The following is a 72,089-nucleotide window of genomic DNA, read 5'->3' as shown; positions in this document are numbered from 1 at the left end:
TTTTGAGTATTTATTGATTAAATTATATAACATTTGGCTAGTTTCAGAGTTTTTGGCACCAATTGAGTCTTTAACGTGGAATTGTGATCGGGAAGTGAACTTTGAGATGAGGTAAGTCTCTTGTCTAACCTTGTAAGAGAAAATTTACCCCATAGGTGTTTTAAATAAATATTTGTTTCTAACTGTGGGGGCTACGTACGTACGAGGTGACGAGAGTCCATGTGTAGCTACTATTATGCTATTGTCCGGGTAGTACTAGGACCCAATTCATGAACTATTTGGAATTTTTTACTATACTTGTTAAATTAAAATGCCTAAATTATATTAAAACTTGTTAGAGAAATTTTAAAAAGTAGTTATTAAAATTTGTATTACCTTGGATATAAATCATTAATATTGTTTAAGTCAAATGCTTATAAACTATCCTTCTCTTCTTGTGGAGCGGGTCGAATACCTCGGCAGTAGATAGATACATCTATGGATCGTGTCGCACATCCCTCGGCAGTGTACACGTCAATCTGGATCGGGACGTACGACCTCGGCATAAATTGTGCTTAATAATAATAATTACACGATACTTTGACATTTTATTGCAGCTTGTGAAGATAAGCGATTTATTCGAAATTATTAAATTATGAAAGAATTATTTATTTTTGCTTGTTAAGGAAATTATTGGTATTCACATAAACCATATTTATTTAAATATCTTTGTCTTTATATTATTGACCCATAGTAAGTATCGACGTCGACCTCTCGTCACTACTTCTTTTAGATTAGACTTGATACTTACTGGGTACACGTTGTTTACGTACTCATGCTATACTTGCTCTACTTTTTGTGCAAGATCTGAGACAGATGCTTCAGGTGGTCCTTCCGGCGCGTACTCCCGATATCCCGAGGCCTAGTGGTGATCTGCTTCCTGAGTCATTCTGCACCCCTAGAGTCTCTCTCTTTTTTGTATTTTTGTATTCTGTCAATTTCATATTCAGACAGTGGTTGAAAGTTTATATAATCTACTAGATGCTCATATAGTTGTGATACCAAGTCTTGGCACACACGCTAGTAGAATTGTGGTTCGAAAGTATTACTTTGGTTTTAATTATTTAAACCTTTTATTTTCTTAAATCTTGCAAATAAGGGAAGTTTAAATTATTCGGAAACTTATTAAAAGAGGAAATATATGTTTAATTTATTAGTTGATCGCCTAGCGGTGACGTTGGGTGCCATCACGGCCTATAGGTGAAATTAGATCGTGACAGGTCCTTCATTATGTTGTTCTTTATTCTTGAAGCCTCGAAATCACTTGCAATATGGAAATACACTTGAGAGAAGACTTGAGTAATTCTTGAATATGCAAGTGTGTATTTTCTTCATTGCTTCATGTTAATAATATCCAAGTGATGTCACTTGGATGATGCAAGCAATATCTGGTACAAGGTATGTCCCAGAAAGTGGCTGATGCACTGTTCACACTGTTACGTGTGTGCAAAGGAACAATTGCAACACCTTTATAGCTGTGAACAGTTGACAGGTAAAGTCATCAAGGGAACTGATGTCCATGTGTTCACTCTATCATCTCTTTGACCCTGATTATTGGAACTTGTAGTCGACTTGAGACTTGTTGTTCTTGAGCTCTTTTGTAATGACCCGGCCAGTCGTTTTGGGAGAATTATCTCCAAGCCCCTATTTATTGCTTCCTCTATTTCATTTTGTGGTTATGTGTCTTGCAGGAGGATTTGTTCTTGGTTTCGGAGTGAAATAGGACACATAGTCCCTAAAATGGAAGTTTAAGTTCTAGGAATTGGTCGTAGTTTCAATTGTGTGAAGAAGACTCTGGAATTGAGTTTTGGGGGTTCCAATAGCTCCGTAGGATGATTTTGGTCATAGGAGCGTGTTCGGATTTTGAATTGGAGGTCTATATGTCATTTTAGCGTCAATTGCGAAAGTTGGAAAATTGGATGATTTTTGGTAAGTTTGACCGGAAGTGGACTTTCTGATATCGGGGTTGGATTCCGATTCTGGAAGTTGGAGTAGGTCCGTAATGTCAATTATGACTTGTGAGCAAAATTTGAGGTCAATCGGACTTGATTTAATAAGTTTCGGCATCGGATGTAGAAGTTTGAAGTTTTAAAGTTCTTTAGGCTTGAATCGATGTGCAATTCATATTTTTAGCATTGTTTGATGTGATTTAAAGGCTCGACTAAGTCCGTATAATATTTTAGGACTTGTTGGTATATTTGATTGAGGTCCCGGGAGCCTTGACCAAATATTCCGGATTGTTAACGGTTTAAATTTGGACTTGTGTGAATGGCTGAAGTGCACCAGTTCTGGTGCAATCGCACTTGCGCAAGATTTGACCGCAGGTGCGAGCTCGTAGAAGCGAGCATTTGGGCGCAGATGCAGGACTGGAGGAGATGGCCCATGGTCACAGGTGCGGCGTGAAGGCTGCATAAGCTAAGTCGCTTCTGCAGAAGAATGATCGCAGAAGCGGACGAGTGCTTGGGAGGCATGTCCGCATAAGCGGACGTGTTTGCGCATATATGCACCCGCAGAAGCGGCTTGGAGGTGAAATTTTGAGGGTTTTTCAGAGGAAACATTTAGGTAATGATTCTTGACTTGTTTTTAATTAATCTCCTCTAATATATCATTTATTCTTCATTCAATTAAGGATTTGGGTTGAGAAAATTGTGAAAAGGGTGAAAAAGTCCTTAGGCCAAATTTTGAGGTTTTGAAAGAGATTTTCGTATCGTATTTGAATAATTTCGGTATGGGTGAACTCGTTATCGAATGGGTATTCGTATTTTGTGACTTTTACCGGATTCTTAGGCGTGGGCTCAGGTTGACTTTTTGGGGGGATTTTTTGATTCTTTGCTAAAGTCGTAGATTTATTATTTAAATTAGTTTCTTATGGTTGTATTTACTGTATGTAATTGTTTTGGCTAGATTCGAGCCGTTCGGAGTCATAAAATCGAGGAAAAGGTGTTCTTATCGGTTGATTGAGCGAGATTTGAGGTAAGTGATTTGTCTAACCTTGTGTGGGGGAAACTCCCCTTAGGTTTTGGTACTGTTTTGGTATTTGAAATACGTGAAGGCCATGTACGCAAGGTGACGAGTACGTACTCGGGTTAATCTTAAAAATATGGTTCTTGCTAAGTAGTTTTCTTTTCAATTCCTTAACTGAGTTACTCTAGCATGTGTAGTTATCATGTATAGCCTAATGTCGCATGTCTACGTGTCTTATCTCTTACTTGCAATTTGTACAACATGCTTAGTTGGATTACCTGCTTCCTTGATTTGTATTCAGTCTTTAACTGTAAGATTCTTTGCTGTAATTTAATTGTCCCCTTTGGTTATCTACTGCATATTTACTTTTGGGACTACGAGGCGGTGCCTCGGGACTTTCCTGTTGTGTATTTACTTTTGGGACTATGAGGCGGTACCTCGGGAGCTCCCTTGCTGTTGCATATTTACTTTTGGGACTACGAGGCGGTACCACGGGAGCTCCTTTGTTGTTTACCTCTATTTGCTGTGTTGTTGTCTTTCTGTAAATTCTCATTGTTCACTTCTTAGTCATTTCATTATATTATTATATCTTCTGCCTTATTTCCTATTATTTCCAGTAGAGCCCTAACCTGACCTCGTCACTACTCTACCGAGGTTAGGCTTGGCACTTACTGGGTACTGTTGTGGTGTATTCATGCTACTCTTCTGCATATCATTTTGTGCAGATCCAGGTTCTTCCTATCAGGATAGTTACCAGTGAGATAGCCTGTACGTGGAGACTTCAAGGTATATCTACCAGCGTTTGCAGACCTCGGAGTCCCTCTCTATCCTTATTATGTTGTTTTCCTTATTCTCTTTAGACTCTGATGTATAGAGACACTTAGTATTTCTCTTAGAAGCTTGTGACTTATTCCTACCGGGTTTTGAGAGTTGTAATTATTTGAATCGCGGTCTTTATTTATTTCAAATATTGATATTTGACTTTCAGCTTTATATTCTGTTGTTTCACAAATTGTTAGGCTTACCTAGTCTTTGAGACTAGGTGCATTACGACATCTTACGGAGGGAAATTGGGGTCATGACAACTTTGAGGATGTGTAATAGGTTCCGCATCTGGTTCTTATCATTAAGTTTGTTAGATCATCAAAACATACATAACATGGCACATAACCTATCAATTTTCCCCTTTTTGATGATGATAAACTTGTAATTGAAATTCCCCATGAGAACCAAAGTTCCATACAATATTCACAATATTCCCCCTGAACGTGTCCCCCCTCCCCCCCTGTTTTCTTCTTTTCCCCCATTTGGCATCATAAAAAGAGTAGTCACAAACAATAAGCAAAAAGAAGTATAGCATAGTTAACTCATGTCACATGTGTGCATACAAACATGGCTAAGAACAGAGCAGAAGAGTAAAACATGCATAGTAAGAGGACAAGAAACTCATTAATGGTGAAATAAAAAAGGGAACAGAATTAGAAGTACCATTTGTTACACAACCATTCACAAAATAAAACATCTTAAAAGTACCAGCCACCAAAAACAACAAACAAAAAAGGACCAAGGCATAGGACAGACAACTTTGAACTGGACACTGGAAAGGGAAACTATTTTAAGGAGCACTAGAAGGGGGAGGCAGGGATGAAGAGGCAAGAGTTCTGAGGAGAATATCCATCCTGGAATTTGCAGATACTTTCTCATTGAGTAGCCGCTCCTTCAGGTCCTCAACCTGTTTCTTGAGATCTATATTGTTCTTAGACAAATGGGCAACCTCTGTGCCTTGTGCACTGCTGGAACCAGGTGCCTTTTGAGCCTGACTAAGCTACCCTTCAAGAATGGAATTTCGTGCCTTCAGCCTCCTTATCTCTTCAGTTGCAACATTCTGAGCGTCAATTGATTGCGAGATAGTTGAATTGTTGCCAACCTCTCCTTTCTTATCAATGCACTCACACTCATGTAAGGTGATTTTGGAGAAGGTTTTCTTGAGAGTTCCCACTGTTGCTTTTCCCAAAGGGACTTTGAAAAAGTTAAACACCTTGGTGAATAAGAACCCGTAAGGTAACCCATGATTACCATCCTTAAAATCTGCCACTTTCTTCATGTGCTCTATCATGAGGCCAGGCAGATTGATAGTAGTGTAGGCATCCAATGCTTCCATGAGGAACAGGTCTGCTCTAGACGTAATGAAACGCCATTCTGCACGTGGAAGCAAGACCTTGTTCACCATCTCGAACATCAATTGATAAACTTGCAGGAGGGCCTTCTTGTGCACCCGTTCCCTTAGTTGCATAGCATTATCCTTCAGAATGGCACTTCTGAAATTGGAAAAATAAGTCCCCTCAATGGATGAAATCCCTTCAATAAGCACCTCCAGAATGTTCCCTAATGCAGCCTCGTCCATCACAAAGTCTACTCCATTCACCTTCAAACAGATATTATCATCTTCCACTTTGAACATGTCGACATAAGAGCTTCGCATTTCTTCCTCATACACCTTTGGGCTCTCATTGGTGAACAAGTGTGTTCACTTTTGAAACTCACAGATATCAACCAGTTAGCGCATCTCTGTCATGTCCAGAATGTCAGGGAAAATGTTCTACCCCACAGAACCCTCTGTTTTCTCAGGTTTGATTTGCTTTCATCCTTGGCCACACTTACTTTGGCCTTCTTGGAAGAACCAGGTCACTCGTTGTCACCACCCATCCTTTTCACAGACTTTCTCACACTTTTCTATTTCTTTTCAGACTTCTCAGACACTTTCTCACCAGACTTGTCTACCTCGACATTCTCAACTTCCACAGCTTTCACATATGGCTCTTTCCTGGGTTTTGGAACCACGGGTTGCGTAGAGGACTTACGAATTAAGGAAGCAGGTTCCGTATTCAACTCTTCATTGTCCACTAAAGGTGGGCATCGGTCGGTTCGGTCGGTTATTATGAAAGTACAGTTTGGTTTATCGGTTTTCAGTTTTATAATTTTAATAACCAAATCAAACCAAAGTGTTTATGGTTCGGTGTGATTTTTTTAAAGTTCGGTTCGGTTTTTTGCGGTTTAATTTTTCGGTTATTAACGGTTAAAGATTTTTATATCCAATGTAGACTACTTATGTAACTGAATATAATAGACGTTCCACTGATTCTAAGAATTGGTAGAGATTATAATAGACGTGCCATTGATTATAATAGATGTGCCACTGATTGATGTTTTTTAAAATCAAAAAATCAGAAATTTTCATTCCACTGGGGGCAATGTCCATTGATTCCATTCCAATTTTCATATGAAAATCAGAAAGCTATAACAGAGACTAATTATTCTAAGAATTGAAAGTTGTAACAGATGTCTCCTATTCCAGCCACCCCACCCAGCAACAAAGCAAAGCTATAAGCTATAAGCAGTCAATTTGACGTTTTAAATTTTGACTACTCCTAGTTGAAAAAAGTTAAGAGGTCAATAACTTTATTACTAGTGGTTCAAAATGGACTAATTTCTTTTTCCTTTTCAAAATCTAGAACTAGAAAGTGGTGTCGCAATAAATAAAAGCAGTAAAATAAACCAAAAAATAAGCTACAGTATACTTTGCTATCGCCATTAACAAATTTAAAAGGACACAAAAATGGAGAAGGAAAACTCATAAGAAGAATGTAACCACTAACCTGAGAAAGAAGGATGAGCGACCGGCGAAAACGACGAGCTGAGGAAAAAGGATGAGCGTCGGCACTCGGCAGCACAGCAGCAGTCGCATAGACTTAGAGTGACAGAGGAGGAAGTGACGAACCCTAATTTCTAATTTCTAATGAGTAAGGAAGGGAAAATGGGAAATGGAAAGTGAAAGTCTATAGTGTAGGCTAATTAGGCTTAGAGTTTGGGTAAATTGGGTGGGCTGCTATTGGGCCTTCAGAATTTCAGATGGGGTTGGCTTCAGAACATTAAGTTTAGTAGTTTACATTTTACAAAACTTTTGAGCATACCCAAAATTTCAATTTTTCGGTTTAACCGAAAACCAAAATACCAAAATCGTAAACCGCACCGAAAAACCAAAATCTAATAATTTAAAAATCGCAAACCGATCGAATAACCAATTAAATCGAAACCGAAAAACTAAAATTCACAGTTCGGTCGGTATTATGCCCACCCCTATTGTCCACATTAACAAAAAGTACTGGAGGCACTTCTTCCTCATTCACTAGCTTTCCCCCTTTCACCAACCTCCTCATTTTCTTCTCTTCTTTGTTTTTATTCAAAACAGTTTCAAGAGCCTCCTTCTTTTCCAACCTAGTAGTAAGTCTTTTAAGAGTAGGCACATTGGGAACTCCTTTTCCACTTCTAGCAGCAATGAAGCTTGCTACACGCATATCATCATAGTCTTCATCACTATTTTCCTCTTTAGATAGAGATCAGGAATGACAAAGTTTAACGGCTCAGCATCGAAGTGAGGGGAGGGAGCAGGAGCAGTGCTAACCTGGGGCTCTTTTGTAGAGTAGGGAGTTTCATCCCAAGTAGGAACAGAGGGCTCCTTTTGGGCTGAGGGAACAGACCCCTCAATTGTTTCCCCATTAGTACTATCAAGTGCAAGATTTTCAAGAGGCACCAGTTCCCTACCCTCTTCCTGATGACCTTTACCTTCCCCCTAAGACCCAACCGTCTCATTAACATCCTCACAACCACCAACCAAAACTCCCTCAGCAACAATTAACAACATATTCTCAATGGCTTCTTGTTCATTTACCCCCAAAGTGGATTCAGAAGACACAGGAGGAATATTACATGTGGAGTTGGTAACGTTCAAATCGAAGCTTGGAATGGTCGTTGTTGAACCGTCACTGATACGGACCACAGTCTGTTGAGCTTCAGCACTCTCTTCAACTATCAGACTGGAAACTTCTTGACTTTCGTCACCATCTACTATCTCTCCCTCTTACATTTTTTCCGGCAAGGTAGAAGGCGAGGTCTCAACAATGAACCTTTTGGGGTTTTAAGTCTTGCGACTCTGGTGAGAACCAGAACTAGAATGGGTTGGAGAGGACGTAGTAGGTGGTTGGGGGTTTGGTGTAGTTTTTTGACTGGGTGACATAAACGGATACACAGTGGGGACTAGACTAGAAATATTTGAGGTCTTTAGATTTTCAGACATAGTGAGGATTTTTAGTTAGAACAAAGAAGAAAGGGTGATTGGTTTTGAGAGAAAAAAAGGGATTTTTGGCTTTGATGTGAATAGTGATGAAAAAGACATTGTTTGGATTTATTTAAAGAGGGTGAGGGACCGGTTACAAATGGGTATAGATTTGCTGGGTAGATGGGTCATTTAGTAACGGGTACGACTTTTGGATTCTAAAGAGATGAAAGAGAGAAACTGATATTTTAATGACGTGGCACTCTTACAGTCATTAAAAAGATGTGCATGAGAGTACAAAGGAATGACTAACTTGAGTCAAGGGAACCACTTGACTTAGTTTTGTAAATGTGGGACTAATCCTTTTACCAAGATGCAAAGACTTCTTGTTTGCTCTATAATTGCCATGTGTGTCTACTTGTAACGGTATAGAAATGAGTTAGAACTTGCCAGAAAACACTTTTTAGCTATTTTACCTGTTCATTATTTCATAGCCAATCATTGAGGGACCAGGTGCTTAGTTTGATTTTATCAACCTCAGTGCCAATCGATTCTTTTCAAAGTTCTCTCTGCTCAGTACTTTAGTGAAGATATCTGCTACTTGGTCTTCTGTTTTGCAGAACTTCATGCAGATAAGACCTTTCTCAACATTGTCTCTGAGAAAATGATGTCACATATCAATGTGCTTTGTTCTCTTATGCTGAACTGGGTTCTTTGCCATGTTGAGAGCACTGGTGTTATCACACAGTAATGGCACACAATCAGAAAATACTCCAAAGTCCTCCAGCTGTTGCATGATCCACAGCAATTGAGCACAGCAAGAGGCAGCTGCCACATATTCAGCTTCTGCAATTGAAACAGCCACAGAGTTTTGTTTCCTTGTACCCCATAATATCATACACGATCCCAGAAAATGTGCCATGCCAGGAGTACTTTTTTATCCATCAGATAACCAGCATAATCAACGTCAGCATATCTAATCAAGTCAAAATTGTCTCCTGAATGGTAGTAGAGAACCACATCTTGTGTTCCTTTGAGATACCGTAGAATTCTCTTGGCAGCCTTCGGATGAGATTCCTTTGGACTAGATTGAAACCTAGCACATAATCCCACACTGAATACAATATCTGGTCTACTAGCTGTGAGGTACAAGAGCGAACCAATGATACCTCTGTACATGGTTTCGTTCACAGGAGAGCCAGATTCATCCATGTCCACATGAGTAGCAGTGGCAATAGGGGTATCAATGATTTTTGAAATTTCTATCTCAAATATCTTTAGGAGCTCTTTAATGTACTTATACTGACTTATCATCGTGCCCTTAGGAGTTTACTTAACTTGTAGTCCCAAGAAAAAATTTAATTCCCCCATCATGCTCATTTCGAACTCACTTACCATAAGTTTTGCAAATTCTTCATACAGGGAATCATTTGTTGCACCAAAGATAATGTCGTCAACATAGATTTGCACAATGAGAAGGTTCCTCCCCCATTTCTTCAGGAATAGGGTGTTGTCAATTTTTCCTCTTGTAAAGTCATTTTCAAGGAGGAATTTGGACAACCTTTCATACCATGCACAAGGGGCCTACTTCAGCCCATATAATGCCTTGTCAAGTTTGAATATATGCTCAGAACGCTCATGACATTCAAAGTCGGGTGGTTGTTTGACGAAGACTTCCTCCTTTAGATATCCATTTAGAAATGCACTTTTGACATCCATTTGGAACAATTTGAATTCCATATGAGATGTAAAGGCACGAGGATTCTGATGGCTTCCATTCGAGCAACTGGAGCAAATATTTCATCATAGTCGATCCCTTCTTCTTGATTATAGCCTTGAACTACTAACCTTGCCTTGTTCCTTATTGTGTTCCCAAACTTATCAAGTTTGTTTCTGAAGACCCACCTAGTTCCTATAACAGTTATGTCTGATGGTCGAGGAACTAGGTGCCATACGATGTTCCTCTCAAATTGATGGAGTTCATCTTGTATAGCATTAATCCAGTCAGCATCTTTCAATGCTTCCTTGATATTTTTAGGCTCAATTTGAGAGAGAAAGGCTGAGAAAGTAAGTGAATTTCTTGACTTTGATCTGGTTTCAATCCCTGAGTCAAGAGGAGTGATCACATTTTGAAGAGGATGTGAACTCTTGTGTTTCCAGTTAGACACCTGAATCGCATCCTTATGTCTCACATTGGGGTGTTCTTGGAGCTGAAAAATTATGACTTATACCATTTTCAGCATAGAACTCGTCAAATTTTGCATTGTCAAACTATGTACCGTGATCAGATCTTATACTCACAACATTATGGCTCATCTTCACTTGAATCTTCTTCACAAAGGCAGCAAATACTGGAAAAGTTTCATCCATGGTTCTGAGGAACAAAGTTCAGCTGAATCTGGAGTAGTCATCCACTATGACAAAAATGTACTTCTTTCCTCCTCTACTTGGTACCCTCCAAGGTCCACACAGATCCATATGAAGGAGATCAAGTGGCCTTGAGGTGCTTACTTCCATTTTGGTCTTGAAGGAGGACCTGACTTGCTTTCCTTTCACACATACATCACACACCTTGTGATCTTTAAAACTTGACTTAGGCAGCCCATGAACCAGGTCCTTCTTGACTAATTTGTTCAGCAACATAAAACTTACATGTCCCAATCTTCTGTGCCAAAGTTCAGCATCATCATCAACAGCACTCAGACATTTGAGATCTCCATTATACAAGGACTCAAAATCAGCAACATAAATGTTTTTGTATCTTTTGCCATCAGGACCACTTCACCGGTCACAAGATTTGTGACTGTGCAGATTTTTGACACAAATTCCACTTTGTTTCCGTTGTCGCAGATTTGAGAGATGCTCAGTAGGCTATATTTCAAGCCGTTCACATAATACACATTTTTAATTGAGTGGGTGAGTGTCTTCCCAATTCTTCCTACTCCCAAAATGTATCCTTTTTTGCCATTGCCAAAGGACACACTCCCTCCTTGCAGGGCTTTGAGTGAAATAAAATCATCGATGCTTCAAGTCACATGCTTGGAACAGCCACTATCCAAGTAACATTTTTGGCTGCTTCCTTTCACTGCTTCCTGCACAAGAGAATCAATGATTAGACTTAGGAACCTAAACAAGTTTGGATCCCTTGTAGTGAGGAAAAGGGCGAATTAAGCTTCTTCTTGTCCAGGCAAGCAATACACATTTTTTTAATTAAGGGACCAGGTTCTTTAACATCAGTTACCTTTACAACAAACCTTGTTTTTCTATTAGGACTGAATTCTAGCCTTACAGTTTTTCTTAAAGTGTCCAGTGTTGCCACAGTGAGTGCATGGCTAGTTGTCAGGGGCAGTAACATACTTGCTATGTGAATTGTATGGAGTCTTTTCCTTTTGGAACCCGACTTCCTGCATGTTCCCACCATTGCCTGCATACATGGCAGTAATTATATCAGAGGACCAGGTCCACTTTACAGATTTTTTTAGGTCATTTTTAACTCTGCCTAGATCTTCTTGAAGTTGTCTGTTTCTTTCAAGTTCAGCACACAGACTAGATTTCACAGATTTGAGTTCATTTTCAAGCTTAATATGTGCCTCGCTTGCAACTTCCTTTCCCTTTTGGATAATCCTAGAATTATTTTTCCTTTTTAATTCCTCTATTATTTCTTTTAGATCCATGACAACTATCAACAGGTCATCTCTCTCATTTTCTACGTCTTCAATTTTTTAAGTCAGAACATCCTTTTCTTTCATTAGAACCTCGATGGTTTCTTTTAGGTCAGCTACTACGATTACCAGATCATCTCTCTCATTTTCTACCTCTCCTAGTTCCACAGTTAAAGCATTTTTATTATTTATAAGACTGTGATAAGAATCAATTAAAACATTTGCCAGAGATATAAGCTTTTTTTTAGAGTAAGAATTCAGATTTCTTTGAACGTCTAGAAAGTTTATATCATCATCATCATCATCATCTTCATCATCATCAGATTTTTCCATCAGGGCAAAGATAGAGTCATATTCAGCTGCTTCACTTTCAACTGTCATCATGGAGGTATCACCTTGGGCATCATCTTCTCCAGATTCGCTGGAAGAATCTCCCCATGGAGCAAGAGTTTGTTTCACCACATTGTCAATAGCTTCTTTTCTCTTGAATCTTTTGTGAGGAATCGGGTTCCTCTTGGCAGTTTTGTATGTGTTGTGCTTGTGGAGAGGAAAGTACTTGATGAAGTGTCCTGGCTTTCCACATTTATGACATAAGTCATACCCTCTTGGCTTGCTAGAGCTGCCCTTTTTTGGAATACCTCCATTCCTGCGAACCATTTTCTGAAATCGCTTTGTCAGGTAAGCCATATCAGCATCCTCACCACTTGAGTCATTATTGTCAGCCTTAAGGATCAGGTTCTTCTCCTTCTTGGGTTCTCTTCTTTCATGGTCCTTCTTTTTCTTCATTTCATATGTCTTCAGATTTCCAATAAGTTCATCAATGGTTAGCTTTTGTAGATCATTTGCCTCTATGATAGCATTGACCTTGTGTAACGACCCGGCTGGTCGTTATGAGTATTTTAACCCCAATCCCCTAAATTATATTTCCTCTATGCTATATCGTGGTGTTGCAACTTACTGGGGTGTTTGTTTTTTGGATTCAGAGTGAAATGGGACACATAGTCCCTAAGTTAAAGGTTTAAGTTGTAAGAGTTGACTGTAGTTTGACTTTTGTGTAGACAACCTCGGAATATAAATTTTATGATTCCAATAGTTCCGTACGATGACTTTAGACTTAGGGGCTCGAGGTGCAATTTGTAATTTCGATGTTCTTTGATGAAATTTGAAAACTCGAGTAGGTCTGTGTTATGTTACGGGACTTGTTGGTATATTCGGACGGGGTCCCGAGTACCCCGAGTGTGATTCGGATCGAAATCGGATCAATTTTTGGACTTAGGCAAATTCTGAAATTTGCAGCTTCTGGTGTCACCGCACCTGCGGAGAGACTGATCGCAGATGCGAACTCGCACAAGCGAGTTGTGGCTCGCAGAAGTGGACAAAGGGCTGCCCAGATGGAGTCGCAACAAAGTGGTTGCTGCAATGTTCATACTGTTGCGTGTGTGCAGAGGAACAGTTGCAGCGACTTTACAACTGTGAGCAGTTGACTGGTACAGTCGGCAAGGGAACTGATGTCCATTTGTTCCCTCATTCGTCTCTTTGACCCTGATTGTTGGAACTTGTGGTCGACTTGAAACTTGTTGTTCTTGAACACTTTGAGGATGTGTAACAGGTTTCCCATCTCGCTCTTATCATTAAGTTTGTTAGATCATTAAAACATACATAACAGGACACATGACCTATCACTATGTCCTCCCCAGTAAGGTGAATTGTAAAAGTAGCTATCATATAATCCCCTGGAAGTCAAATGATAAAAATAAAAAAGTTTTATTTGTCATTCATGTATTCTTTGATCCCAAGAATATATAGAAATAAACATGCAAATTACATGTATTCATTTTCTCCATTCTCAAGATCAGAACAAAGTTTGTTTGGTTGTAGCTTCTCGGTAAACTAATATACAAAGCAACTGACATGAATAAAGTACAATAAAAAGAAAAGAAAAGAAACTCCAAAAGCTATGCAAAAGGATACCATTCCTACAAGAATTACATATTAAAAAAAGATTTAAATTTTTTTAAAAAAACACCAATATAGTGAGTAGAATCAATAAACTTTGCTAAAAAAAATAGTACATCTATTTTATTTCTAGTAAACAAGAGAATTAGGTAAAATGAATTACCGAAAAGTAAAATAGACGGACCTAATTTGACTGCTGAAGTGGCACTTCCATTGCAAGTGCTAAGAAAGAAAAGATGGTAAATATGCATTACAATGCATATATAGGCCGAATTTTCATCAATGATTAATTAAGGAGTAGCAGAAAAAATAATTTAGTAGTGGAAAAGTCACCAACGTGGCTGTTAGATTTCTCACTATTGTCAAAAAGAAAATGTGGCTGTTAGATTTCTCACTATCATTTACTAATCACACATACATTGCACAATAGTATTATTATAAGGAAAAGAAATTCACCCCCAAAAAGAGTTAGTCCAAGGATAAACGAACCAACAAAAATGAGGTATAACTGTTGTTCATTCAATGGACAACAAAAATGTGGAATTGAAAAATAGGCTCTTCTTCTACCCCTAGAGTTCACATTATTAGGCGTGTAGAATATTTTTACTTAATCATTATTTATTTGAATGTATATTTACATTTTGATACAAAAAGTAGTGTTTAAATGAAGGGTAAGATGGTCGTTTGAAATTTTTATGGCATTTTGGTTCTTTAACTTTCACTTTGGACATCTCATTTATAATATAGTATAATAATATAGATAGATAGATATTTCTCAGAAGCTCAAGCAAATTTGAGTCCATGAATATTTTGCTTATGTATACTATTTAGATCATGAAATCTATGTCAAAGAGGAAGGGATATCTAGTATGTTTTCATAAAATAGTTTTTACATTTATAAGATTAAGGGGAAGACTCTAAAATTAAGAAACGATAGGAGTACTTTATTTGAAATGGATAAAATCTTATAGTTTATTTAAGAGAATTTAATTCTACCTCGATGTACAGCCACCATTTTGCATTTGATTGTACGCGATTATCTTGAATAAGTTATAGACCATGTCCATAGGTTATTGCTGATAAACTCAACGAATTATCTGAGACACTCCTTATGACCTAAGATAAATATGTGCCACAATACTAATGTATCTGAATCTCAATTCTTTATTGCATTAATATCACAACAATTACAACCGCTCAAAAATCAACAGATGTAGAAAATAACTTTGGATCTCCCTCCTTACTTAATTCAATGCTAACCAGACGAGAACTGATTGTGTAAAAATGACTAGTCAAGATCTATCTGTTTGATAATTTAGTTCGGTAGCAATCTTTACCTGAAGAGAAAATCAGAACATTTAACATCACATATCACAAAGAACAAATCAAAATCTGTCAGACCAAATTTATAGAACTTTTTTTTCTACGCAGACCTGTCATCTAGCTTGAATTTCTTGCAGACTGCAAGGAAAAAAGATAATATCAGCCATGAGGGGAAAAAACTGTTGGAAATTGCTTCATATAACAAAGGGAAGTGTATTAAGCTTACAAGTAGTTCATGATCTCCCATAATCTCATCAATTAACTCTTGTAATGGCTTGTCCGCGCTGTTTTGAACTAGAGCAGCAAAGACGGGATCTTCAAGCCCTGTAAAGAAACAGGAGTATGACCAGAGGCCAATGGAGCTAGCTTTTCAACAATGTGTTCAACTGGACCTAGTATTTTCGACATGGCATAAAGCTATATATGTGAAAACCAATAATTTTTCAACAAATATTAATTTCTGAACCCATAATTCAAAGTGCGATAAGTTTAGTGCCAAGAACTTAAAAAGTTAAATCCGTTAAGTTTAATTCCTAGATCTGCCTCTGAGTATGACCATGTAAAATGTTAGGATCGGGAACCCGGGTAGTGCGGAATTTAGCCAAACAACGGTATAATGACAATAACAAAGACAATGGAAGTTGATAACAACGACAATTAAAGTAGATAAAGAAAACACAAATTTAACGTGGTTCGGTCAAAGTGACCTACGTCCACAAGCGGAGAGGAGCAATTTACTATAACAATAAGAGTACAAAAGAGAGTACAAAATTAGAGTAAACACTCTAATTAATCCCAAATACCCTAAGAGAATAACCTCACAAGATCACTCCAAAGAAAGGGTTCACACAAGTGCTTCCCAACACTTAACTCTCATACAAAACACTCTTAATAAAGGAAGAAAGGAAGAAACAAGAAATGAAGACTCAAGTCTTGTTGGTGTGTCTAAAATGAACTAATGGCCTTCCCTTTTATAGGCAAAAAAGTCTTGACCTCTTAGGTGTAAAAGAAGAGATACAACTTGTGCAAATGATGTCCAACACACAATGCAATATTTTTGGGTCCCAAAGAATATTGCCAACAAAGTCTACACTTTGCAAAGATACTTATGCTTATATGAGATGGACTCCATTTAACAAAATAATGGCCATATTACATAAAAGATCATTTCAGACGCGACATTAAACTGAAAAAAGAAAGTTCATAAATGATGAAAAATCGATTGAATGCCTTAATTGTCATTACTCGGCAGGAAGATTACCATTTATGTAAGATTAAACGATTTGCATTTGCAAGATGTAGCGTGAAATGTTATGCCTTTGCAGATTAGTATGTTGTGTATTGAAGTAGCAACCAAGAGAGATCCTTCGACTCATGTGTTTTCCTAATAAATTTTTTATGATAATCTGTTTCTCCACCTAAATTTAAGATAATGCTGTATTGAGACCGTACAGTGTTTAGAAATACTGGATTTTCCTTTTCACACATTTTTAAGAGAACTGGCAGTTCTTCCCTGCAGGCACTTTTTTTTTTTTTTTTCAAAAAGTGAGTTTTTCTGTTTAGACATAAGTGTTTCGTCAATTTAAATGCAGAAAAAAAGAACTATTTACCACTTTCTTCGAATGCGTCAATAAACATCATCATCTCCTCTCCCGTAAGGCCAGACAGGAAGCAAATTCGTGGAAGCTGTTTAGCGATCTGCATAAATGATACCTCCTCATTAGAGTAACGATGAGTCTGTTGCTTAGGCAAGCAATTTCCGTTTCTTATGACAGTTTATTAACTCAGGAGAAGGCACGGATAAGCATATACTAAAACAACAACAGCACGGCAATTACATGATAGTTGGGGCCGGCTTTATGAATACTCAATATCCTATGTCGCTCCATTTGGAACTGCTTCATTTTGATACTCAATAGTCTGTGGTTCTTTAACAGAGGGCTCTCGACATTTTCTACTGACATACAAATCCAATGGTAACCTATTGCAATGATCAGCATTAAGGTCAGTAATCTTTCAGTTTGAAACACTACTTGTTGGATTAACTGAATTGCTAGACTACAATATCTCGATATTATTTACAAAATCTCCAAAATTTTAAGCATCATAAAACTATTTTTTATATACTACACAAGTTAAATGTTTATTAAATAACATATAAACGGAAAACTTAAGGTGCTGTTGCTCCTAGACTGAGCACGTAAAACTAAGTTATTGTACTTTAATACATAGGGATTTTATTGTACTATTTGGGACGCTTACATGAGTTTTTGAAGAAAAACGAGTCAGAACATGCATACCTTCAAACCTGGGGTCAGGAAGAAAAATGCTGATATACACTCATAAGAGGCTCTAGCCTATTTCCACAGACCAAGGAGGCTGTAATATGCTTTTTTAACTTAAAAAGTTACAAAAATTAAGCAGTATATTCACATGTTCTGCAGAACAAACTTAGGGCTTAGGTTTCGAATCATAATGTTTGCAAGCTGTATCTTCTATTTACTATTTTATTTTTGGTAACCGAGAAATCCACTGTTTACAAGTTTCGAAACTCAGTGTAAATAGACCCGTCTTGTATTGTCTCCACTTAAATACTATGATTGGCTCACCAGCCAGGACTCGAACTCGTGACGTGTGCTTACCATACATCATGCCATGTGCTACCTTTGCCATTTAACCAAATCCCTGGGGGCTCTTCAGTTTACTATTTTTTTCTTCTTCTACTGAAAAATGTTTGTTTCTCGAAAAACTGAAGCTCAAAGCACGGCCAAACACTAGTTATATTCATCCATGATCATGTCAACAGTGGGTGTATGCAATGGTGTGTGCCATTATAGTACTAGATATAAGAAGATAATCTCACATCTCAACAGCCCGGTGAGTGCAGAAGCACAATGATCTATCAAAGAATTCAGTTGACTGACCTTTGAAGCATCCAAATTGGGCTGTTTCGTATTCATTGCTTCCCAAAGTGAGCGAGAAATCATGTCTTCAGTACAAAAAATGACCTGCAGCATATATGCTTATTAAATGTAACTTCGAATTGAAATTCAAGAAAATGACATTTAGAAATGCACAATACCATCAACTACATGAAATTTCTAGTTAAACAAAAAGAAGCACACAAGAGCAATGAGATGTCTAGTGAAATTTACTTGAAGGAATTCACCATCCATCTCCTTCAGAAGTTGCTGTATCTGCAACAAGGTAAGCGTATCAGGATCAGTTATGGATTCTAATGAATATCTAGGACGCAATTTTAGTTACTGTTCTAAGTTTTTTTCCAACAAGCATGCTGCACTGACCCCAAAATTACTAGCATTAAGAGGGAACCTAAACAAAAGAGGAAGATCTAGAAGGAAAAAGCAGTTGGGAAGAGTGACCTAATAAATTCCTCAGCATATGAAAAAGAAAATGCAGTTCATCCTTCTATGAATATCAAATGAAAAATAATACAGACACTCTATGAATATGTAATCATCCTTGTGTTATAGTTTATCAAAATTGAATTTACCTTTGCTGCCTCGTCCACTTCAAATCCCAGCAACAACAAAGCCTGTGTAATTGGTAATTCACGAGGTGTTGATTTAAGATTATAAATTGAGCAAAGTATACCAGAAAATCACCAAATATGTGCTAATCTTTCTAGAAAACTTTTAGCTTGAAAGGATAACATTTGAAGGCCATCCCAAAATCGCCATCATGTATTGGCTCTTATACACCATAGTATACAGTCATTAAAGCAAGATATCCTTCCCTTTGCAGTAACTTCTTCTCTAGAACAAAAATAAATTTTGATACGTCTTAGAAGATACAGAAAACTCAAAAATTTCAGCTCCTTCAGAAATGCCAAGAAGTTCGAATTCTGATAGCTGATTTCAACATTTAAAAATGAAAATATTACACACATTTATGTCCATGTTTGTGTCCATAACAAAATGATAAAATACAGATAGAAATGCTCTCACTCATTAAATTAGTACTCAAATGAGCTCCACATAGGAAAAAGAAGATAAAGAAGCTGTCCGCAACTTAGGCAAAGAAATACTCTATTGTACTGCATTCGATAACGAGTTGCACATCTTCTTCGCCAGATATTAAGCAGGACACTTGTTGAGCCCTAGATATGTAATTCTCTCCACTTATATTTCCTTGGTTGAGAATATAACTAAAAACATGCATTTTCTCACACAATTTCATAGCAGTTCCCACATATCTTGTTCCTATTGGAAGTTGCTTTTTTAGAGGATCAACCAAAACAAATGGAAAGATGAAAAGAAATGACTGATGCTACTGTAAAATAACTAACCAGAACTTACAGGTGGACCATATTTTGGATATTCAGGATTTACAGAAACAAACTTAGATTCTTCATCAGTAATCTCAGAGGGAAGGCCTGAAAAAGAGGGCATTGCGTTAGAACGAAATGGTGAACAGAAATTGAATGAACAACAAAAACAGATGCCAAATAGGCAAAAGTTATTCAAATAAACAGTGGCTTCAAAACCTCATCTACAAAGTTAATGATAGAAAATAACATGACGAAAGATAGAAACTCATTTGAAAACATGGATTGTTATAGCTAATTCTATTTAACCATAAATTCAGGGGATCATAATGTGTAGATCCCTCTAGCTTTTGTATATTTAATTATAAATTTTGCATCAAATCTCAACACTAACAGATATATGTTATTAGATATAAAATTCCTCTCATATTGATAAACCTATTCGCTGTATCGAGGTGCCAATTATCAGCTTTTGGAGTTAAATTAGAATTACATGAAACGTTCTTTTAAAAAAATTATACGTTTAGAAACTCTAAGAAAAGTACAAGTTGTTGTTCTTCCCTTTTTCCTAATGACAAGAAAGATTATGTGAAAAGGTAAGTAAAAATTGTTTGGTTGATTCTCAGGAAGCAAAATAAGAGAACAATTTGAAATAAAAAGATCTTTTTTTAAAACTAGAAACCTGGTTCTACCCCTACCTTTACTGTCACAATCCTATATCCTCGAGCATCAAGCCACCTATTGTAATGTACCAATCAAATGGAAATCAAGCAGAACTTCAGTTCCTGATATAATGTCAAAGTCGGCAAATCTATTACTACCATTGTAGCTATCTAGTATTTCACACTTGGCATTTGCTACACCTAAACTAGGATGTTTCAGATGTTGCATTAAACATGTGCACAAAATCTGCATTAAAAACAATTAGATCTAGTATGTCGTCATCAGTAGCAATTTGAAGCCATTCTTACTTCTAATAAAAGGAGTTGATCATGGACTATTGGTAAGCCAGGGACGGATCTAGAGTTTAGGTTACAGGTTAGGCCGAACCCAATAGTTTTGGTTCAAATCCTGTATTTGTCTTATGAAATTCATTGAATATGTACAAATTATTAATTTTAGAACCCAATAACTTAAAAAAACTAGAATCCTGAACCCGTAAGCTTCAAATCCTGCATCCGCCTCTGGCCGCATTAAACAAGAAGTTTGAGTACATTATTGAAGGTAGTTGGAGATAATTAAAAGTAAAAGTGGAAACTTTTACAGAGTGGAACAGATAGTTAAAGAAATCACTCATACATATAACATAAAAAGATTAGTTTAAATTGCTAGACTCTATTAGATCTCAAAACATTTTACTCCCCCATCATATTTTACATGACACTATATATCACTATTTAGCGAATCAAACTTTTCCTTTACCACAATTCTTTCAAATGTTTCCTAAATACTTTTAGATTATAATTTCTAGTACTGTTAGATTATAAATAATTTTTTGAGCCGAGAGTCTTTCGGAAATAGCCTCTCTACTCCCTCGTGATAGGGGTAAAGTCTTCGTATACACTACCTCCCCAGACCCCACTAGTGGGTTTTACTGGTCGTCGTTGCTGTTGTTGTTTATGTAGTTTCCAAATAAGAAAATTTATCTCCAATAGCTGTTGAAACCATGTCCAAAATTGACACCAAAAAGGAATTTTTTGACCCTCCTGATCCTAACCCCATCATTCTTTATCTTATGAAGCCACAATCTTGCACTCTTAAAAATATCAATTCTTTAACCAAAATACAAACTCAATCTCTCAAGTGGGAAAAGAAAAGCGGTATATTTCATATGAACAAAAGAACAAGAATTTAGATGCAAAAATAAAGAAGGAGAAAGACAACATAAAAGTAGACTTACCATCAGAAGCTGCTGCTATGGGAAAGTGTTGCTTAAGCCTCAAATGGTGGCCATTTTGGGTGGAGAAAAAAGCTGTGATATGGGAATTCTTGATATAATTTGATAAAATTGGTTGCTTATTACAGTGCAATCTACAGAAGAAGTTTCCATAGGTTAAGCTGATTGAAGAAGATGCCATCACTTATCTTTTCCACCCTTTATTTCTCTATCTATTTGCTTACAACTAAGTAGTAGTGCTATTTACCGTTAAGAGCGTTATCTGTTTGCTGTTCTTTTTCGAATTTTTTTCATGACTGTTCTTTTTAAGTTTTGTGTCACACACAATTGTAAATTCTTTTGTTCCCACCCCGGTGTCCACTATTTTAATTGGTCCGACTAAATCCGAATTAGTACCGGAAAGATCTTCGTTGGGGGTTAAAACGCTCTCTAACAAAGGCGACTCCATAGTTAGAGTTCGAACCCGAAACTTTTAGTGAAGAATGAAATAGTACTTATCATTCCACCACAACCCTTGTTAGTCACAAATGTAAAATCACTATAACTATAAATTCTTGTCTATTTTCTTTTTTCTCTTTATAGTGAAAATTCCAATTTACAACTTCAAATAAAATGTTCATTGTTTGGCTCAACGTATTACAGTGGCTTTTTTTTTTCCCACAATGGCTTTTTTGACTAACCATTTTGTTTCTTCCTTTTTTTTTTCTTTTTTTGCTTACTCTTCTCATTTTTTAAGAATTTATTTCTAAAATAAAAGTTAAACATTATCAATTTGTATTTTCTACTTCTACCACAAATATATTTTGAGAAGTATTTTCTATATATTTATCAATATTTAAACATTTATATTTTAGGAAGTTTTGCCTATAAGTGGCATATAAGTCAGACAATTTATTTTTAGGAAGTATTGATGAGAAAATAATAAAAATGGTCCCTTATGATTTAAAGTATGTTTGAAATTGTCATTAAATATACTCCTAGACCAGTTATGGTCTATTAAGTTCGGCAAAAGTGAGTACTTTTGATCTTCTTCATATATTTAAAAAAACTTAATTGTTAGATTTAGCGATAATTATGGAAAAAGTAAGATTAACAAAAATTCAAATTTAGAGGTGTAAATTTTTTCATTTTCTGCTATTCTTCTTTTTATCTATTTCTGTTGTTTAGTTTATTTTTTAAGATGTAATTTCTGCTATTTTGTGAATTTCTTATGTTAGTTTTCCATGTTGCAGTTTCTCGGAATTCACTTGACTTTTCTGATTTTTACGGTTAATTTCTGCTACTTTTGACAAACTTATCGGGCCAAAATATTTGAGGAGTATATTCGAGGTACTATTGTAATATAGTTTGATTTATTATAAAATTTAAGAAAAATAATAAGACTTTTGAAACTTATGGTCATAAAAGCTTAAAGCATAAAAAAAAAAATGGGCCATAATATTTATGTGGTCATGAAATTGGGTGAATGACACAGTTACCCAAAAAAATAAAATGATTTACCCTTATCTACCTATATGTTTTTCTACCCATCAAACTAATTACATTTCCTACCCATGATAGTTTTTGTGGGAATTTTCTCTTTTTTCTCCAATTCTTTTTTATCTCAATGCTTCTTTCCTTTTTTCCTTTTTTCTTTCTTTTTTCTCGTTTTCTTCTTATTTTTTTCTTTTTTCACTTTTATTTATATATTTTTGCCCAAATCGTATTATTGTTATTTTTATCATAACTTATTTCACACTCAATTTTGACTCCTTCTTTATTTATTTTCTTTTTATTTATTTATTTATTTTATTTCTTGTTCTTTTTCTAATTCCACGTGATTGCCATGCAAACCGTGATCTCCTTCCCTACAAATATCAGTACACACTCTACCATTAGCAGTAACACAACCAGTTATGGAGCAAAACATAATCTACAGCAACCAAATCTCCATATATACTAGTTAGAATAGAAATGATAATAAAATATTAAAAAATACAATAAAAGTATAAGTAGCAAAAAAGACTTCTAGTACCATATGATATCAATATGGTATACATGTATACCAACAGAGTATATGATTGCTCTAGAATATTGCTACAACTATCTGCGACTATACTACTGTACCAAAACATTAAAGGATGCAATAAGAGTATGAGAAATTACATGCTCGCATTGCAAGCTAAATATTCGCAAAGCAACTTGCTCATTCCGTATACTAACATGGTATATAGTTGTATGGGGTCGTTCCAATAATTGCCTATAACTATAAAAAACTATTACATAATACACATAATCTATGTCCATCGGCACAAAAAAATTCAAGAATTCATAACAAAAACTATTACATAATACACATAAATAATTCAAGAATAGAATTCACTTAAAATGCAGCTAAAACAACCAAAAAAATATTTAAACTACCATATGATACCAATATGGCATATAACTATACCAACATGGTATACGATTTTACTGGTTAATTTCTGGCAACTATATGACTATACTACTATTACATAGCACACATGCATAAAGAGAAAAATAAAAAAAATAGTGTACCGCCTATTAATATAATAAAGTATTTCAAGATATTGTAATATATTACTATTATTAAAAGAAAATCAAATAGTGTACCAATTAAATGCAGTTAATACAACCAAAAAAAGATTCAACTAACATATAATACCAATATAGTATATAGTTATACTAATAGGGTATATAGTTGTACGGGGTCGTTCCAACAACTGCATATAACTATAAAAACTATTACATAATACACAAAATCTATGTCCATAAGTACAAGAAAATCCAACACAGCAAAATATGATCATCTAAATTATTTCAGAATAGAATTTACTTAAAAATGTAGGTAAAACAACCAAAAAATATTTCAACTACCATGTGATACTAATATGACATATAATTATACCAAATAGGGTATACAGTTCTACTAATTAATTCCAGGCAACTATATATGATTACACTACTATTACATAATACACATGCATAAAGAAAAAAATCAAAAAAATAGTGTACCACATATTAATATAATAATATATTTCATGATATTGTACTATAATACTATTATATAAAACAAACGCATAAAGAAAAAATCAAAATGATTACATAATACATATGCATAAAGGAAAATAATAAAAAAATCAAGATATTGTACTATTCTACTATTACTAAAGAAAAATCATACAGTGTACCAATTAAATGTAGCTAATACAACCCAAAAAGGTTCCAACTAACATATGATACCAGTATAGTATATGGATATACCAACAGGGTATACAGTTGTAAGCTAAGAGTTTAAAAAAAGTTTTTTAATTCAATTATTAAACTGAATTAATATGAGTTGTCACATAATCTAATTAACTCAATTTTGTGTGTCATCGATTATACTAAAATTTAGATATGTTATAATAATATACTATATACCATTTTGAAATGGAGAATAAATTAATAGAAAATATTTAATGGACAAGTAGATCCTATTATGAAATGAGAAAGATAGAAGAAAAACGTTTATTTATATTTGAGAAGACAATGAAAGAGAAAATAGGTTGGGGCAATTAATGAGGTTTCACGTGATCCGAGATTAGAAAGGAAAGGATTTTGAAAATAGGTAGTTGGGTAAATATTTTAGATTGTATAGGTACACATTGTAAGACAGATTAGAATGTGCGGTAATGAGTAATTAAAATTAGATTTCATACTTATTCACAAAGAGAAAGCTATAGGTTTAATTAAAAGGAAATATGCATGGTTTGGTATGCTGAGGAAAATAAATTCAAGCAAAAAAGAGGAATGAGTAGCCGGCAAAAATAAATTTTGATGAATAGGTAGAAATTGTAATTCCTAAATGGGCAAAAATAGGTAATTAGTTTGTGCCTAGTAGGCAGATTGTGTAATTCCCTCCATGAAATTATCAGTTTTTATCATTTGTCCGAGTATTGCCTATATATAAAAATCAATTTTTATGAGCTTTGGACAGTCAAACCACGCCCAAAAAGGTAATTTGGCTTTAATAGCGTTTGGTAAGGACAAGGTTATCACTTGCCTGAAGGTATAGACAAAATACTGATTCTCTATAAACCTGAAAAGGAAAATAAAATAAAAACAAATAATGGGGAAATAGAGAAACAAGCAGGAGAAAGCTTCAATTCAGCTCACAATCTGAAGACAAATGTTGATACTTCTCTTTTCTAGTTTGATCTGTAAGTCAAATATGGCGTCCTTTTTCATAATATTGTACTACCTCTACCACTATGCAGATGTAAGGAAAAAGGGAAACTTTTAATTGTGTTATCTTTTTTAATAGCATATATTTTATAGACAAAATTAGCTAAAGATTTGATTTTGAGAACTGGGTTCTTGAATCTTGGTTGGTTATACATTTATTGCCTGAACTCTGTTTGAATATTTGGATTTTGGGGGAATTTGAGGTTTATTGACTTTGCATGTAATGTTTTTGCTCATTCATTTCTAATTTATAGTAATTTTTGCTAACTTAACATGTATTATAGAAAAGATTTTGCACACATATAGGAAATTTAAAGAAAAAAATTTAGTGGCATTGTATTAGGAGGTGCACTTCACTGTCTTTAAATCTTGTTTTTTTGTCCGGTTTGGGGCCGACTAATCTGGATTCGCATTGTGAAGTGCATTTTGGAGGTAAAGGGCTCCCTACCGAAGGTGATGAACGGCGGTTTCATTCGTAGGGCTTGAATCTTTAGGGGTACTTACCCACCCACCACAACCTGAAACCTCTGTATTTGGTTTCCCGCATGGACACTGTCTATCAACTTCAAATTGGCTATCAGTGGACATGATCTATGTTCGAGTAGGATTTTTAATGAAAAGGAGACAGTGGATTGTGTCTCATTTTTCTTAAGAAAATCATGTGTGACCAATTGACGTTTTTCTACCGTCGAAACAAATTTGAGTCCTGTTAGTAAAATGGAGCACAGTTCTTGTTTCCTAGACTGTTCGCAAAATAAGGAATCATGAGAAGCTGCAATTTCAAGTTGATGATTTTCTTAAGAGATGAATGATAATGGATTGAGTATAGATTATGTGGTTGCTTGGTAACATTAGCTACCAAGCATTACACCCCCTTGGGGTGCAGCCCTTCCTCGGACCCTGCATGAACGCGGGATACTTTGTGCACCGGGCTACCCTTTTTTGGTAACATTAGCTAAATTCTTAAACAGTCCATATTATCACTTTGGGCCATCTTGATTGATTTTTATTATTCAAATAAAAAGTGTGCAAAAGTGAACTTCTTTACTCTCTTTCTTCTATGGTCAAAGAACTTCTTTTATTGGAGATATTGTAGTTGAGCTCTAAATGAGTAAATGGTGCTCGGAACAAGACGGCGACATGAAGGGTCACTTTCTGAAACTTTTTCCCTGATAGGTATGATTAGAAAAACAATCGCATCCCAGTTGCAGATCCATTTGGTTGCCCATTTAACAAGAACTGTTCTCTAGTCCTTAGCATTACCCTGTGTAGCCTCTGAGTAAGTTAACTTAAGAAAAGGAAAGATATCCATAAGAATAAACGAAATCAGTTTTGTCTTTATTTTACATATGATAATAAAGGCATTAGACTTGTTTCCCATATTCATTTGTTCGAAGTGAATCCGGTGGACCTTAGCTGCCGGTTGAGCAAGCAGTGGCAATGATTCTGAAATAAATACACTTTTTATTATCATTTAACTTGTCACAGAGTCCATAAAAGCAACTCAAAAAGAAATTCACAGAAATTTACTTGTCCTGCCTAGGAACATATTACTTGTAATGTGTTATATGTATTGCCTATTAAATATTTGATGCTGTTTTCTGGGTATTTTGAATTGTGAAATACCTATGGGGTAATGGGCTTCAGCATTCAAATTAATCTTTTAAACCACTGAACTGAAATTGCCGACTGGCTGTACTTCTTCTTAAGTTTCTGGTGATGTCAAAGTAGCGTGCATCACGAAGTATTTAATTTTGAGAAATCTGGTGAAATATTACACATAACACCAGTTTGTACATGATGTACTTAATTCAATTGTTCGGAAGGATGGTGATGAGGGTTGTTATATGTGTAACCTAAACTACGGTTGTTATGCTGTTGTTGGTGTCAATGTTTTCCTGAGAATGCTGTGTTTAAACTAATTAGCTTTGTTTATTTTAAGTTCAACTTATACCTGTCTAATTGTTTTCTCACACCATTAGTGATGATGAACATTTGGCCTTCAAGAAAATGCATGAATTTTCCGCAGTGGATGGCTTTGTAGAGATAACCGAATCCTTGGCCGAAATGATAAAGTTCATTGCAAACGAGCCCGCGGCCGGGCTTATCTACATTCAACAGCATACCCAGAATGCAGTGCCTAACCTTATTAATCTCAATAACAATGTTGAGGAGAAATCTCGTCAAGTGACTTTGCACACAGCAGATTCAAAAGATTCTATCATCATTGTCAGGTCAATGAAAGAGTCTGGCTTTCCAATTGCTAATGAAATGATTAAAGATCTCAGACATTCTCTAGCTGTCATGTCCGAGAAGCAGCCGAAAAGAGGATTTATGAGTAGACCAAGTTCAAGTTTCCGGATAGGGAGAAATATCTCTTGGAATCCTGCTACTTGGGGTCATAATACAGGTCCAGAACAAGACGGTGAGAGGAATGCTGGTTATATTTCAAACGTTTTCAGGTCGGCAAAAGAAAAGGCTAGTAGCTTCAAGTGGCCTCAGTTGGAGTCTATAGAATCTAAACCAGCCAAGAATGAAGCATCTTTATCTAACAAAGATGAGCAATCTGCGACCTGTTCTAATGATGCGCTGTCAAAGCCAGATGCCAGCTCTTGCTCGAGAGGACAAAGATGAAGAGTTTTCGTTGTCAAGTCAAAATGCCGACGAGCTACAAGAAGTGCAGGTAAATAAAAGCATGTCCCTTGATCAAATTCTGTCTGTATCAGAAAATTAACAATGAGGAGTTTAGGTTGAAAGAGAAGCAAAATTTGAAGAGTGGTTGGGAGGATGGGCAATCATAATGCTGGTCCTGGAGAAGAAGATAATTAACAGTAAAGGGCTTTAGCTTGATATAGCTTTGAACCTGAAACAATTCTTTTTCTCTGGAAGGGACTTCACTTGTACCATGTTTGACGGATCTTTGTACTAAAACCGGAAATGTGAAAATGAGAGATTATCACAGTGTTCAAAGGAGAAGGGAAAAAGAAGCTTGAATCTACAATTTATTCTAATTGTCTTTGTACCTTGAGGAATCTATCTTTGTAAATTGCGTTTAGTTTATTCTCCGGATCCTTGTTTGACTGTCAGATTCATAGTTCAAAATGATAACAACCCTAAATCCATAAGCAGCTTATGCCATTAATCAAAACTCTTACCCGTGTATTTTGCCTATCAATCTCAAGGGATTGGCCTTGGTGCTACTGCTTTTCTTTTCGTCTCTTGTCTATTGGAAACAATCTCTCTATCTTCAAGGTAGGTGTAAGGTTTGCATACACATTACCTTCCCCAGACCCTACTTGTGCGATTACGCTGGGTTTGTTATTTTTGTAATCTCAAGGGATTGGCCCAGTAGTCAAAGGTCAGGTGTAAATTACCCTGATGTATAATCTGCTTATAGATCTTAGCATTTCCACCCAAGTAGCTGCAATGTGTACAATTTTACACTTCATATTTTCTTGAAGTATATGGGAGCAGTTCAATGAACAGGAATTCCTTTTGCATGTGACCTCACTTGAACTTGCATCTAAGGTAAACCGCTAGAATTCCAATTTATATTGCATATTTTCCACTGCAATGAACTGCAACTCCATCTAACTTATGTCACCAAAGGTAGATCTTTTAACTTGATTTATCAAGATTTATTATATATCGGCTTCAAATAATTGGTGTAACATGTGCAACGATATGGTTGTGGCGCGAATTACTCTAGTGCACCTACGTTATTCTGCTGTGCTAGCCTGCGCCTTATGTTGTGGAAGAATTGAGCTTATTGCCCAGCTTGTTATTGGAAGATAGCGATTGGTTGTAGCATTTAATCCCGCAACTAGAAAAGGATACCTTCGGCGTAACTATGGTCTGACCTAATGTCGAGCAGTCGTTGTTGCCAGTAAATTATTTAAAACCATGGAAGATGGGATAGTCATAACTGTAGTTTAATTTTACAATATCAAATCAAATTTCTCCGTTAGAACAAGTAATTTATCTTATTTCTAAGATTACAATTTACAAATCTCACTTTTTACGAGGGATGGCAGTAGATATCTCTGCGGTCATTTAGTAGTACAAAAAAGACCTAATATTGTAAAAATATGGAATATGTACATTTTCCGGATCGATATTGCTTTCAGTGCACTAATTTCGTTTCCCCCTCACTCGGACAAGAGAGAGAGCTCCACCAAGAAATTGGCACCTCACAATTCCAGAATTCCTATACTAACTTCCTAAAATTGATATATACAAGGGGATTACAAGGCCAAAGAATGCCTTTAAGATATAAATCAGTGGAGTTCTTGCTTCCACTGGTTTTAACCCACTGATTGAGATATGAAATATGTACAGCGCTTGAAGACGATGAGTAGAGAGCAAATAAGTTGAGCTGAAGATAGCATCCTTAGCTGCTGCTAAGCATTGTCACCTATAACTAGATCCCAATCGCCTGCAAGCCACAACATCAAGGTCGAAAATCAGATCTATGTTGCTGTAAGTTTTTTGCATTGGCATAAATCTGGGTGCTTTTCAAGAGGAGCTATTACAACACAATCATACAAAAGATATTACAGTTCTTATTAACAATGCTAATTTGCTATTACAAGAACTAAGAAGAGTATAATACTAGAATATAAAGATGCCCAACTACTGTTATTTTAATGAGCAAAGGGAAAAGATGGGATAAAGATAATTACCATAGAAGAGCCAAGTAATGCAAAGTTTCTACTCCCACAACATCTATGTTTTACTTTTACCAACAACCAGAATTTGCGCTTGGATCCGAAGCACATGTAGCTGTGGTATCTTGATAAGTATTTGATGCATGGATAGAGCCACTACCATTAGCCAATATTATTCCTCCAACACTAGGATTCGGAGGGGTAGAACCAGTGACACCAACCCCAGACTTATCACCAATGCTTGAATTTGGAAGCACAGATCCATGACCACTACCCGGTGGTTTAGACCCAATGTTGTTATTTACGAGAATATGCGAACTTGGAGGAAGTGCAGATCCCTTATCGCAAGCTGGGAGAGACGCCAAATTCTTATTTGCCAGAGGCATAGAGCTAAAGCTGCTGCCGACTACATTAGTTCTAATATCCCCAGCAGATAAAGTGGTTCCACTGCCTCTGCCAACTATTTTAGCCTTTCTGAGAAACAAGTTTAAAAGGGGATCCATGAAAAAACTGAAATTTCAGTCTGAAAAAGAAAAAGAAAGGACATACTAGAGGAAAGAAATAGGAAAGAGGAAGCTAAAGAGAGAGGAAACGACTCATACCTGATTAGTTTTTGCTTGAGAGTGGTTGCTCTTGACTTTGCAACACCTTATTAAGCACAAAATATAAGAAAATATTAGGCTCAAGAATGATATATGCCACATCTGCAAAAAGAGAAACAGACAAAGCTGGCCTTTATCTTCATGATCTCGTGGTTACGTGTACACACACACACACACACACACACGAGAGAGAGAGAGAGAGAGAGAGAGAGAGAGTAAGATGACATACACATACACACACACACATATACATTTATATGTATGTGTGTGTGTGTGTGTGTGTGTGTGTGTGTGTGAGAGAGAGAGAGAGAGAGAGAGAGAGAGAGAGAGAGAGAGAGAGAGAGAGAGAGAGAGAGATAACACCAACCAGATTTAAGGGTAAGATAACTGGATCCAGGTTTGCGCTTGCCCCTCTCAGCCTTAATTGAAGCAATTATCGAATCGGCGGATGACCCCAAACCTTTTCTACCAACCAGTTTTACCCCAAGCTTCTCAGAGAGGAAATTCAGCCTCACCTCATCACCCCCTCTGACCTCTCTGAATTCTAGGGCTTGCTTCTTGGATAACAGGGTATAAACATGAAGCTCTTGCTGGTTATTAAAATGGGACTGAAGCTGCTGAAAAAGTGACTTATTAGAATGATGTTGCTCAGTCCTCGTCGCATCATGATTTGTCTTTTGTGATCCATTAAAAGTCACCCTCAAAATTGCTGCTGACTTAACATCAGAATGCTTTCCAGCAAAAATTACAGAAAAGCTGCCAAATTCCAAGTCTGGCTCCCTAAATAAATCCTCAAGAAGAGAAGCATAAGAATAAGCATTCTTTGATGGTTTTTTCTCCACCTTCAAACGCGATGTTCTAACACTAGCATGGTGGGCCATGTTTGCAGCTTCTCTAAGCCCAGTAAGAAATGCTCCATGCATAGTGGCTGGATAGCGCCTAGTAGTGGCCTCACCAGCAAAGAAAAGTCTTCCTTCCCCCACAGTTTCTGCTAAAATGTCATAGTCATCACCTGATGCCCCCACTGCAACATTTGAGTAGGAACCGAAGCTGAACGGATCACTACCCCATCTTGTACAGACAGTTTGGATGGGCTCTGGGACTTCAATTCCTTGTGGTTCATATATACCTGATCATAATGCCCAAAATCTCATTACCACATTAGCTCCATGACTATAAGAAACATTGATACTACGCATCATGAACCAGAAACTTTGAAGAGGGCACTAAGTTTTGTCTTTTACTAAATTGATCCATATTCAAATATGTATGCCTACTCAGCAGCAAAATAAAATGGCAGGCGATGAAATCAACTCTCAAGTATAGAGTTGAGACGAGAAATGCAATACGAGTCTTTAAGAGGTAAAACTAAAAGATTTCTCTCTTCTTCCAATATGTTTCTCTAGTGTTCCCCTGTTTTAGGGACAGACTGGAAGTTGAACAAAGCAACATTACCATGTAGGGGTTATCAATTTTCTTTTCTACTTTAAATACTGTAAGCTCTTTCTTTTTTGTTGATACGTAAACAAAGGCTAGTTCTTAAAGCAGTATACACATAAACACCCTTTGTCAAAATTCCATTATCTACTTCTCCTTGAAGTTGTCATCTCGAACCGAGATAATTTTTCCCAAAATTTTCATTACTCTATAATATCATATAACCAAATATTTAAAACAAGAAGACGTCTTTATTATACTACTGATACAAGTAGAGATTATGGCTATCTATGCAGGTGCTTATATTCCAGAGCTTCTCATTTCTCAAACAAGACGATAGATAAATGCTTCAAAATGAAACTCACTGAATATGAAATGGTCATGGCACTGAGACTATTTCAATAGCTTAACTCTAGACCAAGATAAGATGAATCCACTCCTAAAGAAATTCTTTCTTATATTTTCTGCTCACTACCTTGAGAAAAAGAGAAGAAGAATAAGACTTTGGTATATAGAAAGCAAAGTTACCATGGAACATGGCTTTTACCTCTTAAAATATGAAGAACTTTCGTCACTGCATCAGTAGGGGGCATGATCTCAAACTTGTGTGCAGCTTCTCCAGCGACTAAAGCTAACAATAAGGGCCCACCAGCAACTGTTGCATAGCTAAAGAACAGAAAGAATTCTCCCCGACTAGTAGAATCATCAACAACATGACCAAACATATCAACATTGGTGTCCCAAAACACATATGGGAAAAGCATTGCAACCTTATTTAACAATCCAAACCCCAATCTTTTTATTGCATCCAACTTCCGTTGAGGCAATTCTGGGATGAACTTGATAGAACCACTCTTCAAAACTCCAAGAGGAACGGTGCACAATGCCATATCTCCCTCGAATACTTGGCCCCCAGCAACTACTTGCACACCTTCACTACCATAACGAATGGAATGCACAATTTTTCCAAAAATAATAGGCACATTTTCAGCTAGTGCCTGAATTAATCTTCCATTTCCACCAGGCAAAAAGCAGTGATCCCCTCCCATATCATAGATGTCATCTTGGTCCCAAAATGCCAATGAAAGATTAGAAAGCAAACCTGCATTTGCATATTCCAGATTCGCCAGATGCCAGTTAAACAAGCTCATCTCCTCATCATTCACCGCATCACCCAAAACCTCTCGGAAAGTCTCCAATGCCGCTCCAAGAGAAACATCCTGAGAAACTTCTTGCCTGAACTTGCTTGCCTTATCCAAAAGCCTGTTATAAGCAGCCTCCACCTTTTGATCCAAATCCTTGTCTACTGGCTTTCCATCAGCACGATAGAGCGGACATTCACCTCTCACCTTATGAAGCGTATACGATAACTGCCGTGCCAAGATACCAAGCGGATTCCCTAGAGTACCTGTCAAAACACTCCCTCCTAAATCAGCAGCTGCCACCTTATTCCCTCCTTCCATCTTTTTCGTATACACCCTTCCGCCTGCACGCTTTCTTCCCTCCAAAACAATAACCTTAAAGCCAAAAGACATCAGCTGCCTCGCAGCTGCCAACCCAGCAAGTCCTGCCCCGATAATAATCACTCTACCCTTACTTGGCTCAGCTAAAATCCTCTCCTTAATGGCTGGCGCAACCCCAAAATTAACATACCCGCGTGATACCAAATAGTTATAAGCAGAATCCAATAACCCATAAAAATGTTTAGGTATAACATCAAGAAACATATCTTTTGTCACCCAACTTGACACATTTTCACGCCATTTTGTAATAATATGATTTCTGATTAAAATGTAATTAAGCTGTTCTATCCCACCAACTACAGAAACAACCCCAGCTTCAATTTCATCATCAGTTAACACGTCAGCTGGAAAACCAGCAGATAATGCAATTAAGGCCTCGGAAGTTGAATCTTTGTTTATACTAATAATCTCATCAGAAACAACTTGTGTTCTTGCACTTGAGCTACTACCAACATCAGAATTAAGGTTTTTATTCGAAAAATTGGAACTTTTTGTTCTTTTCTTCCTGGGGGTAGAGAGGGGAAGAGAATGATTTGGGATTGAATCGGAATTGGGATTAGGGTTGGGGTTAGGGTTTGGAATTGAATTGAAATTGGGAGTAGAATTGGGGTTAGAGGTTGAGTTAGGGAAATAAATTGGGAATTGGAGGGAATTGTTATTAGTGATATGAGGGGAAGTTTGATGAGAATTTTGCTGATCCATTACTGTTGTGTTTTCTGCAACGGTTTCAGAGTAGCGAGAGGAAGAAGAAGGAAGAAAGGGTGATCCGATTTGTAATATATTCGGGTCAGGAGAGCTGGGTTCGGGTTTGTGGATTCTTGGTCCTAACCAAATGAAGAATAAAGAAAAGAAGAATTAATATAGCCGCCCCCAGTCAATCTTAAACTAAAAATAGGTATAATATATATAATTTATACTTAATATGTGTATAATCAATATATAATTTATATATCTATATATATATATATCCCCCAGTCAATCTTAAACTAAAAATAGGTATAATATATATAATTTATACTTAATCTCTCTCTCTCTCTCTCTCTCTCTCTCTCTCTCTCTCTCTCTCTCTCTCTCTCTCTCTCTCTCTCTCTATATATATATATATATATATATATATATATATATATATATATATATATATATATATATATATATATATATAAAAGTACGAATGTTCCACGCTAAATGTTAAGAGATAAAATTGTAAGATGTTGTGTAAGTTGCTTGTAAGCTGCTACTCTAAGTTGTTGTGCCAGATATAGATAATCCTCTACCATGGGTAATATTTATCCATAACGGAGTACCGAAAGGATAAGTTTCTTCAGGAGGTTTATTTCCAATGGAGTACTAAATAGATAAACATATTTACGGCGGAGTCTAATATGGATAAGTTTCTTCAGGAAGCTTATTTACAACGGAGTACTAAATGAACATTCATAATATAATATATTTATAACATTCCCCCTTGGATATTCATTAAAAGATAATGTGCCTCATTAAAACCTTACTAGAAAAAACCCTGTGGGAAAAAATCCTAGTGAAGGAAAAAGAGTACACATATTTAGTAATACGCATTGCTAGCTGCCTCATTAAAAACCTTATAAGAAAAACCCTGTGGAAAAAAACCTTAGTAAGGAAAAAAGAGTACATCGCGTATTTTACTCCCCCTGATGAAAACCTTGTTTCAAATATTTAAGTCTCTGCATTTCAATCTTGTATACCATCTTCTCAAAAGTTGAAGTTGGTAAAGATTTAGTGAATAAATCTGTCGGATTGTCACTTGAACGGATTTGTTGCACATCAATGTCATCATTTTTCTGAAGACCGTGTATAGAATAATTTTGGTGAAATGTGTTTCATTCTATCTCATTTTATAAATCCTCCATTCAATTGGGCTATGCATGCAGCATTGTCTTCGTATAAAATTGTGGTTCTTTTCTCACATTCTAGACCACATTTTTCTCGAATAAAATGAATTATTGATCTCAGCCATACGCATTCCCTACTTGCTTCATGAATAGCTATTATTTCAGCATGATTTGAAGAAGTAGCAACAATAGATTGTTTTGTGGAGCGCCATGATATGATAGTACCTCTACATGTAAAAACGTACCCGGTTTGAGATCTAGCTTTATGGAGATAAGATAAATAACCTGCATCTGCATAACCAACAAGATCTGCACTATCTTTGTTAGCATAAAACAAACTCATATCAAGAGTTCCCTTTAAATATCGCAATATATGTTTAATCCCGTTCCAATGTCTCCGTGTAGGAGAAGAACTATATCTTGCTAGTAAATTAACAGAAAATGCTATGTCAGGCCTTGTAGCATTAGCAAGATACATTAGTGCACCAATTGCACTGAAGATAGGGTACTTCGGGACCAAGGAGTTCCTCATTCTCTTCTGGAGGCCGGAACAAATCTTTATTCACTTCAAGTGATCGAACAACCATTGGTGTACTCAATGGGTGTGCTTTGTCCATGTAAAAGCGTTTTAAGACCCTTTTTGTATAGGCAGATTGATGGATAAAGATCCCGTCTGCTAAATGTTCAATTTGCAGACCAAGACAAAGTTTTGTCTTTCCAAGATCTTTCATCTCAAATTCTTTCTTAAAATATTCAATTGCCTTTTGGAGCTCTTCTGAAGTTCCAACAAGATTTATGTCATCAACATAAACAGCAATTATAACAAATTCTGAAGCCATTTTCTTTATAAAAATACATGGACAAATAATATCATTTATGTAACCCTCTTTCAGCAAATATTCACTGAGACGATTATACCACATGCGCCCAGATTGCTTTAAACCGTACAAAGATCTTTGTAATCTGATTGAGTACATTTTCCGAGATTTTGAATATGCTTCAGGCATTTTAAATCCTTCAGGGATTTTCATGTAAATTTCATTATCAAGTGACCCGTACAGATAAGCTGTAACCACATCCATTAGATGTATTTCAAGCCTTTCACGTAAGGCTAAACTGATGAGATATCGAAATGTTATGGCATCCATAACTGGTGAATATGTTTCTTCATAATCGACTCCAGGTCGTTGTGAGAATCCTTGTGCAACAAGGCGAGCCTTGTATCTTTCAACTTCATTTTTATCATTCCTTTTTCGCACAAAAAACCATTTATGACCAACTGGCTTTATATCAGCATGTGTTTGGACTACTGGTCCAAAGACCTCTCTTTTAGCAAGTGATTCCAATTCTGATTGAATTGACTCTTGCCATTTTGGCCAATCAGATCTTTGTCGATATTCTTCGACAGATTGGGGTTCAAGATTCTCACTATCTTGCATAATGTTAAGTGCAACATTATATGCAAAAATATTATCCACCACTATTTCAGATCGATTTAAATTAATCTCATCACCAGTAGAACTTATTAAAAGTTCCTCACTCACTTGAGTCTCGGGTTCATTGATTTCTTCAGGAATCCCAGAACTAATCAGATCTTGGGTCTCTTCAGGAGATCCCTTCATAATATCATTTTGATCATTTGTCGATTTTCTTTTTCTAGGATTTTGATCCTTAGAACCCAAAGATCTACCACGCTTCAGGCGTGCTTTAGGTTCACTAGCTCTCATGCTAGTAGATGGTCTTGCTGGGACATCAATTCGGATAGGCACATTCTCTGTAGGGATATGCGACTTAGTTATCCTTTTCAAATCAGTAAATGCGTCTGGCATTTGATTTGCTATATTCTGTAAATGGATGATCTTCTGGACCTCCTGATTACATATAGGAGTACGTGGATCAAAGTGAGATAATGATGAAACTTTTCACACAATTTCTCTTTTGATTTCCTTTTTCTCTCCCCCTAATTGTGGGAAATTTATTTCATCAAATCGACAATCTGCAAATCGAGCATTAAATAAATCTCCCGTCAACGGTTCAAGATAGCGAATAATAAAGGGTGATTCAAACCCAATATATATTCCTAACCTTCTTGGGGGGACCATCTTACTGCGCTGTGGTGGTGCTACTGCCCATATACAGCACATCCAAAAATTCGTAGATAGGCAATATTTGGTTCATGACCAAAAACTAATTATGACGGAGAATATTTATTATAATGTGTTGGTCTGAGACGGATAAGTGATGTTGCGTGCAAGATAGCATGGCCCCAAACAGTAGTAGGCAATTTTGTTTACATAAGTAGTGGTCTTGCTATCAATTGCAGTCATTTAATAAATGACTCTGCAAGGCCATTTTGAGTATGAACATAAGTTATAGGATGTTCAACTTTTATTCCAACTGATAGACAGTAATTATCAAAAGCTTGAGATGAGAATTCTCCAGCATTATCAAGGCGAATAGCCTTTATAGGATAATCTTGGAATTGTGCCCTTAATCGAATTATTTGGGCTAATAACTTTGCAAACGTCAGGTTGCGAGATGATAGTAGGTACACATGAGACCATCTTGAAGATTCATCTATTAGGACCATAAAATATCTAAACAGCCCACTTGGTGGGTGAATAGGTCCACATATATCCCCATGTATACGTTCTAAAAAGGCAGGGGACTCAATGCCAACCTTCATTGGTGATGGTCTAATGATCATTTTGCCTTGATAACAAGCATTACAAGAAAATTCATCATTTGTAAGAATCTTCAGGTTCTTTAATGGATGCCCAGTCGAATTTTCAGTAATTCGTCTCATCATTATTGATCCAGGATGGCCCAAACGGCCATGCTAAAACACAAAAGTATTTAAATCAATAAACTTCTGGTTTACGATAGAGTGTGCTTCAACTGTACTAATCTTTGAATAGTATAAGCCAGAAGATAAAGTTGGTAACTTTTCTACAATGCATTTCTGGCCAGAAATATTCTTTGTAATACAAAGATATTCCGCGTTCATTTCATCTATTGTCTCAACATGATACTTATTTCAGCGGATATCTATAAAACTCAACAAGTTTCTTCGGGACTTGGAGGAGAACAATGCATTGTCGATAATAAGTTTTGTTCCCTTAGACAGAAATACAGTAGCTCTTCCGGAGCCTTCAATCAAACTTATATTACCAGAAATTGTTGAAACATTTGCTTTTTCCTTATGCAAATAAGAAAAGTATTTCTGATCTTTGAATATGGTATGAGTTGCTCCACTATCAATTACACAAATATCTTCATGATTGGTCTTTGATCCAAACACAATTTGAGGATTATCCATATCCTTCAAAATGACACAAACAAAATAAATATGATAGTAAACATCATTTTCAAAGAATAACTTTTATTTATGTACAACAATTACATAACCATATTATCTACTACAAACAACAAAAATTAAAATATTTACATTTCTACAGATTCACTACCGATCATATGACTTGTTTCGCCTTCTGGGAGTGCAAAATAATCAGCTACATCCAAATGCATGAAGTCTAAATTATCTTCAAAAATACAATTTGCTTCAGCATTTTTCTCTGTCTTCTTCAGGGAGGCTTGATACAGCTCAACCAGGTGCTTTGGCGTACAACATGTACGTGACCAGTGCCCTTTTCCTCCACATCTATAGCATGCATTTTCTGGCTTTGCTGCTTGCACCGCTTCATACTTTTGTTCCTTCCTTTTCCACTGCTGGTGGTGAGGAGGGTTCTTTGGTGCATTGTTATCACCGCGATTAGAGTTTCCTCCCCGACCACGGCCATGACCACGACTGGGGCCACGTCCTCTTCCACGCTTAGCTTGGTGGAAGTTCGTCTCATTCACTTCAGAGAATGGACAAGAACCAGTAGGTCGACTTTCATGGTTTTTCATTAATAGCCCATTATGTTGCTCGGCTACAAGAAGATGTGAGATAAGTTCAGAATACTTTTTGAATCCCATCTCTCGATATTGCTGCTGCAGGAGCATATTCGAGGCATGAAAAGTAGTGAAAGTTTTCTCCAACATATCATGATCAGTAATATTATCACCACATCGTTTCAATTGGGAAATAATTCTGAACATAGCCGAATTATACTCACTGATAGATTTAAAATCTTGTAGCCTTAGATGAGTCCAATCATAACGTACCTGTGGAAGAACGACCATCTTCAGATGGTCATATCTATCTTTTAAATTATTTCACAGTATGACTGGATCTTTAATAGTAAGATATTTCATTTTCAGGCCCTCATCAAGGTGATGGCGTAGGAATATCATTGATTTGGCACGGTCTTGGTTTGATGCCTGATTTTTATCTTTGATGGTGTCTGTCAGACCTATCGCATCAAGATGAATTTTGGCATCAAGCACCCAAGACATATAGCTTTTGACCGATATATCCAGGACTACAAACTCAAGTTTAGAAAGATTTGACATTATTTAGAAAAAGAAAGTTCATACCTCTGATACTTTCAAAGTATTTTCTCGAGATGGTAAAGTCTCGTGCTGATAACGTGTTATAAAATAAAGACAGTAAAGTAAAGACAAGTATAGAGAGAAACTGATATATTATTCAAACTTCAAACTTATGTACATAATGAAGTGAATTCTCCTCTATTTATAGAAGAAATGAAGATGTTGTGTAAGTTGCTACTGCAAGCTGATGTGTAAGTTGTTGTGCCAGATATAGATAATCTTCTACCATGGGTAATATTTATTCATAACGGAGTACCGAAAGGATAAGCTTCTTCAGGAGGCTTATTTCCAATGGAGTACTAAATAGATAAACATATTTATGGCGGAGTCTCATATGAATAAGTTTCTTCAAGAAGCTTATTTACAAGGAGTACTAAATGAACATCCATAATATAATATATTTATAACAATAGTTCAATTACTTTGAATTCAACTAAAATTGTGCCGACTTAAAAATTCACAAATAATCCACTCATGTTTGTAATCCACGGAGTACTTGATAGACACGGCAATTGGTTATTATTCGAATTGGTAATATGCACTGGAGTTGAGATGGTAATACACCTAGAAGATGAAAATCAAGGTTACATGGTTCGAAGTACTGGAGTATTTTCATTGAAATTACCTTCACATTCGTGATTCCTTCACATAATTTTTGGAGGAAAAATCACAATACTTTTGCTTCTCAACCAAGGACACACAGATAAATTGCACGTATTTTTCACTTTCTTCATCCTTCTGGTTTGGAAATTTTCCCTTTCCTTTCTCTTGTTACTTGTAGTTAAAAGTTAAAACTTTGGTAAAAGAAAAGATTAAAATTTTATTTCGTTGGCTACAAATTACGTAATGATCACCATCGGAGTTGGGATATACGTGCAAAGCACGTACATAAAGACAGTTATTATAAAAGTATGAATACAATGTTGGTTTACAAAAATAATTTTATAATATTAAGCATAATAACTCATAATAAAATGACATAACTGAAATTCTAGATATTAGCCTTATAATTTTATTAGTTTTAGGACATAATACTACACGTTATGAATCCTAAGATGATTGATTACCTTTAGGAAATCCTATTAGTATAATTATTTTCGAGCTGTCTAATTCATATAAAATTGAACAAGTAAATATGTTTAGTCATGTAATCCTATTTCTTTTAGGATATACTTCTTAAAAATTCCTATTACTAATTTTATCTTTACAAAATAATAAAATGAGTATTATACATCTTGATACTGTCGTGATTTTGGTGCTTCAATTCTTGCCAATGTATTCTCTCTTTTGAATAAAATGAGTATTATACATCTTGATACTGCCGTGATTTTGGTGCTTCAATTCTTGCCAATGTATTCTCTCTTTTTTTATTTATTTTACGTTATTTTCTAAGTGAGAAATCAAATGCCAAAGCTTATAAATTTTCTGATAATGTCTCAAGTTTTGAACAACTAAAGAGATCAAAAATCATAAAATATCTCAAATCGCTAATAAGTAGGACGGATCACGGATAAATTTTGTAATTCAGTTGCATGTGGGTTTGTGCACGTAAGTTTTGTACCTTAAGAAATAAAAGAAAGTGGAGGATTTTCTTTGTCGGGAAAAAAAGAAAAATTAATTGTGCAAACCTTAGGGAATAATTTCCAAATATTAGGAATTCTTAGATAGTTCAAACAAGAAAAATTTTAAATTTTAATTGATTTATAATCTTAAATGTTAGAAAAATAATTAAATGACTGTTTTGTCCAGTATAAACTCTATTTTAAAAGTGCAAAAAGGGCGAACGAGATTTCGCTAAGAGCCTTTGTGCTTTTAATCTATCTATATTATTATAAAAGCATGAATACAATGTTAGTTTACAAAAATAACCTTATAATATTAAGCATAATAACTCATAATAAAAGGACATAACTGGAATTCTAGATATTAGCTTTATAATCCTATTAGTTTTAGGACATAATACTACACGTTAGGAATCCTATTAGTATAATTACTTTTGGACTGTCAAATTCATAAAAAATTGAACAAGTAAATATCTTTAGTCATGTAATCCTATTACTTTTAGGATATACTTCTTAAAAATTCCTATTACTAATTTAATTTGAAAACATATTATAATATCCTATCACTAAATTTAATTTGAGAATGTATTATATTGTCCAATTCAATATAAGGATTGTTGCGCCAACAGGCCTACGCCAGCATAGATATAATATTAATATACCAAAATATCTCTAAAATATTAAATAGAAGAACTCATAGATAAAGGGCATAACTGTAATAACTTATTTTTTGGACTACAATACCTTCTATGATAATTTTTAATATTTAATATTTTAAATTTAAAAAAAATTTATCTATTAAATTCTTATTAAAAATATATAGGAAAGTTTAATAAAATTAATTTTATCAAAGAATCCTCTATATTGGCAATACATTACCACTCCATAATGTCCAATACCAAAAAAATTAAAAGTAATATTAAATGAACTGCATAAAGAGTTAAAATTGAGAAAAAATACCCCAACGATAATATATTTTTATATTATATTTGAACTATTTTTTTACTCAAATAATATTTTTTTATTAATTTTTCGCGTAATATTAAAAAATATCCAATTATTAAACAACAACTAAAAGATATTTAAGAATATAAATGTGTGAGAAAGAGAAAACAAATGGCTGGTAAGAGTCAATACCACTAATAATTCTACAGACATAAGGATCTAAAAGTGAAATGTCATATCAATCTTTTACTCTTTGAAAATAAAATTTATGGTGGATAAAATTAATTTTAAGATTAAATATTCAAAATAAGAGATGAACTAATAATAAGATCTGAATCAACATAGAGTAAATTATCTTTATGTTAAAATCAAATAATTAAATCTTTTAATTAATTATTTAGCAAGAGAATCCAATTAAATTATTTTTTAAATTTATTATATGAGTAAAATTCTTATTCAAGTTAAAACAAAAACCTTAGGGTACATAAACTTATTCCATAAAAAGAGCGTTAGAATAAAAGTAAAAAGGTTAATATATTATTAAAAATCAAAATGCTATACAAGTGTCTGAGAAAGCACAATCAAAACTAAATCCAAAACAAGAACAAGCTTTCAAAACTGTATTATAAAGAGTTGACTCTGCTATAACGGAATTATTCTTTGTAGATGCCTCCTACAGAATCGAAATAATATTTCTATGTCATGCATTACTTGCAAATATCATATCAAGAGGCATGGCACTGTTATCAATAATAGCAAGTGGTGTACCAACAACTATTTTATTGTGAGGTCACTCACTTTAAATTTGATATACCTTTTCAAACAACTTAAATAACCATCACAAATATATCAAAGCAGAGCAATGATGCTAAATTTATAAGGAAAAACAATTGATAATATGGAATAAAGCACTTATGGCTAAGTGTCAAACGGAGTTATAGAGATATATTGGATATTAATAAACCGTTTGGTGGAAAATTAATGATTATGGAGGTGACTTCTGTCAAGTACTACCAGTAGTTCCAAAATTGACAAAAATACAGACTGTAAAAGCTAGCTTACCAAAGTTATACTTCTAGCCTCAAATGAAAAAGATTTAACTGACAAGAAATATAAAGTAAGAACAGATCCAGCATTCAGCGTCTTCTTGCTTCGTGTAGGAAACAAATAAGAGTATCCAATAAAAGATGATTTATTTTTTCCTCAACACTTGGTTATCAATCCCAATGGTAATAGTAGTGCATTTAATAAGAGAAATATTTCTATCATTAAATTAAAACGCAATTTGTGCAAATCGCATGATAGAATTAAAAAGATATTCTTAGCTAACAGAAATAAATATGTTGATCAACTAAATAAAAGGTTGATTGCAAAGTTTTATAGTAAAAAAAATATTTTCAGTTTTTGACTTAGCAGAAAATGATACCAATAATTACTACTAAGAAGAATACTTAAATACTTTAATATCAAATGGCCTTCTACCATACATATTTATTGTCAAGTTTATTATTTCTTACGTATGCTAGTGTCACCGTATATATAATAGACTAGGTTAAAATTGATCTTCCATTGTATATAAGTTAATTTTGAAAAAATAAATGTACGTCATGCTACTAAAAAACTTAGATACGCCGAATAACTTATGTAATAGCACACATATGGTATAGAACTTTTGACAATAACGTCATATATGCAAAAATTATGATACTTGTCAATGTGCTTCTAAATATATTATTATCCCTAAATTCAACTTTCGTCTTCCGAAACTAAGGTATATCCTTTTAAATTTATGTGAAAATAATTTTTAGTATGTTTATGTTTTGCAAATATAACAAATAAATCACAAAGACAAATATCCTAAATATTGGACTATATTTACCGCAATATGATTTCTTGCACGAACAACTGTATGTTGCACTTTCAAGAGGTATATCAAGATCGATAACAAGAGTTTTGGTTAAGGTAGAGCAACCAAAACATTAGGAGGAAACAAACACAAAAAAATATTGTCCACAAAGAAGTGTTCGTTAAGATACCATCACATTAAATACTTTTAAACCATAATACATAATTATCTAACTAATATGACAAAATTGATCATTTGTGTAAGTTTTGATGATGTCCTTTTATTTTAAATTCATGTATTATGCTAATGTAATAATATTTTTCGACATTTAGATGATTGTTGTATTATTATACATAAAATTTCTCTCATTAATTAAATTTTATTGTTCCTTCATATAAATAAATGTTTAAATCATCACGTATTATTATTAACGTGCAACGCACATTCATAAATACTAGTTATTATAAAAGGACGAATAATTTACGCTAATTGTTGAATAACGAAAATATCCCTGAAATATTGATGAACTATTATATCCTTCCAAAATTAAATTTTATCTTCGAAAGAATAATTCCATACAGGATAAAATAGTAATCTTAAGCACTTCATCTAATAATTAGGACTCTAAATCAACTCAAACTCTGTTAAAGCAACAATCATATGTCAAATTTGTAAAGGACTCTAACTTAAAGATTCATGTTATGTATCCGACTTACGTCTCATACATGGAAACAAGCACTTTGATAAACATATTTCACAAGAACAAGGAGACTTTGTACAACCTATATATGTTACTTTAAATAAATCATACCTAATGCTAGATTTAATTTTTCTTCGATGTATGAGTTTTCTCTCAATCTTTATTCTACGTATCTATTTCAATAGCATTCAAGGTTTGGAAATTTCAAATCATCAACTATGTTTGAGCTCGTTGGACAAATCAAATTCTCCCACATAATCATAGAACTAAACAGTTCGTACAAAAAGGATATACAAATTTGATGATCAGTAGATGTTAATATATTGTGCAGTTATTTCGTATTATGTATCCATTAAATTCTTCTTTGATTATGCTGAACTTTATGTATACTTACCGTAACAATTCGACCGGTCGTTTTGAATATTGTAATCCCGTTCTCCCATTTACTGCTCAATTTATATCTTACAATTAATTTATGACTTATCAGATTAGTTGGTTCGGGTCCGGAAGGAGCTCGGAGTAAAATGAGACACTTAGTCTCAAAATTGAAAATTTAAGTTAGAAAAGTGGACCGGATATGGACTTATGTGTAAACGACCTCGAATTTGAATTTTGATGATTTCAATAGCTCCGTATGGTGATTTTGGGCTTAGGAGTGTGTCCGGAATATTATTTGAAGGTCCGTAGAGGAATTAGGCTTGAAATGCCGAAAGTTTAATTTTTGAGAAGTTTGACCGGAGGTTGGTTTTTGATATCGGGGTCGGAATCCAATTCTGAAAATTAAAATATCTCTGTTATGTTATTTTTGACTTGTGTGCAAAATTTGAGGTCAATCGGACGTGATTTGACAGGTTCCGGAGTCGTTTGTAAAAATTAAAAATTTTAAAGTTTATTAGGCTTGAATTGGGGTGTAATTCATGGTTTTAGCGTTGTTTGAGGTGATTTGAAATTTCGATTAAGTCCGTATGATATTTTAGGACTTGTTGGTATATTTGGTCGAGGTCCCGAGGGGTTCGGGTGAGTTTCGGATGGTCAACGGGTTGGATTTTTGACTTGGAACTCTGCTGGAATTTTTCTGATGCACCATCTGGTTTCATTCATCGCGTTCGCGAAGAGAAGCACGCGTTCGCGAAGGGTGGACTGGGTGTGCATCGCGAACGCGAGAGGTGTTACGCGTTCGCGAAGGAGAGAGGAAGCAGCTGAGGACCCCATGCAATTGGTCTACGCGTTCGCGTAGGGGGTGTCGCGTTCGCGTAGTGCGGGGGAACAAATCATCGCGTTCGCGAGGGGTTAAACGCGTTCGCGTAGAAGACATTGAGGCAGAGGCATTTTTGTGCTTCGCTAACGCGAGGGTAATGTCGCGTTCGCGAAGGAGGAATTTGGACATGAGCTATTTTGTACTTCGCGAACGCGAGGCACTGACCGCGTTCGCGAAGAAGAAAAGCCTGGGCAGTGAGTTTAAGTTCTGAAAATGAGACTTCAGTTTTTGACGATTTGGAGCTCAGATTTGAGGCGATTTTGGGTGATTTTCAGAGAAAACAACGGGGTAAGTGTTCTTAACTCAATATTAGTTAAATTACCTGAACTCATGGTTGTTTTTATCATTTAATTGGTGAATTGAGTTGGGAAAAATTGAAAACCCTCTTGGACTAAATTGAAGATTTAAGGGTCGAGTTTGGATCGGATTTTGGTAAAATTGGTATGGTTAGACTCGTGGTTGAATGGGCTTCCGGATTTTGTAACTTTTGTCGAGTTCCGAGAGCGATTTTGAGCTAATTTTTGAATTTTTATGGAAAATTATTATTTTCTTATGGAATTAATTCCAATAAATTTTATTGACTGAAATGAATTATTTATGGCCGTGCGGATCCTTATATTATACTATAGCACGTGAGTTAGCCGTGCGAATCCTTATATTATACTATGGATCGTGAGTTGGCCGTGCAGCACGTGAGTTGGCCGTGCGGATCCAGATATTTATATTATGGCACGTGAGTTGTCCGTGCAGCACGTGAGTTGTTCGTGCAGATTATAGCGCTTGGGCTGTAGGAGCCTCTCCGGAGTCTGTACACCTCCAGTGAGCGCGGGTACTCATTGAGTGAGTGATGAAGGCTGGGAGCCCAGGGAGTGATGAGGGCTGGGATCCCAGTGAGTGATTGTTGTTCTAAGAGGTTGTACTTGAATTCCATTTGTTGTTGCATTTAGTTGCTATCTGTCATTGTTGTGAAATTTTTAAAAATTTGTTGATATACGGATTTCATGAACAGGAACTGTATAAAAATTGATTTGACATTAAACTGCCTGATTTGATAGCATGTCTATTCTTTGTTGGGATTACTGGAAATGAACCATAACTGTGTAGCTCGTTACTATCTTCAGTTCCTTATTTATTATTGTTACTTGCTGAGTTGGTTGTACTCATACTACACCCTGTACTTCATGTGCAGATCCAGGTGTTTCCGGACATAGCGGGTGTTGATTCTTCGGTACAGCTGATTTTTCAGAGATTCAGAGGTAGCTGCCGTATTTCGCAGACCTTGTCTCTCCTTCTCTATCTCTGTATTACTGTACTTTTGGTCTTAGACTATTGTAGACCGTACTTTTCCAGATTTGTATTCATATTAGATGCTCATGTACTCAGTGATACCAGGTTTTGGGGAGTGTTCGTATTTGTATTTGGGAGATTTTGTATTGTATTTAAATATTATATTTTCAGACATAAAAGAAATTGTGGTTTAGTGACATTAACGGCTTGCCTAGTATCGAGATAGGCGCCATCACGACGGGTGAGATTTTGGGTCGTGATAAGTTGGTATCAGAGCCTAGGTTACATAAGTCTCACGAGTCATGAGCAGGTTTAGTAGAGTCTTGCGGATCCGTACGGAGACGTCTGTACTTATCTTCGAGAGGCTGCAGAAACCTTAGGAAAATTTCACTTTCTTGTATTCTGTTGTGCGAATTTGTTGATTCTGGAAACTAAATTTCTGCTTTTCTATTCTCATAGATGGTGAGGACACGTACTACCGGATCGGATGATCAGCCACCAGTGCCACCAGTTAGGGCCGCGAGAGGCCGGAGCCGTGGTAGAGGCCGGGGCCGAGGTAGAGGTCGAGGTGTAGCTCGTACCACTGTTGGAACAACACCTGTAGTACCACCAATTGTTCCAGCTCAGGAGCAGATTCCAGATATAGTTGAGCTGACATGATCAACTCAGGCACCAGCTGTGCCCATTGAGATTGCAGGCATTCAGGAAACTTTGGCCCAGATATTGGCAGCCTACACTGGTCTTGCTTAGGTGTTTTCGGCTCAGTCCGCACCTGCCACTTCTCAGGCTGGGGGAGGTACTCATACCCCCGTTGCCCATACTCCAGACCAGGTAGTACAGGGACTTCAGATGCCGGGGGCACTACCAGCCCAACCGGTTGCAGCTGGTCAGGCCCCAGTAGTTCCTGTTATGGCAGATGATGAGCAGAGGAGACTTAAAAGATTTGAGAGGCTTCGACCTCCACCATTTAGAGGTACTGAGTCGGAGGATGCTCAGGATTTTCTGGATAGGTTCCAACGAATGCTTCGGACAACAGGTATTCTGGAGATCAGTGGGGTCTCATTCACTACTTTTCAGTTTTCTGGGTCTGGACTCAGATGGTGGGAGACTTACGAGAGACGTAGACCTGTTGGCGCAGCCTCCCTTACTTAGCATCAGTTCTCCGTGGTCTTTTTGGAGAAGTTCGTACCTCAGTCCCGCAGAGAAGAGCTGCACAGACAGTTTGAGCAGCTTTGCTAGGGTGATATGTCCGTGACGCGGTATGAGATGAGATTTTCTGAGTTGGATTGTCACGCAATCTGGTTGGTTCCCATTGATAGGGAGAGGATTAGGAGGTTCATTGATGGCCTTACATATCAGCTGCGGTTACTTATGACTAGGGAGAGAGTATCTGGTGCTATTTTTTGATGAGGTAGTGGACATTGCTCGGCAGATAGAGATGGTTCATAGCTAGGAACGTGGAGAGAGAGAGAAAGAGTCTAAGAGGCCTCGTGGTCCGGGTGATTACAGCGGTGTTCCTTCAGGGGGTCAGGTAGCTAGGGGTCGCCCTAGAGGGGGAGGCCGATCAGGAGGCGGGCAGGCTCGATTCTATGCTTTTCCTGCCAGGCCAGATGCTGTTGCTTCAGACTCAGTAATCACAGGTATTGTTTCAGTGTGCCACAGGGAGGCTTCTATATGATTTGACCATGGTTCCACTTATTCATATGTATCATCGTATTTTGCTCATTATCTGGATATGCCCTGTGAGTCCTTAGTTTCACCTGTTTGTGTATCTACACCGGTGAGCGATATTATTACTGTGGATCGTGTGTATCGGTCGTGTGTAGTAACTATTGGGGAACTGGAGACTAGGGTTGATCTCTTATTACTCGATATGGTTGATTTCGATGTAATTCTGGGTATGGATTGGTTGTCTCCATGTCATGCTTTTCTGGACTGTCACGCAAAAATCGTGATATTGACGATGCCGGGGTTGCCAAAGGTTGAATGGAGGGGTTCTCTAGATCTTTTTCCTAGCAGGGTAATTTCTTATTTGAAGGCCCAACGTATGGTTGGAAAGGATGCTTGTCATATTTGGCCTTTGTGAGAGATGTTGATACATATGCTCCTATTATTGATTCAGTACCGGTCGTGCGAGACTTTTCGGATGTATTTCCTGCAGACTTGCCGGGTATGCCACCCGACAGGGATATTGATTTCGGTATTGACTTGGTGCAGGTCACTCGTTCCATTTTTATTCCTCCGTATCGTATGGCACCAGCTGAGTTAAAAGAATTGAAAGAGCAACTTCAGGAACTCCTTGAAAAGGGGTTTATTAGGCCTAGTGTGTCACCTTGGGGTGCACCGGTTCTGTTTGTGAAAAAGAAAGATGGTACTATATGGATGTGCATTGATTATAGGCAGTTGAACAAAGTTACAATCAAGAATAAATATCCATTGCCGCGTATTGATGATTTATTTGACCAGCTTCAGGGAGCGAGGGTATTCTCCAAAATTTATTTGAGGTCAGGTATCACCAATTAAAAATTCGGGATTCGGATATTCTAAAGACGGCATTCAGGACTCGTTATGGCCACTATGAATTTCTTGTGATGTCTTTTGGGCTAACCAATGCCCAGTAGCATTTATGCATTTGATGAATAGTATATTTCAGCCATATCTTGATTTATTTGTCGTGGTATTCATTGATGATATTCTGGTGTACTCACGTGGCTAGGAGGAGCATGCACAATACTTGGGTATTGTATTACAGAGGCTGAGAGAGGAGAAACTTTATGCTAAATTCTCTAAGTGTGAGTTCTGGCTTAGTTTGGTGGCATTCTTGGGACATATAGTGTCCAGTGAAGGTATTAAGGTGGATCCAAAGAAAATAGAGACAGTTCAGAATTGGCCCAAACCATCCTCAGTTACTGAGATTCGGAGTTTCCTCGGCTTGGCCGGTTATTATTGTTGTTTTGTGGAGGGTTTCTCGTCTATTGCATCACCTATGACTAAATTGACCCAGAAAGATGCTCTATTCAGGTAGTCAGATGAATGTGAAGAGAGCTTTCAGAAGCTCAAGACAGCTTTGACTACAGCTCCAGTATTGGAGTTGCTTAAGGATTATGATATCACCATTCTCTATCATCCCGGAAAGGCCAATGTAGTGGCCGATGCCTTGAGTCATAAGGCGGAGAGTTTGGGCAGCTTAGCATACTTACGGGTAACAGAGAGGCCTTTAGCCTTGGATGTTCAGGCCTTGGCTAATCAGTTTGTTAGATTGGATATTTTCGAGCCGAATCGAGTTTTGGCCTATGTGGTTTCTCGGTCTTCTTTATATGATCGCATCAGAGAGCGCCAATATGATGATCCACATCTTCTTGTCCTTAAGGACACAGTTCAGCACGGTGATGCCAATGAAGTCACTATTGGAGATGACGGCGTATTACAGATGCAGGGCAGGCTATATGTACCTAATGTAGATGGTTTGCGTGAGCTGATTCTCCAGGAAGCTCACAGTTCGCGGTAATCTATTCATCCAGGCGCCACAAAAATATATAAGGATTTGAGACAGCACTATTGGTGGAGGCGGATGAAGAAAGATATAGTTGGGTTTGTATCTCGGTGTTTAAATTGTCAACAGGTAAAGTACGAGCACCAGAGACCGGGCGGATTGCTACAGAGACTTGAAATTCCGGAGTGGAAGTGGGAGCGAATTACCATGGACTTCGTAGTTAGACTCCCACGAACTTTGAGAAAGTTTGATGTTGTTTGGGTGATAGTAGATCGGTTGACCAAATCTGTGCATTTTATTCTAGTCGGTACTAATTATTCTTCGGAGCGGTTGGCTGGGATTTATATTCGCAAGATTATTTGCCTACACGGTGTGCCGGTGTCCATTATTTCAGATCGGGGTACACAGTTTACCTCTTAGTTTTGGAGGGCAGTGCAGCGAGAATTGGGCACACAGGTTCAGTTGAGTAGAGCATTTCACCCTCAGACTGACGGACAGTCCGAGCGCACTATTCAGATATTGGAGGATATGCTACGCGCTTGTGTCATTGATTTTGGGGGTTCTTGGGATCAATTTCTGCCACTCGCAGAGTTTGCTTACAATAATAGCTACCAGTCAAGCATTCAGATGGCTCCGTATGAAGCTTTATATGGGAGACGGTGTCGGTCTCCAGTGGGTTGGTTTGAGCCTGGTGAGGTTAGACTATTGGGTACTGACTTGGTTCAGGATGCTTTAGAGAAGGTCAAAGTAATTCAGGAACGGCTTCGCACGACACAGTCTAGACAGAAGAGTTATGCCGACAGAAAGGTTCGTGATGTTGTTCACATGGTTGGGGAGAAGGTTCTGCTCAAGATCCCACCCATGAAGGGTGTGTTGAGGTTCGGGAAAAAGGGCAAGTTGAGCCCTCGGTATATTGGGCCTTTTGAGATACTTAAGAAAATTGGGGAGGTGGCTTATAAACTTGCTTTGCCACCTAGTCTATCAGGTGTTCATCCAGTGTTCCATGTATCCATGCTCCTAAAGTATGTCGGGGATCCATCTCATATTCTGGATTTCGGTACAGTACAGCTGGACGGTAATTTGACTTATGATGTGGAGCCGGTGGCTATTTAGACCGGCAGGTTCAAAAGCTGAGGTCAAAGAACATAGCATCAGTGAAGGTGCAGTGGAGAGGCCAGCCAGTCGGAAAAGCTACTTGGGAGACTGAGCAGGAGATGCGGAACAAATATCCACACTTATTTGAGACTCCAAGTATTATTCTGAACCCGTTCGAGGACGAACATTTGTTTAAGAGGGGGAGAATGTAATGACCCGGCCGGTCGTTTTGAATATTGTAACCCCGTTCCCCCATTTACTGCTCAATTTATGTCTTGCAATTGATTTATGACTTATCGGGTTAGTTGGTTCGGGTCCGGAAGGAACTCAGAGTGAAATGAGACACTTAGTCTCATAATTAAAAATTTAAGTTAGAAAAGTGGACCGGATATGGACTTTTGTGTAAACGACCTCGGATTTGAATTTTGATGATTCCAATAGCTCCGTATGGTGATTTTGGGTTTAGAAATGTGTCCGGAATATTATTTGGAGGTCCGTAGAGGAATTAGGCTTGAGATGCCGAAAGTTTAATTTTTGAGAAGTTTGACCCGGGGATTGACTTTTTGATATCGGGGTCGGAATCCGATTCTGATAATTAGAATACCTCTGTTATGTCATTTATGACTTGTGTGCAAAATTTGAGGTCAATCGGACGTGATTTGATAGGTTCCGGAATCGTTTGTAGAAATTAAAAATTTCAAAGTTAATTAGGCTTGAATTGGGGTGTAATTCATGGTTTTAGCGTTGTTTGAGGTGATTTGAAGATTCGACTAAGTCCATATGATGTTTTAGGACTTGTTGGTATATTTGGTTGAGGTCCCGATGGGCTCGTGTGAGTTTCGGATGGTCAACGGGTTGGATTTTTGACTTGGAACTCTACTGGAATTTTTCTGATGCACCATCTGGTTTCCTTCATCGCGTTCGCGAAGAGAAGCATGCGTTCGCGAAGGGTGGACTGGGTGTGCATCGCGAACGCGAGAGGTGTTACGTGTTCGCGAAGAAGAGAGGAAGCAGCTGAGGACCCCAGGCAATTGGTCTACGCGTTCGCGTAGGGGGTGTCGCATTCACGTAGTGAGGGGGAACGAATCATCGCGTTTGCGAGGGGTTGAATGTGTTCGCGAGGGGTTGAACGCATTCGCGTAGAAGACATTGAGGCAGAGGAATTTTTATGCTTCGCGAATGCGAGGGTGATGTCGTGTTCGCGAAGGAGGAATTTGGACATGAGCTATTTTGTGCTTCGCGAACGCGAGGCACTGACCGCGTTCGCGAAGAAGAAAAGCCTGGGCAGTGAGTTTAAGTTCTGAAAATGGGACGAGTCCCATTTTTAGTTTTTGATGATTTGGAGCTCGGATTTGATGCGATTTTGGATGATTTTCAGGGGAAACAACGGGGTAAGTATTCTTAACTCAATATTGGTTAAATTACCCGAATTCATGGTTGTTTTTATCATTTAATTGGTGAATTGAGTTGGAAAAAATTAAAAACCCTCTTGGTCTAAATTGAAGATTTGAGGGTCGAGTTGGGGTTGAATTTTGGTAAAATTGGTATGGTTAGACTCGTGGTTGAATGGGCTTTCGGATTTTATAACTTTTGTCGAGTTCCGAGATGTGGGCCCCACGGGCGATTTTTGAGCTAATTTTTGGATTTTTATGGAAAATTATTATTTTCTTATGGAATTAATTCCAATAAATTTTATTGACTGAAATGAATTATTTATGGTCGTGCGGATCCTTATATTATACTATAGCACGTGAGTTGGCCGTGCGGATCCTTATATTATACTATGACACGTGAGTTGGCCGTGCGGATCCAGATATTTATATTATGGCACGTGAGTTGTCCATGCAGATTATAGCGTTTGGGATGTAGAAGCCCCTCCGGAGTCTGTACACCCCCAGTGAGCGCGGGTACCCATTGAGTGAGTGATGAGGGCTGGGAGCCCAGGGAGTGATGAGGGTTGGGAGCCCAGTGAGTGATTGTTGTTCTGAGAGTTTGTACTTGAATTTCATTTATTGTTGCATTTAGTTGCTATCTGTCATTGTTGTGAAATTTCTGGAAAATTGTTGATATACGGATTTCATGAACAGGAACTGTATAAAAATTGATTTGACATTAAACTGCCAGATTTGATAGCATGTCTATTCTTTGTTGGGATTACTGGAAATGAACCATAACTGTGTAACTCGTTACTATCTTCAGTTCCTTATTTATTATTGTTACTTGCTGAGTTGGTTGTACTCATACTACACCCTGTACTTCGTGTGCAGATCTAGGTATTTTCGGACATAGCGGGTGTTGATTCTTCTGTACAGCTGATTTTTCGGAGATTCAGAGGTAGATGTCGTGTTTCGCAGACCTTGTCTCTCCTTCCCTATCTCTGTATTATTGTACTTTTGGTCTTAGACTATTGTAGACCATACTTTTCCAGATTTGTATTTATATTAGATGCTCATGTATTCAGTGACACCAGGTTTTGGAGAGTGTTCGTATTTGTATTTGGGAGATTTTATATTGTATTTAAATATTATATTTTCATACATAAAAGAAATTGTGGTTTAATGACATTAACGGCTTGCCTAGTATCGAGATAGGCGCCATCACGATGGGTGAGATTTTGGATTGTGACACTTACGAAAGCTTTTATATGACTTTTGTTATGGCTCTTGACTATTACTCTAACAAGTGTTACTAAGGCTTAACTATTTTTTGCACAAATTATGTGATACTTGACGTAAAATATTCGTGCAACGCACGAGTATAGAGTATAGTTATTATAAAAGCACGAATGTTCAACACTAAATGTTGAATGACAAAATATCCTTGACATGTTGATAGGCTTTTATGCCCTAAATTATTTCTTTAAAGAAGGAATATGATATTGGATAAAATTGTAATATTGAATACATTCTTTTTGGACTCTACATCATCACTCCCAACATGCATGCTATTGTTTATTAAATAACTGGAAATGAGGTTCATATATAAGCTCTCTTTCTTGAGAAACTATGAACATATTAACTAACGAAGAAATTAGAATTTTCATACTTCGTCCTTATATTAGGAAGCTGTCATTTATCTAAGAGGAAAGGTCCTTTAACACTATTGGGCAGTTGTTGGAATAAATGGAACACTCTTCTCTGACTTGTGGTGGTAGCCAATTTTGCAAGACAAGCTGCTACCTGATTATCTTCTCTGAAGCAATGCTTAACATTAACTTTCTCATGTTTATCAATGTTAGAGGCTCTATCAATCACCAACTTAATCTTCAAATTGTTGGTGTCTCTTTCTGTAAGCATATCAGCAATAACCATTAGTCAAGTTTAAGAGAAAAATTAGTGTATCCATTTTGGCTACACCATTTCCATCCAAACTCAGCTGCTTTTGCCTCCGCCATATTGTTACTATCACAATTGATAGGTATAGAAAAGGCCATAATGAGATCACCATGACAGTCCCTAACCACCCCCACCGATGCCCGCTTTTCCACTTTCCTTGCTAAAGCTACCATCAGTATTAACCTTGATAGTTCCCGGCAAAGGGGGTTCCCATATAATTTGCATCCATTTTTGCGATGGCCCGAGTCTCTCAGTTTTTTCGCATAATAAGGGATATTCCAGATGAGTATAGTCGCCAAGAACATGTTTGGAAATTGCTGCTTTTAAGGTCCAAATGCTTTGATGTCTCATGGTGTTTAGTTGAAACTTCTTTTGCTTTCCATATCTACACACATTTCTCTGCTTCCAAAGTTCCCAACATATGACCATGGTAGCTATCTGTAGGATTTGATTATGCACTCTATTATTGGCGCTTGTCTCCCACCATCTCTTGAATGTAGCAATTACATGTTCTTGTTGGTGCTTGATTCCAAGTGCATTCCCAATGGAATTCCAAATGAAATTGGCTGCATCACTACTTTTGAAAACATGTTGCACTGTCTCCACCTGCGCAGAATAACAACAGGAACATCTAGAAATGATATTAGTGCCAAATCTGCCTATAACATCATCAAACGATAATCTATTTTTAAAAAGTCTCCAAGTGATAAAAGAAATTTTAAAGGGGATAAAGTTATGCCATATTTTGTTTATAAAATTATTCTTTTAATTTTTAAATTTAATAGATTGCCATGCTGAATTAGAAGAGAAATGCCCATTATTAAAAATAATCCAAACAGGAAAGTCATCTTCATTCGGATCACCAATGTCCAATTGAAAAATGCAGCCAGTAAGATGAACAGGGAGAACTTCATTAAGTTTGTCAATATTCCATCCTCCATTATTCAATAACTGCTTCATCTGTACTTTAGCAGACCTATTACCACCTTGTGAGAGATTGCATAATGCACATTTTCCGGTCCAGTTGTCCCACCAGAAACTGCAATTACCTTTTTGAACTCCCCATCTAATGTTATGCTCCGCTTTGTCTCTGATCTTTAACATATTTCTCCATATATGAGAATCAACTGGACTTAGTCCTTTGTTCACCGGATGAGCTTTTTTGCATTATTTATTCTTGAAAAAGGTGGCCCAAAGGGAAGGTTGCATTTTGAATCTCCACTACCTTTTGATGCTAAGTGTGTCAATGATGTCCTCTATTTTCCTGACACCAGCTCCTCCCTCGTCTTTAGGGAGACAAAGATTGTTCCATGAAGATCAATGATATTTATTTCTACTTTTATTGGAGCCCAAAAAGAAATTAGCAAAGTGTTTCTCCATGAGCTTAGTAATTCCTTTAGGAGGATTCATAGCAGACAATATATAGGTGGGAAGAAACTGTAGAACATATTTGATCAAGATCATTCTCCCTCCAAGAGACATCATATTGGCCTGCCATCCATTGAGCTTTTTGATAATTTTGGAGAGCATACCATCGAAGAGACTGCTTGTCTTTCTCCCATAATATATAGGGCATCCCAAATAAGTAAATGGGAAAGACTTATCCATAAAACCAGTCGCATTTCCAATTCTATTGATTCTGTTGGCACAAGTGTGATGAGCTATGATAAAGAAACTCTTGTCATTGTTAATTTTCTGCCCAAATGTCTTTTCATATCTGTCAATAACCTTTTTAATGAGCTTCATAGTCATGTTGTTACCTCCACAAAAAATAACAATATCATCTGCATAAGCTAAATGGTTAATAATTGGCCCTCTGTGATCCATGCTAAAAGGACTAAAGCTAATAAAATCATTCAGCTCATTGAGGGATCTGGAAAGAACCTCAGCTCCAATAATAAACAAAGAAGGGTATAGAGGGTCCCCTTGTTTGAGGCCCTAAGTAGTTGTGAAGAAACCAGTTCTTGCCCCATTGATAATGATGGAGTAACAGACTCCCTGTAGAGGTCCCCAAATAAGGTCAATCCAATTTTCAGAGAAGCCAAATTTCCTCATTACTACTATCAGGAAGGTCCATGAAATTCTGTCGTAGGCTTTTGCCATGTCAAGCTTTATAATAACATTGCCTCCTCTGTTCTTCTTGTTCACACCTTGAACAATCTCCTGGGCTAGAAGAATGTTTTCATTGATCAATCTACCTTTAACAAAGCTACTCCGATTCTCGGATATGAACTTCCCTAGTATAGGATTCAGTCTTCTAGATAGGATTTTGGAGATAATCTTAGACATAAAGTTACTCAAACTAATAGGTCTCAAATACGAAAAACTACTAGGAGAGTTCACTTTAGGAATAAGAGCAAGGCATGTATGAGAAAAGAACTTAGAAAGTCTTCTACCATTGAAGACATCTTGAACAAAATCAGTAATGTCATCCTTAATGATGTCCCAGCATGTTTGAAAGAATTTTCCATTATAGTTATCCGGCCCAGCTGCACTAGTAGGACTCATGTTGAATACAACATCTCTAATCTCTTCAATATCAGGAATGGCAGTAAGGGTTTCATTGTCATCATCATTAATACATTGAGGTATATAATTGATGATATCTTGATCCCTGAAGTGGTGTTTGATATTAAAGAACTGTTGAAAGTGGTGAACAACTGCTTTGCCAATGTTAGAATCTCCTTCAATCCATTGACCTCTGTGGTCTTTAATTCTGTGAATTTGTAATCTTCTCCTTATATCTCTGATGGTGCTATAAAAATATTTAGTATTAGCGTCATCTTCTTCAAACCAATTCACCTTAGCCTTCTGCTTGAGAATGGCATCCTGCATCCCCATCCATCTAATGTATTCTGCTTGGCCTTTATTCAATTCAGCCCTAGAGTGATCATTACTATTATTTAGATCACTTTGCTCAAGGTCTTGCATTTTGTTTTCCCAATACTGGACTTGATCAAAGACATTGCCAATGTCTTCTTTAGACCATTGAGTCAGCCTTCTACTAAGAATTTTGAGCTTTTGTTGAAGTCTCCACAAAGGGTTACCTTGAACTTGATTACTTCAAACTTCTTCTAATACATGTAAAAAAGATAGTTGATTAGTCTAGAAATCTAGAAACTTAAAATATTTAGTCCCTTGTTGGTCATGATCATGACATTGAATTAGAATAGGCCTATGATCAAACCCAATTCTAGCCAAGTGATTGACTGTGTTGTTTTTAAAAACATGAGACCATTGATCATTGATAAACACTCTGTCAAGCCTCTTCCAGATTCTTCTTCTAGGTTTTCAATTGTTACACCATGTATACTTTGGCCCAACAAATCCCAAATCCATCACTCCACAGTTATCCATACACGTATTGAAATCGAGAGTTTTATTCATTCTATGTGGTCTGCTACCTTTTTTCTCATAGGGGTCTAGGATGACATTGAAATCAAGCCCAATGCACCATGAACCATTCACCTGGAGATGAGTACACCCTAAGCTACTCCATAGATCTCTCCTTTCTTCAGGAGTGCGCTTAGCATAAACTGTTGTGATATAAAGTTCACTATTAGCAGCCCCATAGTGCAATTTGATAGTAAGTTGCTGCTCATGATTGTTCAAAACAGTGGTCATGTTGTTACCTGACCACATGATCCAAATCTGACCATTAGTATTGGAGATATAATGATGATAGCCAAGGAATCTCCTGCACCTTTCAATTTTATTGGTACTGGCAAAAGGTTCCAAAATGGCAACAAGTTCCACCTTATAGATAGTAATCAGTTTTTTTAACCTTGGCATGGCTTTTTTGGTATTGACTCCTCTAATGTTCCAGAATATTGCACTTATCAAGGAAAAACCAGAGAGTTAGCATGAGTTTCCTCCTTTAGAAGATGTAGTATCTCTATTTTTGTTCTTTTTTCCTTTTTTTCTTTCTCTTTTCTTTGCCTTCTATAACCTGTAAAGATCCTTCCTTCGATTCTGTTTGAAGTTGATCATCCAGAATCATGACTGTTACCCTATTAAAGGAAGTCACTTCAATTTGTTGGCTTGTAACATGTTTGTCCTGTTTTAGATTGGATTCAAGATTGAGATCGACTACCACATCAATCCCAGGAAGGTTTCTGATCTCAGAAGGTATACTAGTTGATTCATTGACGTAGTCTTTCATTGTAAGAGCTTTCTTTCCTGCTTGTCTTTCCTCTTGATCTCCATTTTCATTTTGATCACTATTTTCTTGTATTGATTCTTGATAGTCTTCTCTGGCTTCACTGTGATTTGGAGTTCCAGCGTTTTCATTATTGCTTCGATTTCTAATTAATGTATCCTGACTATGAGCTTCCCCCTCTCTATTGTTGCTCAGATGCCTCTGTTTATCCTTGGTCTGAACATGTTCACTCCCCAGATCTATATCTTGTAAAGCCATTGTTATCTCTTTGTTGTTCTTCTTGCCCTTGTTTGTAACTTCTGACGGATTGATAATGGGCTTGAAAATTACTTTAGCCTTCTTCTTGGGAAGTTTCTTCTGTTTTCACTTCTTAATCTTTATGCTGATTCTGTCTTTGATATTGCTTGATGACCTTTGTACGGCATTCTCCAGTTCAATACCATTATTTTGGTACAATTGATTCTTTATAATATTGGCACTAGTTTGAGCATTATCTATAGCAATACCAATTTCTGATTCATCCAGTTTGTTGTCTTTTTCATTTCCTTTTGCTTCTTCATTCTGATTTGCCATAGCTTTTTGAGCTTCCAATTCTCTAGCTTCAACAACTTTCTTCCTTTCTAGATCTCTACAATTGATCATATTGTGACCCAACTTTCTACAAAACTTACAGTATTTTGGAACACCTTCAAACTCCAATTTTTGAACAAAACCTTTATGAGGAGCATTCTCTTATATTTGTCCCACATAAATAGAGTCTGGTTGGTCTTTAAGTAGGTCGATTTCGACTCTAACTTTTGCCATGCTTGGCCTCGTCCTTCCTCTAGTAGCCAAATCCATTTCAAGGGGGAGGGGGTTACCAATTGCACTCACCACTTGTTTAACATAGTTCCATGTGTGCATATGAAAAGGTAAACAAGGAAGAAGGACCCATAGCGGAGCAATAGGCAGATCCTCTTCAGGTCTGAAATCATGGGACCATTTTTGCAGCCACATCTGTTGGCCTTCAATATCAATAACCCTTCTAAACCAAACTGAGTTAAAGTCTTCTTCGTTGGTGAAGTCTAGAAAAACATTATAATTGTCATAACCCCCAAATTTGGCGGAACCCTTAATCGAGATTAGTTCCTTGAATTTTGACCTAATTTTGCCAATTTGTGGCCGTGATTTGAGAAATCGCCCAACAATTGTAAGCTTGCATTCTTCTGCCATAATACCGTAGTAATCCGATGCTTTGAAGAGCACCGCCGACATCCCATTGTGAGTGGTGTGAGTAGCAACAATTGAATCTTTTCCATGGCTATTTGGGGGAATCGGCACATTCTAGGAAGTGATGACTTTTGTAGCATAAAATAACTTTTCATCTGTAAACTCAGTAGACTGGTTCGCCGATAGATTTGGGATTGATTGACCTTCCAGACGCGCCGGAGCAGCGCCGTCCGGCGGGCCCATTGACTGGAGCGTGTGGTGTAATCGCGGTTAAAAAATAGCCGTTATGGGTCTCTTTAGAGAGAGAAGAGAGAATAGCCGTTATGGGTCTCTTTAGAGAGAGAAGATAGAATAGCCGTTTAAATGCAAATAGCCGTTATGGGTCTCTTTAGACTAACTTTTCATCTGTAAACTCAGTAGACTACATGCATGCTATAGATGATAGATTTTCTAATTCTTCTTGGACATCAACAACTCAACGCCAACATTCCTTGTAGAAGATAGAATCCTAATTCTTTTAATCTAAAGATTTCAAGTTTAGGATACAAGTTAAGTTGCGTCTCTACCATATTATTAGTCCTATTCGCTAAAGACTCCAATAATTCGTCCTTTCTGAAAACAAATATAAACGTTTTAATATTTTTCAAGTCTTTCTCAGGTTTGATGAGCAAGAATCTAACTGGAAGTAGATGGATACATGCAATCTGAATGTTCTATGGAAGTTGGGTGAAAATTGTATTTTTACTGGAAAAGCCATGTCATATCTATTTATTTAGTAAGTACTAAATACTCTTACCCTTTTCTTGACTACTGTTTTATGTTATTCCACTAATCTTGCTCGACAGCTACCATTGATTCCGGGAACTTGGGAAAAATTTAAATAGCCCGAAATTAAATATATCTTTTAGTTCCTATCACATTAATTTATTTAATTAAAATATTTTTATTATTTATACAAAATATTTTTAACAGATTTTAAATCCAAAAGGGTGACTTTTAATTTCTAAAAAAGTGGTTGTTGCAAAGTGCCTCTTCCTAAAGATTGTCTTAGTTATAAAAATCATTCATTTTTGAACTGACTCCTAAAGGCATTATAAATATTTGGTACTGTTCCAAACCAAACACAATAATCTTTTTGAATTCTCTTCTTCTCATTACTGTTTTTTACAACTCATAAAAAAATTTGGGAGAAAATTTGAGTTAATTGTTGAAATTCGACTTCCATTGGCTTTGTAAAATCCTGGAGAAATTTTGCAACCATTCTTGTATATTTCATACCATATTTTGCAATGTATTTTGAATATCTATATTTATGTGTTATTATTATCGTGCAACAAACGTTCATAGAGATTATTATACTAAAAAAAAGTAAACAATGAATATGACCGGCTACTTGTGTAAAGACGAGGCTATTGATTTGAAATATTGATGTATTTTGGAGGTAAAGAAGGTGGAAAAAACACAAAGGAGAAAAGCCACAATTTAACCTTTGACAATTTTAAATTAAATAGTGAGATTATTTTAAGATTAAATTGACAACACACAAGAATAATACACGTGAAGTATACCTCTGAAATTTGTATGTGTGGAGTCTTTTTTACGACTTCTTATAATACTCTCATTTATTTCCTTTCAACATTCCCCAAATTTTTATATGTATATAACTATTTACCTTAACCACTTAACTTGACAAGTAAAATTTTATTTTTGTCCTCTAACCAATACATTATACATATACGAATAATACTATACGAAAGTTCATTATTCAAACTTAAGGTTACTTAGACTGTCGCAAAATTTTAAACACTGTAAATTATGAAAAAAGGCATTTTAAAAAGCAGTCAGAAAAGTGGCTATTTGTGCGATTCATCCCTAAAAGCCCAACATAGCCCATTTTGAAAAGCCCATATTCAACGTGGACTATATTTCCATAAGTCCACTGGATGAGAAGTAGAGAGCTAAACATGTCTCAATAATCGTCGTGCTCCTAACATCTCTCTGCTCACACTTTCGACCAACAGGAAAAAAAGCTCGAGAGATCGATCGAAGTCGAATATGGCGCAAGTCCCCAATTTGGATAACGCTCCCATAAATCTGAAATCTCTGAGGTACAAATACTTATACATAATGTACTTCAATGCTTATGCATATCTATATCCCCAATTGATCATTCTCTCTCAATTGTCTTACAGAGATCAATCACTGAAAGAACTGATTACGATTTTGAAGAACGTGAGATTTATTTATATAATTTGGATTTGTAAAATGTCCCTTTTACTAATATTTCAAAAATTTAACCGAAAAGTTGAAACTTCAATGGAATTTTTTTGTTTGGAGTTGCAGATTAGGGGGAAAAAGTGTTTGGTAATTGATCCTAAGCTTGGCGGTTCACTCTCTCTTATTGTACAGAGCTCACTTCTCAAGGCAACTCTCTCTCTCTCTCTCTCTCTCTCTCTCTCTCTCTCTCTCTGTTTTTGTGGTATAGAACAAATCATTTTATTGAGGGTAAAGTGAGAAGTTTATAGTTAAATTATTTCTAAATTTAGAAATGTATCATTGTTTTGGGAAAGACTAAAAAAAGTGTATCACATAAAGTAGAATGGAGGGAGTAATAATTTTGTGTGGGTGTAAAACTTTTGAAACTCATGGCATTATATGTTATAATATTTTATGATTCATGGTTCGGTTTCGGTTGGTTTTCTCCTAAAAGAAAACCAAACCATTTATGTCGGTTTTTCAAATATTGGAACCAAATCAATTTAATTGAGTCGTTTTTTGTTGGTTTTTTCGTTTTTTTCTCGGTTTTCTTGAAGTGTATGTGAAATACATTGTCAGGCACATGTTCCACCAATTATATTCTAGCATAACACTACCAAGCCGATTATTCTTTAAGAAAAATTATCATTTACCAAGACATCTTGATGATAATTGAACTGAATAGTGATGAATAATTGAAAGACTCAATTAATGATAAGTTATTCTTAACATGAAATAGATTCTTGGACTTATCTAAATATAGATAACAAATCAAACTAGAAAGTAAAGGCAAAGAACTAAATTACTATATAAAGGCAAAGAACTGAGTTACAAACCAAGAGTGTGAAAGATTAATATGTATTGTGACATTTTAATTTTTTTATATAAAAATATACATATATGTGTATAATTATAATTTTCACATTGGTATTTACATAGTTGATTTGGTTTGGTTTTTTCCGTTTAGTTTTTTCTTAAAACCAAAACCAAACCAAAATTTGTTGGTTTTTAAAATTAAAACCAAAACCAAAACCAAAAATATATTGAATTTTTTCTTTGGTTTGAGTCGGCTTTCAGTTTGGTTCAGTTTTTCGGTTTCCCGTGAAAAAACCTATTATGGTTACAAAAGCTTCTCATTAAAGGTAAAATAGGAAATATAAATTTAATTGTCTTTTTCATTCTTTTTTATGGAACGGGTAAAAAAAAAAGTATACTTATCACATAAACTAGGATAGAGGGAGTGTTCAGTTTACTAATTTTTTAACTGAATTTTTGAACTTCTGCAATTTTTTTGAGTTTTTGCAAAGAGTATTTGTTAGCTGTCTTAGCAAAAGAAAGTTTCTGTGGTGAAAATTTCCGTAGTTTTTTGAGTTTCTAAAAGAAATGAAATATTGAGTTAAAGAGAACAGTTATTTTGCAGTGGCATTGGGTAACAAACATGTTGATTCTGTGTTCTTTTTCACACTAACTTTTTTTTGTGAGTTTTCACTCCTGTAAACAGGAGCATGGGGCTGAATTGAGGCATCTTAATGCGGAACCAGTTCAAACTGATTGCACGAAAGTAGTTTATCTTGTCCGAGCTCAGCTTGACTTGATGAAGTTCATTTGCTCACACATCCATAATGATATTTCTAAAGGGATTCAAAGGGAGTATTTTGTTTATTTTGTCCCTCGTCGTGCAGTTGTATGTGAGAAGGTTAGCCTTTTTGTGAAAAAATCTTAATAAACTTCTTTAAGAATTTAGTTTGGCATGTATTTCTCATTAACAATTGTATAGAATCTTTGACAGATACTTGAGGAAGAAAAAGTTCATCACCTGTTGACTATAGGGGAGTATCCCCTTTATCTTATTCCACTGGATGAGGATGTATTATCATTTGAAATTGATGTTGCTCACAAAGTACGTTTGTTCGTCGCATTGATTCAAGGAAAAGGTTATGTACTTTTCTAAAGATTGGCATATGTAAAAATAGTTACATTTATATGACAGGAGTACCTAGTTGACGGGGACACTACCTCCCTGTGGCACATAGCAAAAGCTCTCCATAAAATCGAGGTGCTTTTTATGTTTACTTGATAGAACTAACTACTATTGGAATCGGTTTCATTGTTTTTGGGCAAAGTAGGTTCAGCATAAACATTAGCTAACAGCCTTTTGTTTTCTGAGAAATGTAGTTTTCCTTTGGAGTGATTCCAAATGTGAGGGCCAAAGGGAAAGCATCAGTTCGCGTTGCTGACATTTTGAATCGGATGCAATTGGAAGAACCTGTGAACACATCTGAGGTAACTCAAAATCTTAAATCTACTAGATCAATATCATACATAAAAAAATATTGGGCACCATGCATTCACAAAATAATACCAATTCGTTCTTTCACTGCAGATGGGTGTGCCTGAAATAAATACTATCATCCTCTTGGACAGAGAGGTACCACGTATTTTTTGTCTTCCCCTCGGCACTACCCCTTCTCCTCTCTCAGTATATGCATTTAATGCAGTTATAAAAAGTATTACCGTGTGGCTTCATCAGTTATTTGGTAAAGAGGAGGCTTCATTATAGAATTTTTCTGAAGGTTCAGGCTAGTTTAGAGTAGGTGGTTATTGCCATTCTATTGAGTAGGATAATGAGAGAGTGAGACTGAGCTTTCTCATAAAACGAAGGTGAGAGGAAAGGGGATTGGCTTTTCTGAATGGTATCATGTCCAAAAGTGGTTGGTCTGCTCTAATGACACAGTTCAAAGCATGAGGTGATGAAGGAAACCTTTAAAATTGAGTACCTTTTCTTGCACTGATCCGTTGATTCATGAACTCAATTTTCTCCTTTGAAGATAAAAAATGCTGGGAAGGGGAACATCTTATCATACTCTTTCAGCTTGCTTGAGTGGAAAATTGTGGAATTTTTTTATTTCTGAATTCTCACTCTGGCTAAAGCCTGAAACTTCAGGATTTAAGAATTGGAAAAAAATATGCTCTTTTATTTGTCTAGTGTACAAATAGTTGAGCATTCTTCAGGTCTAATCTTGCTAGTTCATAAAGTTTTACTCCTTTTGTCTCTGATCCTCACGGTCAGTTAAGTGCTCTGCTGCTTGAGTTTTATTTATTTTTTGAACCTTCATAGTTGTGGAAATACTATGGTTACTGTATCTTGAGTTGTTTGAGGCGATATTCTTTTGGCCCTTATGTCCATTTGTCACTGTGGTTGTAAGACTTTCCTGGAATTGTGCAGGTGGATATGATCACTCCAATGTGTTCGCAGTTAACATATGAAGGGCTGCTGGATGAGGTAAAAGTGATGTTCTTAGGATTGCTATGGATCTGTATATTTAGGAAACCGTTTAGGCAGCAGTTCATGGTTGTATACAATAAACAGACTATATGCTGTGAGAATTTTAAAAGCTATCTCTAATAGGCTTCATGCAGTTTCTTGGTATCAATAATGGTGCTGTGGAACTAGATGCATCTATTATGGGTGTCCAGCAAGAAGGCAAGAAGATAAAGGTTCCCCTTAATTCAAGGTAAGCTAGTTTCATTGGTATTAAACTAGTTTCATTAAATTAAAAAAAGGAATGTTATACTTTTTTGGGGGGGGGGGGGGGATAATGCAGTAATTTTATTGATGTAAATGAGAGACTCTTGTATACAAGGAGTGTGCGAAGTGCAGAACACAATAAATTCTTGTGTGATTTCCTAGTGATATACCTCATGGTTCTTTTATGTGCTACATGATAATGCCTTGATTCTCATGCATGCAGTTTTTTCTGTTATATCATATATGGTATTCTCTCATATGGATTCCAGGTCTTTGTCATGCCAATAAGTATAGTCAGATGTGACCACTGGGAAATATATATCTATTATTTTTTGTGTCTTTTTAAAAGAAAAAGAGTGTCTTATTTTGAATTTCTCTCCATGACTTAGACGTTTTATTTCTCCGTTTGAAATATCAATTCATTACCTTTGTAGTGACAAGTTGTTCAAAGAGATACGGGACCAGAACTTTGAAGTTGTTGTCCAGGTTGATTTATTTTCTCACCATCTTCTAAGTTTTAACAAAGTCTAGGCGTCTTCAGCATACCTATCAATCTATCATGCTCTATCATAACAGTCAACTCGCACATTCTTTCCTTAGTCTTCTGTTTCTTTAATTGTCATTTGCAGTACAATTGCAGGTTCTACGTCAAAAAGCAACTTCCATGAAGCAAGATTACTCAGAGATGCAGACTACGGTTAGTCAGTGATCTTACTAGTGCATGTCTTAGCCTTGCCTTTGTTACATGATTTGACTTTTGTAATAGTTATCTGATCATCTTTTGCTTGTGCAATAAAATAGAATAGCAGTCTGGAACAAAATATATATAGTTCTGGACCACCTCACTGAGATGCTTAATTTGTGGTTCCTGGAAAAAAAAAAAGTAACTGAAATCTAGTGATTCATTTCCGTTTAACACCTAAAGGCCTTAGGTGTTTGTTCAATAATTGACTTTTGTGTTACGTTGTTTATTACATATAGACCCAGACAGTCTCCGAGTTGAAGGATTTTGTCAAAAAGCTGAACTCATTGCCGGAAATGACTGTAAGAGTTCTTTTCTACTGTTTGATTATACAACAATTGTAATGACATTAGCAGTGTTATAATACTATTGGTTTTCTGTTCCAGAGACACATAAATCTTGCTCAGCATTTAACTACATTTACATCTAAACCTTCATTCCTTGGCCGACTTGATATGGAGCAAACTCTTGTTGAGGCTGAAAGCTATGATATGTGAGTAAAGTTAAACTTTTCATTCTACTACTTGTATTTACTCTGGTAGTCTTGTACCATTTCAACCTTTCAGTTCTCTGTTATAATATTCAATGGGTACTTGAAGGCTCTGTTACATGGAGTGCTTGGCTTCAAATATTGGACAATTGTAAATTCAAGTCCAGTTTTTGTTACCTAGAACAAATTCTTTGTATGCATGTTATGATGCCATGTAGTAGATTATTTTTGCTTGTGAACAAGGGTGTCCTTCATTTCTCACTCTTCCTTTCTTCTCTCTCTTTTTTTTCTTTTTTATTGTGTGGTAAGGAAAATGATTATTCAATCAGAAGAGAGGACATGCATATACAGATGCAGAGCATTCTTGGCCAGTCCATAAACCAACCTAAAGAAAATGAAGATATCCTTCTCAAAAATGCTAGTCTCCACACTAACTACTTAGAGAAAAATGCCTGCAATACCATCAATTCATGTCTTGCACACATTATTGTCTTTCGGAAACAGCCTCTCTACCTCTTCCGGGTAGGGGTAAGGTCTGCGTACACACTACCCTCCCCAGACTCCACTAGTGAGATTTCACTGGGTTGTTGTTGTTGTTGATTTCATTGTCGGGTTGCTTTTCAAGCAATTCTAGACCATTGGAGGAAAGGATGAGCAGAAAGAGGTGATATATGGGTTGGAGGTGCGAGAGAGGGGTCGAAGGGGTGGGAGGGGGTCTTGGTTGTGTTCTACCCTCTTCCTTTCTTCTGGGTGATTGTTTCATTTTCTATTTGCTTACTTTTTGGTCACTGGGTAAATGCAGATGCTTTGAGTACATTGAGGAGATGATCCATAAGCAAGAGCCACTTATCAATGTTCTACGTCTTCTTGTCTTGTTCTCAATAACAAATTCAGGGTTGCCCAAGAAAAACTTTGACTATTTGAGGCGAGTCAACTCTGGCAATAGCTGTTTTATTTATACTTGACATGGCTTCCATGCTTTAGGTATCATCACGTGAATCTCTAACTGATATCTTCAATTCATCTCTTTTGATTAGGCGAGAACTGCTTCACAGCTATGGTTTTGAGCATATAGCAACCTTGAATAATTTGGAGAAGTCTGGATTGCTTAAGAAACAGGTTCATTCATGAGTTTTCATCAACTATATTGCTTCCTGGAAACAGTGAAATTTATCAGCATTGTTCTCTCTATTAACTTACCTCATCATTGCAGGAGACTAAAAGCAATTGGATAACAATCAAACGTGCACTGCAGCTCGTAGTGGAGGATATTGATACTTCCAAGTAAGATATTATTTTGAGCTTGATAAAAAATTCGTCTCGCTTCCCTCCCTTGAAACTTGAACAATATGGCTATGTATTAAAAATGGGTTCTTGCACAGCTGTCATTATCATCACTACCTTACCATTGCAATCATTGTTAACTTTTTATTTTAACTCTGACAAATATAGTCCCAACGATATCTCCTATGTCTTCTCTGGGTATGCACCTCTCAGTATTCGCCTGGTTCAACATGCAATTCGATCTGGGTGGTGAGTTTTTGTTCTTAAGAGATTTCCTAATTCAAATAAACTGTGGTTTGCTTATGAATCTGTCTGCTTTAATAATTTGATTAGACCTCCTTGTGATTTACTGGAAGAAGATACTTCTATTCTATATAAACCTAGAGTTGGCCTTCATTAATTGAGAAGTAGTCATGGAATTAAGTCTTCTGCAAGAAAAGTTCACTAATTCCTCTTTGCAGTTAGAAATCTTACCAATGTTTCAGTAATTGATTTCCTTCCTCCACTGTCCCCCATGTGGGTGGATAACTCCCCAATCTCAACAAATGTAGTTTGGAGCCAAGAGCTAATTTCTTAATCTCAGTCCCACTATTTATGACATCTGGAAAATTTTATATTCAGGCGGCCGATTGAAGAAATATTGAAGCTGCTGCCAGGTCCACACTCAGATATTAAGAGGGTAAGCTTTAGCTTTCTGTTTATATTTTGTTCTTCACATGGATTTTTCCATCTTTTGATCATATTATCATGGCATACAACTCTTAATCTGTTGTTTTTGCTTGTTTCTCTACAGGGTGGATTTTCCAGCAGTCCATCATTGGACACATTAAACGGGTCTTCGCATGGCTCGGACAAGTATGTATTGAATAGCATCCACTTACTGGCTCTGTAACATTCCCTGGCTTATAAAGCGCTGACAATAAAGTAAATGAAGTTTTAGATGCATGCTTACCATCATAAGTTAGCTCAGAGAAGCCAATAAGTGGAGAGAACTCTGTTTGGTTGTGAACTTAAGGTGATATTGATTAGAGATAGTATGAATAATGTTTTCTATTTGGATGAAATTGAAGCACGGTAAATGAAGGTGGGACCTGGATAGTGTGATCAGACCCGAAAAGCACATAGGTGGAGAGATATGTTTGGTTGTGAACTTTAGGGGTGATATTGACAAGAGGCCGTGTAAATCATGTTTGAATTGAGATGAGAATGAAATAAGGAAATGAAGGTGGGACCTGGTGCTGTGGTCTTGTTCGGGAAATATACCTGTATAGGTTCAAGCTACCTGGTAATCAGTTGTCTGCGAAGTCTCGGACAGGGCTTGCTCTAAGTGGAAATTTTATGGCTGTACCACGAATGAGATGATATAAGCAGAGATGGACACCCGAGTGATGGCTGCCTATGTCATTATGTTTTTGATTTGTTGCATTTGCTGCACCTTATTGTATTCTGTCTTTGCTCTTATCTTTATTTGATTGAGGAAGCATTTGAAATGTTGCTGGACCTTATATTTCATTATGCTAATTCATGCAAGCATCAAGCTGAAAATTTCTTTTATCATCTCTGGCCAGTATTAAACCTTCTAATACCATTGATGATGTTCCAGAGTTGTTGATGGAAGGCGCTCTTTGGTTCTTGTTGTTTTCATTGGCGGAGTGACATCTGCAGAGATATCTGCTCTTCGTTTCCTGAGCAGCCAGGTCAGTCTGATAAGTTTTAATCATGTAAATTGATTAACGCATTCAAAGTATCTCAGATTGTATTGGGGATGGCACACTTTGGAAGCATGCTATGGAAAAGGAACCAAAAACGAAATGGGTTAATGTAGAATACTATGATATTCAATGCAAGATTTTCGACCAGTGCTCCAATTCTAAATGCTGTAATAACTGCATTCGTTCCAATCAGTCACTTGGTCTCGTTACTGATCCCATGCTTCCTCTTATTTATCATTCTCAACCTCTTCAATGAATTCCTTTGTGCTAATGCTAGTTATGCTGTTACAGGAAGGGATGGCATATGACATAATTGTAGCAACTACAAAAATTATCAACGGAAGCACATTGACAGAAACATTTGTGGAGAAATTGGGATGACTTGCTAAGTTTTATTTGGTCGATCATCTCTGGGAATCTCTGCTGCTTGCTTGATAGGGATGCATAGTTTTTACTGCTGAATTATATGTGATATGAGAAGATTGAGTGGACTTACTGTTCCTAAGATATTTCTCTCGTGGCCATTTCTCAACATTTTTTCTGCACGGGTTTGTAGTTGTACGAACACCACTGTATTATCTTTGTTGAGGTATAGGCTTAGAATGCCCCGTGTGCTTCGAGTGGCAGCAGTCCTATTTCCAGTATTCGAGTGTTCTGTTATCTATATTATGTTTGGTTCTTTTGAGCAACGTAAGAACAAGATGGTGGATTTATTTGGTTTTTCTATCTACATTTTTCAGAACATTAATTGATATAAAAATGGAATATCCAAGCTATAAACACTGCTTAACACTTGGCCTAGACTAACACTTGGCCTAGACTAAGCCACATCCATGAGGGATCAATGCACGTCATGTTCTAGACAGGGCAGCCCGACGAATTTTGTGGCCTAAAGTCAAATTTTATGAGGGGTTTTAATTTTTTTTAAATTATTATTTTTTTAATTTGAAGTTCATTTTTTTTAGTTTTTTTTAGATGCAAAGTTATTAATAATTTTTTTATAATCAATTTTTTTCTAATAATTCTTTCTTAATTGATAATATAGTTAATTTATTTAACCTCTCTTCACACATTATTGAGCTTAGTTAAGATTTTATCAATTTTAATTTCGAAAAACTTCTTTCTGC

At 36.4% G+C, this 72,089-nt stretch overlaps 4 protein-coding genes and 1 non-coding gene across 7 annotated transcripts; 2 read left to right on the top strand and 3 right to left on the bottom strand.

The window, feature by feature from the left end:
* Positions 1-14,880: 14,880 nt before the first annotated feature.
* Positions 14,881-21,538, bottom strand: LOC107805381 (uncharacterized). Its single transcript, XM_016629411.2, has 9 exons — positions 21,246-21,538; positions 19,377-19,453; positions 18,572-18,613; positions 18,213-18,254; positions 17,982-18,065; positions 16,668-16,755; positions 15,284-15,381; positions 15,168-15,195; positions 14,881-15,071 (listed from the first exon to the last, which is right to left on the bottom strand). The coding sequence occupies exons 1-8, from the start codon at positions 21,421-21,423 to the stop codon at positions 15,175-15,177; spliced, it is 630 nt and encodes a 209-aa protein (XP_016484897.1). The 5' UTR covers positions 21,424-21,538; the 3' UTR covers positions 14,881-15,071; positions 15,168-15,174.
* Positions 21,539-27,452: 5,914 nt separating this feature from the next.
* Positions 27,453-28,617, top strand: LOC107805385 (uncharacterized). Its single transcript, XR_012697954.1, has one exon. It is a non-coding gene; the product is annotated as an uncharacterized LOC107805385 (transcript).
* An 808-nt stretch (positions 28,618-29,425) lies between these two features.
* LOC107805384 (protein FLOWERING LOCUS D-like) lies at positions 29,426-34,530 on the bottom strand. Of its 2 annotated transcripts, none has more exons than XM_075227823.1 (5): positions 32,723-34,530; positions 31,106-31,867; positions 30,739-30,784; positions 30,152-30,610; positions 29,426-29,904 (listed from the first exon to the last, which is right to left on the bottom strand). In XM_075227823.1, the coding sequence occupies exons 1-4, from the start codon at positions 34,398-34,400 to the stop codon at positions 30,208-30,210; spliced, it is 2,889 nt and encodes a 962-aa protein (XP_075083924.1). In that variant the 5' UTR covers positions 34,401-34,530; the 3' UTR covers positions 29,426-29,904; positions 30,152-30,207. The 2 variants fall into 2 exon arrangements, with proteins under 2 accessions (XP_075083924.1, XP_075083923.1); XM_075227822.1 differs by having other exon boundaries at positions 30,152-30,606; positions 32,723-34,522.
* Positions 34,531-56,898: 22,368 nt separating this feature from the next.
* On the bottom strand, positions 56,899-57,408 carry LOC142168025 (uncharacterized). Its single transcript, XM_075228677.1, has one exon. The coding sequence runs from the start codon at positions 57,406-57,408 to the stop codon at positions 56,899-56,901; it is 510 nt and encodes a 169-aa protein (XP_075084778.1).
* A 5,494-nt stretch (positions 57,409-62,902) lies between these two features.
* Positions 62,903-71,675, top strand: LOC107822287 (vacuolar protein-sorting-associated protein 33 homolog). Of its 2 annotated transcripts, XM_075227820.1 has the most exons (22): positions 62,903-63,057; positions 63,142-63,181; positions 63,293-63,373; positions 64,707-64,901; positions 64,995-65,105; positions 65,196-65,261; positions 65,381-65,488; positions 65,589-65,633; positions 66,432-66,488; positions 66,626-66,720; positions 67,169-67,220; positions 67,375-67,431; positions 67,716-67,778; positions 67,863-67,969; positions 68,769-68,891; positions 69,004-69,085; positions 69,180-69,250; positions 69,419-69,499; positions 69,872-69,929; positions 70,044-70,105; positions 70,854-70,947; positions 71,254-71,675. In XM_075227820.1, exons 1-22 carry the CDS (start codon positions 63,005-63,007, stop codon positions 71,341-71,343), a joined length of 1,791 nt encoding a protein of 596 aa, XP_075083921.1. In that variant the 5' UTR covers positions 62,903-63,004; the 3' UTR covers positions 71,344-71,675. The 2 variants fall into 2 exon arrangements, with proteins under 2 accessions (XP_075083921.1, XP_075083922.1); XM_075227821.1 differs by lacking the exon at positions 63,142-63,181 and having other exon boundaries at positions 62,905-63,057.
* Positions 71,676-72,089: the final 414 nt, after the last annotated feature.

The sequence above is a fragment of the Nicotiana tabacum genome, chromosome 13, assembly GCF_000715075.1.
Source record: "Nicotiana tabacum cultivar K326 chromosome 13, ASM71507v2, whole genome shotgun sequence".
NCBI classification, from domain to species: Eukaryota; Viridiplantae; Streptophyta; class Magnoliopsida; order Solanales; family Solanaceae; genus Nicotiana; species Nicotiana tabacum.
Note: the sequence above shows the minus strand (reverse complement) of the source record. Positions and strands in the feature narration are given on the sequence as shown.

Coding starts and splice junctions, on each gene's coding strand:
- LOC107805381 (XM_016629411.2), bottom strand. CDS start 21,423: ATGGCATCTTCTTCAATCAGCTTAACCTATGGAAACTTCTTCTGTAGA. Junction 18,066..18,212: donor TGGATGGTGAATTCCTTCAA/GTAAATTTCACT, acceptor TATATGCTGCAG/GTCATTTTTTGTACTGAAGA. Junction 15,382..16,667: donor TGACGCATTCGAAGAAAGTG/GTAAATAGTTCT, acceptor GTTTCTTTACAG/GGCTTGAAGATCCCGTCTTT.
- LOC107805384 (XM_075227823.1), bottom strand. CDS start 34,400: ATGGATCAGCAAAATTCTCATCAAACTTCCCCTCATATCACTAATAAC. Junction 31,868..32,722: donor AGTTCTTCATATTTTAAGAG/GTAAAAGCCATG, acceptor CATTATGATCAG/GTATATATGAACCACAAGGA. Junction 30,785..31,105: donor TTATCTTACCCTTAAATCTG/GTTGGTGTTATC, acceptor GTGCTTAATAAG/GTGTTGCAAAGTCAAGAGCA.
- LOC142168025 (XM_075228677.1), bottom strand. CDS start 57,408: ATGGATCACAGAGGGCCAATTATTAACCATTTAGCTTATGCAGATGAT.
- LOC107822287 (XM_075227820.1), top strand. CDS start 63,005: ATGGCGCAAGTCCCCAATTTGGATAACGCTCCCATAAATCTGAAATCT. Junction 64,902..64,994: donor GTGCAGTTGTATGTGAGAAG/GTTAGCCTTTTT, acceptor AATCTTTGACAG/ATACTTGAGGAAGAAAAAGT. Junction 66,721..67,168: donor AAGGTTCCCCTTAATTCAAG/GTAAGCTAGTTT, acceptor TTACCTTTGTAG/TGACAAGTTGTTCAAAGAGA.